We start from the raw sequence: 72089 nt of genomic DNA, 5'->3' as shown, positions 1-72089 counted from the left end.
AACCCCATCGACCCTGCAGAGTCCTCCTTACTAACATCTGGGGGCTAGTGCCAAAATTGGGAGAGCTGTCTCACAGACTAGTCAGGCAACAGCCTAACATAGTCACTCTCACGGAATCATACCTTACAGATAACGTCCCAGACACTACTATTACCATCCCTGGATATGTCCAGTCCCAGCGGCAGGACAGACCCAGCAGAGGTAGTGGCACAGTGATATACAGTCGGGAGGGAGTTGCCCTGGGAGTCCTCAACATTAACTCTGGACCCTATGAAGTCTCACGGGGCTTTAGGTCAAACAAGGGCAATGGAACCACTTACTCGTTACCTCCTTCGGCTGCTGAATTAGAGCTCTTCCATGTTGAACAACACTTGGAGGAAGCACTGAGGATGGCAAGGGCTCAAAATGTACTCTGGGTAGGGGATTTCAATGTCCATCACAAAGAGTGGCTTGGCAGCAGCACTACTGACCGAGCTGGTTGGATCCTAAAGGATATAACTGCTGGACTGGGTCTGTAGCAGGTGGTGAGGGAACCAACAAGAGGGAAAAACATACTTGACCTCATCCTTACCAATCTGTCGGCTGCAGATGCATCTGTCCATGGCAGTATTGGTAAGAGTGACCACCGCATAGTCCTTGTGGAGATGAAGTCCCGCCTTCAAATTGAGAATAACCTCTATCGTGTCGTGTGGCACTATCACTGTGCTAAATGGGACAGACTTCGAACCGATCTAGCAACTCAAGGCTGGGCATCCATGAGGTGCTGTGGGCCATCAACAGCAGCGGAATTGTACTCCAGCACAATCTGCAACCTCATGGCCTGGCATATCCCCCACTCAACCATTACCATCAAGCCAGGGGATCAACCCTGGTTCAATGGAGAGTGCAGGAGTGCATGCCAAGAGCAGCACCAGGCATACCTAAAAATGAGGTTTCAACCTGGTGAAGCTACCAAACAGGACTACTTGCATGCCCAACAGAATAAATAGCAAGTGATAGACAGAGCTAAGTGATCCCATAACCAACAAATCAGACCTAAGTCTGCAGTCTTGCCACATCCAGTCGTGAATGGTGATGGATAATTAAACAACTCACTGGAGGAGGAGGCTCCACAAATATCCCCATCCTCAATGATGGAGGAGCCCAGCACATCAGTGCAAAAGATAAGGCTGAAGCATTTGCAGCAATCTTCAGCCAGAAGTGCCGAGTGAATGATCCATCTCGGCCTCCTCCAGTGGTCCCCAGCATCTCAGATGCCAATCTCCAGCCAATTCGATTCACTCCACGTGATATCAAAGAATAAAGTTTTAAGGTTCATTTATTAATCACAAGTAAGGCTTACATTAACACTGCAGTGAAGTTACTGTGAGGCGCCACACACCGATGCCTGTTCAGGTCAATGCACCTAACCAGGTGCATTGGTTGGAGGCACTGGATACTGCAAAGGCAATGGGTCCTGACAACATTCCGGCAATAGTACTGAAGACTTGTGCTCCAGAACTACTGTTCCCCTAGCCAAGCTTTTCCAGCACAGTAACAACTTTGGCATCCACCTGACAATGTGGAATATTGCCCAGGTGTATCCTGTACACAAAAAGCAGGACAAATCCAACCTGACCAATTATCGCCCAATCAGTCTACTTTCGATCATCAGTAAAGTGATGGAAGGGGTCATCAACGGTTCTACAAAGCAGCACCTGTTCAGCAATAACCTGTTCAGTGACGCCCAGTTTGGGTTTTGCCAGGTCACTCAGCTCCTGACCTCATTACAGCCTTGGTTCAAACAAAGACAAAAGGGCTGAATTCAAGAGGTGAGGTGAGAGTGACAACCCTTGACATCAAGGCCGCATTCGACCAAGTGTGGCATCAAGGAGCCCTGGCAAAACTGGAATCAATGGGAATCAGGGGGAAAACTCTCCGCTGGTTGGAGGCCAATTAAACCAACAGGCCACTTGGCCCATCTAGTCCATACCAACACTTATATTCCCATTAAACCTCTTCCCATTACTCTTCCATCTGATCCTATCAGCAGATCCTTATATTCCTTTCGCCCTCCCCCATTTATCTCGCTTTCTTTGAATCCATCCATGCTATTTGCCTCAACTATTCCTTGTAGAAGAGTGTTCCATATTCATAGCACTCTTTGAGTGAAGCAATATATGCAAATTTAAAGTGAATTGCAGAAATTGAAGCCCTTGGCTTGAATGAAGTATCGTCTCCACATCGATTAATGCCTGCTGTACAACCTAGACAGATGTCAGTTCTGGAAAAAGAGAAAGAGGCTGTTAATCTACCGAGGCGAAGTTAAAACTCTGCGCTAAAGTGGAAATAAAACTGTGGCCAGGGTTTTCCACTGGACGATAAGTTACCAGCCAGTTCTGTAATTCATTAGTAATTCTGTACCACGCGCCCACGTAAGTAGTAATAGCTCACAGCTTGTGTGGGTGAAGTATGTTGATCAGGGTTGGGGAGGTAGTGTTGCCACCCACTCCTGATTCTGCCAGTTGAAAACATGAGTAGCGATAAGGAGGCAAAAACACTGCCCTTGTGATCTGAGCAGGATGGAGCAGTCCCAGGGGACACAAGATTGGGTCACCAAGGTGAACATCAAACCTAGTCACATCCTTCAATATGTCCTCGTATCTGTAGAACTAAACTTGGAGTGGTTTGATGAAAAAAAAATTAATGTTTGTCTTTCAATCCGTAAAGTTACACATGGTGCCTTGAACAGTCTAATGTCATTTACCATCGAGAATCACAAATCGCAGAGAGCTGCTTGGGTGTATTATTGCAAGGGAACTGTCAGTGAAGAACGCTATCTGTGACCATCTTCAGGAAATGAATAAGACATTTTAAAATGACTGCAGCCTCTTCCCCCATGTAACGTGCACACAGCTGAAAAACAACCTGCCAGTTTAATGTGGGCACTGTGATATCAGCAGCTGCTGCACGGTTAGGGTGGTATTTTTTGGGCACGTAGGAGTGGGAAACATGACAGACTGGGTGACTTAATCTGGCAGGAGCTGAGCTGAAATTGCAGTGTCCTGACATCAGGTTGCGATGCGGGGTTGGGCCAGTGGTGTGGCAGTGGCGGATCGGGACCCATGCCCTCCTGTGGCAGGTTCCTGTTTGCAGAGGCAGATTTACGTTGAAACACACTGTGCCTAGGAACAGGACCCCAATTAATGTGGGGGGCACCGGTGGGTGCGCTGGGCATCCACTCAGGGATTGATTACTCTGCATTTGCTGATAGGTTCAACAAATGAACCTATCAGCAGGCACTGCAGAGTGAAATCAGACTCTGACAAGGGGTCATCCAGACTCGAAATGTTGGCTCTATTCTCTCTCCACAGATGCTGTCAGACTTGCTGAGACTTTCCAGCATTTTCTGTTTTTCTTTGAAATCGAACTCTGATTGGTGAGTCTGAAAGAGCAGGAAAACACTGGTCTGAATGGTTAACGTCAGGTGAGGAACAACGTGAGGAACATGTGCGGTGACGTGGCCAGGAGGGAGAGGTAGAAGTTGCTGAGGTTTAACCGTTGTTGCAAAAGGCGAGAAGGTTTGCGACTCGACCCCGGGGAGGCCAGCAACAGCGAGGCACGAGGCGCGACACCCCAAATCAAGCCTGAGCCACGAGGAGGTGACGAGTGAGGCAGGAGGCTGCCTTGAAGACCCTAGGCTAGTGAGGCGAGTGAAATTGTGAGAATGCGAGAGTATGCGAGGTAGAGGGAGACTGTGAGGGGATGGGTGTGGGAGGAAAGCGTCGGAAGGTAAAGGGAATCAAGCATTGATTGACGGCTACTCTAACTGGAGAAATGTTGGAAGAGATCTTGCTGATCATTAAATTTCTTTGATTTGATTTATTATTGTCATATGTATTAACATACAGTGAAAAGTATTGTTTCTTGCGCATTGTACAGACAAAACATACCATCCATAGAGAAGGAAATGAGAGAGTGCAGAATGTACTGTTACAGTCATAGCTAGGGTGTAGAGAAAGATCAACTTAATGAATGAGGTTTTAGAAGCATAGAACGAGAATAAAAGATAGAATTAGAAGGTATGCTGGGTACAGCTTGCAAGAAGTCACCTCGCTCCGGCGCCATCTTGGATGCATGACGTTCATTCTAACGTTCATACTAAAGCTAGGTGTGCGTTCGTTCAAAGATGTAAACAATCGATGAGAATTGATTCTGCATTGTTAGTTCAGTTTGAAAAGGAATGTTGTTATTGGAGGAAAGTGCGGGAATGTGTTGTTGCCACAGTCAAACTGCTGTCTCCTTTGGAACTTCCTCGGAGAGGACATGATGAGTCATCATTGTCAACTTGAAGAGGTGAGTTTTATCTTGCCTTGAATATCCCAGTGAATTTGGTGAGCTTCTCAAAGAGCATTTGAAAAGTTATCAATATTGTGGCTCAGGAAAGACCAATTTTTTAATGCACCAGAGCTACGATGACTTCACTGTAATGACAGAGCGGCTCAGAAACCAATTCACTCATGAAGTAAAGATGCCAAATATTATTCCACAATAGTTGGTTCAACTCCTGTGGTGGGATTTTTCCAGCCACGTTTGCCCCAAAACCGGAAAATCCCGCCCGAGTTCAAAGGACCTTTGCATGGTTCGTGTCCCGCCCTCCATGATTCCCGGGCAGGTGGGACAGGAAAATTCCGCCCCTGATGTGAGTCATGTGCACCAAATGACATTAAGTGACCAGTGATGGCGATGGTGTAGAGTGACTTCTTTGTTTTGTCAAGCTACTATTCCATAATTTTGAGTGTCTGGAGACAACTGTTTTGGAAATCATTGCAACTTTAGGTTTGGATATTGAAAATTGTTGTGGGCAGAACTTCGATAAAGTCACAAATATGGCAGGAAAATATTCAGGTCTACAAGCAAGACTGAACAATGCAAGCCCCTGTGCATTATTCATCCCATGTTCCAGAAACTCCTTGAACTTAATCTGCAATGCTGAATCCTCAGAGGGAACTGTACATTTTTTTGACTTTGTTCAAAACATGTATGCCTTTTTTCTCAGTTTCCACACATCGGTGGAACATGTTGTAATCACACTTGGAGAAGGCAGATGGAAAACATTTGAAGGTCAATAGAATATGTGACACCAGTTGGTCCGCTTGTGCAGATGCTGTTTTGGCTTTGAAAATGAACATTGCTGATATAAAGCAAACCTTACTAGACATAGCCACATCAGATTCAGAAAGACCATGGCCGGAATTCTCCCAAAAAAATTTTGAGTGTTGAATTCACGTGAAAACTGGAGTAATTCATCCTGGTTTTCTCAGTGGGAGTTCAGAGAAGAACCTCCCACACTCTGTGCACTGCAGAGGCCACTAGGGTGTAAATCATTAAAAGTCAGTGGGCGGGGCCTATCCCCGCTGGAGAGGCCGGCAGCATAGCACTGAGCGGGCCACTGCGCATGTGCCAATCTGTCACCGCCGAGATCAGCACATGAACAGTAACCCCACGTTGCTGAACTCCCGATTGCTGGCTCAATCGCTGGCCAGCCTCGTGACCCCTGCATCACTGGCCCTCCACCCCCCCCCCACTGTCCGATCGCTGGCCCCCCAACCACTCTCGGGCCAGCCCTGAACCATCCCCCTCACCGCCGATTTCCCACTCCCGCAGTCCCAACAAATCCCCCCCGGCAGTCTCGAACACCCCCACGCTGTGCGGAACCACCCCCCCAGCAGACTGACACTGCCCACCCACCCACCCTACCCCAGCCCACCTCCATCACTGGCCCCCCTCCTTCCCCCACCGGTCCTGTCTGCAGAATGGCAGCGGGACCACCAATCTCCACCGATCGACCCACCAGGCCCTGCCCCCATCAGGCCCTTGCCGCCCTGGGCATTGGCACTTTGCCCCTTGGGCAATGCCAGGGGGCTTAGGCTGGCACTGCAAAGGTGCCAATGCCCAGCGGGCACCCCCCACCACCCAACCCTCTGGGGGTCCCCGATTGCCCGCCCTTCACTCCAGCAGGGTCGGGACATTAGTTCCCCATTAGTGGGGTGCTATTGTAATCCCCGCTGGATTGAACCACTCTGGTGGGGAGAGGGGGCGGGGAAGGAGATGTTAGCAGGCCGAGAGACCGCTTTCTGGGCCCACTTATTACATTTAAATTCTATTAAATTGACCATTTAAATGTTTTTTGTGCCTCCCCGCCGATTTCCAGCATGGAGCTGGCACTGCCGGAAATCCGGCGCTAGGAGATGCTATCGGGGTGGGAATACATTAAAATTAGCACAGCGGGATGGGAGAATTGCCTCCCTTGTGTGAAAGTTGAAGCAAAATCCTTAGCAGAGCAGTTTGAAAAATATGATATTGCTGTTTTTACTCTTTCGTAGAACCATTTACTTCAAAGAATGAATGCTGTCAGCAAATCACTGCTCAGTCTATTTGAAATTGAATGAGACGCTGAAATATGCTGAATGGCAATGTATGGATCTTGTTGATTAGAGTATTTGGTGCTGCACAGGACTGGCTCCATCTGCCCTGCACTGGCCTGTGCTGCACTGATGTCATTGGCTGACTTTTCCATCTCATTGCTCATCAGGAAGTTTCACGTTTGCTCATCTCAGGACTCCCGTCACAATATTGTTTATCTTTACCATCATTCAGACAAGAGCTAAACTTGGATTTCAATTCAGCATTTATTCATACAGGCGTGTTTTTACAACTGAAAAAGCATTAAAGCAGCGATCAGCTTGTGTATTTTTGTGTTTCCGCCTTTGCGTTCTGTGGGGTGAGGGTGGGCAAGGCCGGGAGGGGTGTGAAATCGGCTGGGGGAAGAGACCCCCCCCCCTATCCCTTGATGTCATTAGTGTCCAGAAATCTATGAATTTCTGTTTGGAACATGCTCAATGATGAGCTTTCACAGCTCTCTGGGCTTCCACCACAAAGGGGAACATCCTCCCAACATCCACCCTGTCAAGTTCCCTCGGAATCCTATATGTTTCAGTAAGATCACCTCTCATTCTTCTGAATTCCAAAGACTGTAGGCCTAGTCTATTCAAGATTTCCTCATAAAACATCCCAGGAATCAGTTGAGTGCACCTTCTCTCAACTCCTTCCAATGCAATTGTAATCCTCAGTACTCAGTTGAGCCCGAATTTTTATCACGACAGATAGCATCTCTGTCATCTCTGTTTAGAATTATAGAAAGAAGTCTCACAACACCAGGTTAAAGTCCAACAGGTTTATTTGGTAGCAAAAGCCACTAGCATTTGGAGCTTTAGAATCATAGAATCCCTGCAGTGCAGAAGGAGGCCATTCAGCCCATCGAGTCCACACTGACTCTCTGACAGAGCATCTTTATCAAGGCCCACCCCCTGCCCTATACCCACAGCCCCACACATTCATCTCGCTAATCCCCCAAACTTACGCATCTTGGAACACCGGGGCCAATTTAGCATGGCAAATCCACCTGATTTGCACACCTTTGGATTGTGTGAGGAAATCATAGCATCCGGAGGAAACCCACGCAGACACGGGGAGAACGTGCAAACTCCACACAGTGACCCAAGGCCAGAATCGAACATGGGTCACTGGCGCTGCGAGGCAGCAGTGCTAACCACTGTGCCACCGTGCCGCCCCCTGCTGAAAATGATGTCTGAGCCTGGAAATCCTGAGTTCCACCCCAAAGATGGCATTTCCTATTTTCACGGGGATGGGACTGGAGTCGGGCTGTGGTTTGCGCATGAGGAGTTTACAGAGGCGGCTGGGCATTTAAATTGTCAGCTGCCTCCACTGAATTGGGATCTAGGTATTCCAGGGGTGTGGACGCTGATGTGTGCAAATTAGACCAGGTAAAAGCTGGTCTGAACTTGGTGGATTCATTTGGATAGCCAGGGTAAGCCTCTGGAGAGGTAAGAAACTCCTTTAAATATGGTCACCGGAGACCTTTGGGAGAGGTAAACCAGCCTTCTGGGCCGTTAAAAGTAAACATGATTGTGTGTAAAAAAGTGCATAAACCCATTGGAACTATCTATGCTGTCAAAAACTTGCCAAAGCTGTCGAAGAAGTATCAAATTTTCAAAGAACTGTCAAAAGATACTCGATGCATGTACAGGGTGGGGATAAAGTTGTGGGTCGGAGGCATGGGTTGGCATGAGTTGGCACTAAGTTGGTATCGGAGTTATAATGGTCCATGGGGTTCTAGTGGGCATAGGGGGTATGAGGGACCATGGGGTGGGTGGGTGCATGAGGGGGCTTAGGTTGGCATGGACGTGATATGGGAGTGTGTGGAGGAGGTGAAGGTTGGAGGGCTGTTTTTTGTTTTAATTTCTCTTAGATTTAATTCAACAAAGTTCAGGAGCAGAGGGGCAGGCCTTCCACCCGGCCCTCCACCTCACCCAGCACTCTTTCTGGGGTGGCAGGCCTGACCTCTAATCCTATCTCCAACCCCAAAACATAAATACAAAATGTGGGCTGCCATTTTGAAAGAAATGCTTCACAGAGCCGGGAATTTCCCTGTCTCTGCTTACCTAACATGGGAGCAGAAATCTGGGTCTAAAGCTCACCAAGTCCATGTAAAACTGTAGTGATGCTTATTTATCATTTTATTCCATTGCCCTTGCAATAAAAGCCAACATCTGTCTTCCTAATTACCTGCTGCACCTGCATACTAGCTTTTTTCATTCATATCCTAGGTCACCCAGATCCCTCTGTACTTCAGATGTCTGCAATCTCTCTCCATTTAAATAAAATGCCATTATTCCTGTCAGAACGGACAAGTTTACATTTTCCCTCATTATACTCCATCTGCCAAATTTTTGCCCACTCACTCAACCCATCTATATCCCTTTGCAGACTATTGGGGGGAATTCTCCCATGCCCCTGCCGATGGGATCAATGGCAGGTGAGTGGGCGAGTAGAATTCAGAGCGAGGTGCAAAACTTGGTTTCACACTGGAGTGAAATGACAGCGAGATCTTCCAATGCTGTCTGCCACAGCGGATGGCAATTCCCACTAGAGGCCAGCATGAAACCAGTGTCCATTCCACTAATGGGATGTAGATGATGAAGGCCTGACTGGAATCATTCCCCTACCCCCCGCATGCTCAATTCTCCGTCATGCCAGTGGAAAAACACGCTGAACCATGACATGTCTGCAGCAACATGGCGTGCAAAAGTCAGGACTTACCGCAAGAAGGCCTGGGGCTGCCTCTGGAGTTCGGGATGGAGGTTGCCAGCAACCCTGGACCCTGGCACACCACAGCACTGGGTGGGTGGAGCATCTATCAGGTGTATCTTCCACGGTCAGCCTTTGAGGAGGTCCATCTTCCAGACTCAGTGGGCGGTATTTTACAGCCTTGCTCGTCCCGAAGTCGTAAAATCCCACCCAAGGTCAACCTTTGTCTGCCCCCCGCCCACTCCGATTCCCGTAGCGGCTGCGGCAGTAAAATTCCAGCCAGTGTGTTCCTGGAGATCCACCTTCTTTCTTCGGAAAGTTTCATCATTTTCTTCAATAGTGGATCAGTGATGTTGGGCACCTTTTAAATGTGGTGTCTGGGTATGATGGCGGGGAGCACGCCATCGAGCCAGCCCTGCTATGGAAGCTGGCATAAAACCCCTGGCTGCATAACTGATGCCAAGGATGGAAGATACCGTAACACTCCCTGTCCACCTCCGCACGATGAAGAACTTCCCGGACTTAGTCCCGGGTGGGAGAATTCTGCCCTTTGTTTTTGTTCAATGGTGAATACTCAGCCTCTGACCTGCTCTGCTCACAACCTGTCCTGGTCCCCCCCATGCCGACACTATAGTTAAGAAAGCCCACCAACGCCTCTACTTTCTCAGAAGACTAAGAAAATTTGGCATGTCAGCTACGGCTCCCACCAGCTTTTACAGATACACCATAGAAAGCATTCTTTCTGGTTGTATCACAGCTTGGCATGGCTCCTGCTCTGCCCAAGACTGCAAGGAACTACAAAATGTCGTGAATGTAGCCCAATCCATCACGCAAACCAGCCTCCCATCCATTGACTCTGTCTATACTTCCCGCTGCCTCGGCAAAGCAGCCAGCATAAAGCACCCCGGACATTCTCTCTTCCACCTTCTTCCTTCGGGAAAAAGATACAAAAGTCTGAGGTCACGTACCAACCGATTCAAGAACAGCTTCTTCCCTGCTGCTGTCAGAATTTTGAATGGACTTACCTTGCATTAAGCTGATCTTTCTCTACACCCTAGCTATGACAGTAACACTGCATTCTGCACTCTCTTGTTTCCTTCTCTATGAACGGTTTTGTCTGTATAGCGCGCAAGAAACAATACATTTCACTGTATGTTAATACATGTGACAATAATAAATCAAATCAAATCAGAATCAAATCTTGTAGTCAGGGCATTTATTGTAACTGAATTTCTGCCCCAACATTGTTCTTCCCCTTCTAAGTCTAAACGACCGAGGATAACCATTGGTGCGATATTGTGGAAATTACTAATAAATTACTAATAAAAACTGCTGCCCAAACTTTTGGTGCAAACCATCTACCCTACTATGTGGAAACTGGAAAGAAACCGAAAAACAGAAAGGTTTAGAAATAGCTTCAAATTTTACTACGTGGTTCTATAAATGCGCTTCCATAAAAACCGCACTCAGCAACTCTGGACACCCATTTTGAGCAAGTGGGCAGATGATTGAAAACTATTTATAATATAACGACTGGAAAATTGTGTGGATGTCTAAATGAGATCATGGTGGAAGGGGGTGGTGGGGGGGCGGGCGGGGGGGGGGGGGGAGGTGGGGGGGGGAGGTGGTAATATAATTAACTGGAAGCTTGCAGGTTCTTCTGATGACCAACTGGAAAAATGGATGGTTATTCAATAGTGGAAAATCTGCCAAATATATGTCCATTTTACACCAGCAAATTGTATGTAAATAATTGGTGGAAAATACACCTTACTCATTCAGTTCAGCTAGACTCAGGTTCTATATTTTTACACTCAACATTCAAATTTAAGTTTGAGTTATAACCATCTGAGGAAACAGTCAGAAGGCAGGTGAAAAAGAGCAAGTGAGGCCACTGACGCTCCAAGCAAATAGTACCCTTTGTATGATGATTTTAACGAAGAAAGAACTTACATTTCTACTTCACCTTATTACATTCCAAAGCGCTTTACAGCCTAGGAAGTACTTATGACGTGGGAGTCACTATTGTAATGCAGGGAACACAGCAGCCAATTTACACACAAACTGGAATGAGATCAATATTTTTGATCAGATAGTTCCATCGGCTCTTTTACACCCACAGGCAAAGGCTGATGGGGAACTGTCGTTTACTGTCTCACTCTAACAGGCATCTTGGAAACTGTGGCACCACTAACTACTGATGTGTCGGCCAAGATTACATGCTTCAGACTCTGGGTGCATTTAATTAATACAAAAATACTTTGGGTTAATATTGCTGATTTTTCATTTTTCCTTTTGACTAGTTGGTGCAGCTACAGCTCAGTGGGGCAATTTTGACTTGTGTGATAATATAAGCTGGGTGATAAAATGTGGTGGCATGGTGGCACAGTGTTTAGCACTGCTGCTTCATAGCACCAGAGACCCGAGTTCGATTCCAGCCTTGGGTCAATGTCTCTGTGGAGTTTGCACGTTCTTCCCGTGTCTGCTCCGGTTTCCTCCCACATTCCAAAGATGTGCAGGTTAGGTGGATTAACCATGCCAAACGCACTGGGCTACGGGGATAGGCGATGGTTGGACCTCGGTAAGATGATCTTTCAGAAAGTTGGTGTAGATTTGATGAACCAAATGGCCTCCTTTGCACTGTAAGAATTCTATGGTTCTGTAGCAACTTGGTTGTAAAAACTGAGAAAAACATAACATGGCCTGGCAAATTACAATCATTTTAAACTATTGCATAAAGTCTTTGCGACATAAGCAGGGCTCACCACACGGATTTGCCCTTGGCCAGTTTTCAAGATTCAAGGTCAATTGTGTATTTTTAGGTGGGTTGATTCTCCAGGGAGTCCACAGTTGGCAAGTTCAGAGCTTGACAATGGCAGACTCTATGATCGGTTGCATAGGTTGTGAGACCATTTAAATTTTAGAAGGACCTCTATACAGTCTGTGGTAATGCTGGACAATAAGGATGAAGAGGAAGATGTGTGGTTCCTCAATTATTGTCGGCAAAAATGGTAAATTCATTTTTCGTTGAACTGTTAATGGAATATTGCTTTTGCAGAATGGTTATCATGTTTATCAGTGGACTTCCATTTGAAATATTTCAACATGATAGGATGCAAATTTATCCATTGTATAAAATGCCACATTTTTGGAACATGGCGCAAGTGTGAAAGCTCTATCTTAGGAGAGTTAATTTTAATAGATGCTTTAGCTATACGAGTTCAACTGATGTCAGACAACCATCAGACAAACAGATGGATGAAATCTCTGTGTGTGGTTGTCTCATTGGCTTCTCATCTCACTGCTGTTTCCAATCAGAATGCCAAAGGCCTGCAATTCCCAATGTTGAAATGAGGGGATGTGGCTCACCACTTCAATAATTAAATGAAGACATAGCGACAGCTCAAAAAAATGCCAATACAACACAATACAGTCAGTTTTCTTAAATATCAGTGGTGACCAAGTTTTTTTTGTCCTGGTTCACACCACAGTGGTTTGGGGACCACATAGGGGCCTAGGAATATCATTGTACGATACCTATTTTTCAGGCATTAAATTACCTCTTAAGCCTTTAGTGTGGCAGACAGGAAGAGGAGTCTCATTACCAGCTGGAGGTGCAACCGAGGTCACAGTGGAGGAGGTAAAACGTTGGGCTTCCAAAAAGGCCTAAAACAGGCCTTCCATACATGAATAACAGGTCTTCTAGTTTAATAGACACTCTCCCTCTTTACCCCTCCACGCCCCTCCCCCCACCCCCCCAATTGTCCAGTCTTTCCCAATCGCTGTCTTCCCATTTGCATCTTTTTCTCCTTTGCCTGAAGACAGCTTAAGTCTCCTTAAGGCAAAGCTTTAAATGAGGCCTGAGGTCCAATATCGGGTGAGCATCTTGTACGTCTACCCATTCAGTTACCCAGTTGAAGGAGTTTAGGCCTTGTGCTGATACTAGCAGATTTGGTGTGCTGATTTAGGATTTATCCACTAATGGCAGCAGTGCAGAGAATTACCCTGGGCAATTGTTGAGAATTAACCAAAATAATGCACAGTGAGTTCTCAAATCTTTTAAGTGTTTTATTACTATCTAGCAAGGAGAACAGACACGGTGAACAGTGACTTTCACTATGGTGTTCTGTTGATTCATTCAGATAGTTACAGCAAATGAGAAATGAGCAACTTTCTAATCCTTCACTTGTATGCATAGTCCACCAACCATAGCAGAGCTTTTTGCCCTTCATAGTTTACGAAGTTGAAAAGAGTTTAAACAGTCCTGCTTTCCCATTAAACAGCGTCGTTCACAGTAGATTTATCACATGTTGAGTATCAACAGCACTCAATTGATGCAAACCACTTAATACGAAAGCTCCTTAGACAGCACATTCCAAACCCACAACAACTACCATCTAGAAGGGCAAGGTCAACAGTTACATGATAACACCACCACCTTGAAGTTCCCCTCCACACCATCCTGACTTGGAAACGCATCCAGTGTAATTGGGTCAGTATCTTGAAACTCCCTCCTAACAGCACTGTAGGTGCACCTACATCACAGGGACTGCAGCAGTTCAAGAAGGCAGCCCATCACCATCTTCTCAAGGGCAATCAGAGATGGGCAATAAATCCTGGCCCACCCAGCGACGCCCACATCCCATGAATGAATTAAAAACATGTGCGGTGTCACAAAAGGACTGAAGATGTTTTGTCCTCATGAATTTTTCATATACATAACAAATTTGTTTCAGATTTTTAAAACTTGGCGCAATATTCATTCACTCTTATTTGCAGATGAACATGCAAGTTAGAAGTAAGAGTTGGCCATTTGGTCCCTTGCGCCTGTTCTGCCATTTAATAAAATCATGGCTGCCCTGATTGTAACCTCAGCTCCACATTCAAACCTACCCCCGATAACCTTTCCTCCTCTTGCTTATCAAGAATCCATCTAGCTCTGCCTTGGAAGTATTCATGGATACTGCTGCCACCGCAATTTGAGGCAGAGTTCCAAAGATTCATAACTGTCTCAGAGAAAGAAATCTCTTTATCCTTGTCTTAAATGGGCAAAATATTATTTTTATTCTTTATATTCATTCATGGGATGTGGCCATCACTGACAGGATTCATCGCCTATTCCTAATTGCCTTTGAGAAGGTATTGAACACTTCAATCCTCATTAAATTTACTTTTTGTCACAATTTGGTTATAACTGATTTGCTTGCTAGGCCAATTCAGAGAGGAGTTAAGAGTCAATGACATTGCTGTGGGCCTGGTGTTACATTTGGCCAGACTGGAAAAGGCTGGCAGATTTCCTTCCCTGAGGGATTTGATTTGATTTGATTTATTATTGTCACATGTATTAGTATACAGTGAAAAGTATTGTTCTTTGTGCACTATACAGACAAAGCATACCATTCATAGAGAAAGAAACGAGAGAGCGCAGAATGTCGTGTTACAGTCATAGCTAGGGTGCAGAGAAAGATCAGCTTAATACAAGGTAGGTTCATTCAAAAGAACAAAGAACAGTACAGCACAGGAAACAGGCCCTTCGGCCCTCCAAGCCTGTGCCGCTCCTTGGTCCAACTAGACTAATCGTTTGTATCCCTCCATTCCCAGGCTGCTCATGTGACCATCCAGGTAAGTCTTAAACGATGTCAGCGTGTCTGCCTCCACCACCCTACTTGGCAGCGCATTCCAGGCTCCCACCACTCTCTGTGTAAAGAACATTCCTCTAATATCTGAGTTATACTTCGCCCCTCTCACCTTGAGCCCATGACCGCTCGTGATCGTCACTTCTGATCTGGGAAAAAGCTTCCCACCGTTCACCCTATCTATCCCCTTCATAATCTTGTACACCTCTATTAGATCTCCCCTCATTCTCTGTCTTTCCAGGGAGAACAACCCCAGTTTACCCAATCTCTCATCATAGCTAAGACCCTCCATACCAGGCAACATCCTGATAAACCTTCTCTGCACTCTCTCTAACGCCTCCACGTCCTTCTGGTAGTGCGGCGACCAGAACTGGACGCAGTACACCAAATGTGGCCTAACCAGCGTTCTATACAGCTGCATCATCAGACTCCAGCTTTTATACTCTATACCCCGTCCTATAAAGGCAAGCATACCATATGCCTTCTTCACCACCTTCTCCACCTGTGTTGCCACCTTCAAGGATTTGTGGACTTGCACACCTAGGTCCCTCTGTGTTTCTATACTCTTGATGACTCTGCCATTTATTGTATAACTCCTCTGATGGCAGCAGGGAAGAAGCTGTTCTTGAGTCAGTTGGTACGTGTCCTCAGACTTTTGTATTTTTTTTCCGACGGGAGAAGATGAAAGAGTGTATGTCCAGGGTGCGTGGGCTCCTTAAATATGCTGGCTGCTTTTCCGAGGCAGTAGTAAGTGTAGACAGAGTCAATGGATGGGAGTCTGGTTTGAGTGATAGACTGGGCTTCATTAATGACCCTTTGTAGTTTTTTGCGGTCTTGGTTAGAACAGGAGCCAAGCTGTGATACAACCAGAAAGAATGCTTAGGACATTACTAAACCCAATGGTTTTTTATGATAATTTGATAGCTTCAGGGACATCAACACTGATAGCAGCTTTTTATTCCAGATTTATTTAACTACCTAAATCTAAATTCACTTATAGTGGGATTTGAGTTTAGGTTTTCTGGGTTGGAAGCCAGGCCTCTGTTTTGCCCTTCCAGTCACATCACCATTAGGCTACAATACACTTCTTGCATGTCTAATTTCTGCTTGTTGGGGAACCATTAATTATGAGGTGACTCAACCAGCACGTCAGACTTAACATTAGGGAATGGCTAAAGTATTTTTAAACTTGTTTGTGATGCCTGAAAACTTGCTTGATTGGTTGTATGATGTATGTCACTAACTACCTGACAAAAATTGACTTTGTAAGAATGTAATGGATTGTTTGTTGCATACATAGACCTTCTGGAAATAGATTTTATTACGTTGCAAAGTTTTATTCATCAAATCTGATTTTCTTTTCTTTTTATCTGCAATGCAACTTCCAAACCTAAAGGCTCAAGGGGAGAAATTTCCCCTAACCTGCCAATAGGAAACCAATGGGATTGAATGCAGTTCTGGTTTTATACTATCCCACATTTTGCTCTCCAAATGTACACTATTATTGGGAAGAATATAAAGATAATATAATCATCCAGTCCCACTGAAAGTCAAGGGACTTTTGGCTGGGCCACTGAATCTCCCATGGCAGGTCCTGCCACAATGGGACTGGAAAATCCCAGAAGATATTCCACCTGATACCACGGGTTTTCCAAGCTGATAAGCTTGGTTAAAACGACTTCCCAGTTCTGTGTCTTTAGCCTGTTATGTGTTGTAACATGTTAGACGTGGTTATTGAGGTACTTGTAATCTTAGGTAGTTCAACAATAAAGTTAAAGTTTATTTATTAGCCACAAATAGGCTAACATTAACACTGCAATGAAGTTACTGTAAAAATCCCCTAGTCGTCACACTCTGGTGCCTGATCGGGTACACTGAGGGAGAATTTAGCATGGCCGATTCACCTAACCTGCACATCTTTGGACTGTGGGAGGAAACCGGAACACCCGGAGGAAATCCACGCAAGCACAATACGGAGAACGTGCAAACTCCACACAGACAGTGACCCAAGCCAGATTTATTAACTACTAGAAATGATATATATACTTTGGCCACTGCTGCCAGTGAGAATTTGGCGCTCAGCCAAATCTCCATTCACAGCAATGGACTGGAGAATCCCAGCCGCAGATGAGGTTGCAGAATCCCAGTCCCAGAGTAAAGATCCAATCTAGGAGCTTTCTTATTTATTTATTTATTTACAGGATGTGGCTGTCACTGGTTAGGCCAGCATTTATTGTCCATTCTTAATTGCCCTTGAGAAGATGGTGGTGAGCTATCTTCTTGAACTGCTGCAGTTCCTGTGGGGTTGGTACACTCACAGTGCTGTTCGGGAGGGAATTCAAGGGTTTTGAACCAGCAACAGTGAAGGAATGGTCATAAATTTCCAAATCAGATGGTGAGTGATTTTCAGATGGTGGTATTCCCATGTGTCTGCTTCCTTTGTCACCCACAGCTCTGTTCAACATTACATTGACCCCTATCACCATGTGGGTAATACCTTATGTGGAGATGCCGGCGTTGGACTGGGGTAAACACAGTAAGAAGTTTAACAACACCAGGTTAAAGTCCAACAGGTTTATTTGGTAGCAAAAGCCACACTTTTATCAGTCCCATATTAATCTTTCTGGTGCCAGACACTTGTTGTACACTATGCACAGTTCCCACTCAAACTCCCCCAATATTCTCCCTACAGCCTCCATGCAGCACCTTGAGCTATCTTATCAGTACCCTCCCTCGGACCCAGTTTTCAAGAAATTTTACTTAACCATTCCACAGAAACTGAGGCTCAGAAGTCTGTTTCCGAAGGACCATTGGTTCCAAAGCGACATGAACCAGGAGATAAGGAGAATGGTGATGGGTATACTGCAGCAATCAGCTCACCTCTGCTTGTGTTTCAATGGAAGCTGAGACTGAGCTCATGAGGTGCACCTTTTAGTGAGTCTACAAGCGCTCTCATGGAGTTAACCACCACATTGACTCCGGGCTTCCTGTTCTGCTCAGAACCTTGCATTATGCTTTTATTATTCATTCATGGGATGTGGGCATCGCTGGTCAGGCCGGCATTTATTGCCCATCCATAGTTGCCCTTGATGGTCAGGTGCCTTCTTGAACCATAATAGTCAATGTAATAAGGTACACCCACAGTATTGTTAGGGAGGGTGTTAGGTGTTCAGGGTTTTGACCCAGTGACGGTGAAGGAACGGTGATGTATTTCTAAGTCAGGGTGATAAGTGGCTGAGAGAGGAACCTCCAGCTGGTGGTGTTCCTAGGTATCTGCTGCTCTTGTCCTTCTCGATGGTGGTGATTGTGAGCTTGGAAGGTGCTGCCTAAGGAACTTTGGTGAGTTTCTGCAGTGCGTCTTGTAGATGGTACATACTGCTGCCACTGTTTGTTGGTGATAGGAGAGTGAATGTTTGTGGATGGGATGCCAATCAAGTGGGTTGTTTTGTCCAGGATGGTGTTGAACTCCTTGAGTGTTGTTGGAGTTGTACTCACCCAGGCAAGTGGAGAATATTCCATCTTGCTCCTTAATTGTAGACGGTGGCTTTGGGGAGTCAGGAGGAGAGTTACTTGCTGCAGGATTCTGAGCCTCTGACCTCTGGAAGGTCTGTCAATGTACCATGCATTACTGTGTGCAAGCCTTTACAAGTAAACTGCATCATAGATGTTCTTATCTGAGTTCAATGCAGAAGAACAGATCTGCACCCATTCCCTCGGGGTAACTGCCACACTATCCTTTCCCCCAGTCTTGCTGCAGTGCACTTGTGCTGTTGTCTCACAGATCTTCTCTTTGCCCTCTCAGGTAAGCGCAGTGCCAACATTTGAGCTGGTGCTTGCGAGTATTCTGGCTCTTCATTCTCCGACATCAGTGGATAGCCAGCCATGAGGCTTTGGGGTCTCTGAAAGCACAAGCATAATTGGAAGAATGGGGTACGGAAAGGATGTTTGATAGAAGCCAGAAATGCATGGTTTCTACATCATATCAGAACGCAGATGAGGGTGAAATGTGATTCAAGAAATGCATAAGGCAGGAAAGTAGTAACATCCACTACAGTTTGCTTATCACCGCAACAAGTCCACAGAAGATGCAATCTCCCTGGCCCTACATTCAACCCTGGAACACCTAATTAACAAAGACACTGATGTCAGACTCCTATTCATAGACTACAGCTCAGTCTTTAACCCATTATTCCTGTGGGACTCATCTCCAATCTTCGTGGCTTGGGGCTCAGCTCCTTCCTCTGCAACTGGATCCTAGACTTCTTAACCCACAGACCGCAGTCGGTAAGGATAGGCAACAACACCTCCTAGACGATCATCCTCAACACTGGTGCCCCACATGGCTGTGTCCTAGCTTATTACTATACTCTTTATACACCTTTGACTATGTGGCCAAATTCTCCTCGATTTTGAAGTTTGCTGATGACACCACTGTTGGGGTCGGATCTCAAACAATGACGAGACAGAGTACGGGAATGAGATAGAGAATCTGGTGAACTGGTGCGGCAACAATAATCTCTCCCTCAATGTCAACAAAATGAAGGAAATAGTTATTGACTTCAGGAAGCATAGTGGAAGTCTACATCAATGGGGACAAAGTAGAAATGGTCAAGTGCTTCACGTTTCTAGGTGTCCAGATCACCAACAACCTGTCCTGGTCCCTCCATGTGGACACTATAGTTAAGAAAGCTCACCACCGCCTCTACTTTCTCAGGAGACTAAAGAAATTTGGCATGTCTGCTACAACTCTCACCAGCTTTTACAGCTGCACCATAGAAAGCATTCTTTCTGGTTGTATCACAGCTTGGTATGGCTCCTGCTCTGTCCAAGACCGCAAGAAACTACAAAGGGTTGTGAACAAAACCCAGTCCATCACTCAAACCAGCCTCCCGTCCACTGACTCTGTCTAAACTTCCCGCTGCTTTGGAAAAGCAGCCAGCATAATTAAGGACACCACACCCCGGACATTCTCTCTTCCAGCTTCTTCCGCAGGGAAAAAGATACAAAAGTCTGAGATCATGTACCAATTGACACAAGAACAGCTTCTTCCCTGCTGTCATTAGACTTTTGAATGGACCTACCTCACATTAAGTTGATCTTTCTCTGCACCCTAGCTATGACTGTAACATTAATTCTCCACTCTCTCTTTTTCTTCTCTATGTATGGTATGCTTTGTATGCTTTGTCTGTATAGTGTGCAAGAAACAATACTTGTATACTATTACATGTGACAATTATAAATCAAATCAAATCAAAATCATCCTGGATGGCTTCAACAAAGCCTGTTGTCACAGCTGGTGTCAAAATTCATAGAATCCCTACAGTGCAGAAGGAGGCCATTCAGCCCATCAAGTCTGCACCGACCACAATCCCACCCAGGCCCTATCCCCTTAACCCCACGTATTTACCCTGCTGGTTCCCCCTGACAATTTTGCATATCCAATCAACCTAACCCACACAACTTTGGACTGTGGGAGGAAAGTGAAGCATCCGGAAGAAACCCATGAAGACATGGAAAGAATGTGCAAACTCCGCACAGACAATAACTCAAGGCTGGAATTGAACCTGGGTCCCTGGTGTTGTGAGGCAGTAGTGCTAACCACTGTGCCACCATACCACCCTTATAAATGTCAAGCACTATATCCTCTGAGGGAATGAGAGCATGAAGCCTCGTTAGTTCCTGCCAGTTCTTTGCTGTTCCACCCTGTTGTATGCTGCCTTGCCTTGCAAAAGAGAGGGAAGCATGTCAGTTAATGCATAGCATTGTGTTTGGGTGAATGCCTGCCATAGCTTGCTCATACTGTTGGCTCTTCAGCTATGAGATATGGGGGTGAGTCTGGCAGCATTGTGTGGGGGTGAGGCAGAGTACATGCATCTTATGAATGAGTCCTGATTACAGGAGATTGTTGATGTGTGACTGATGGGGCGGCACGGTAGCACTGTGGTTAGCACTGCTGCTTCACAGCTCCAGGGATCCGGGTTCAATTCCCGGCTTGGGTCACGGTCTGTGTGGAGTTTGTACATTCTCCTCGAGTCTGGGTGGGTTTCCTCCGGGTGCTCCGGTTTCCTCCCACAGTCCAAAGATGTGCGGGTTAGGTCAATTGGCCATGCTAAAATTGCCCCTTAGTGTCCTGAGATGCGTAGGTTAGAGGGATTAGTGGGTAAATATGTGGGGATATGGGCGTAGGGCCTGGGTGGGATTGTGGTCGGTGCAGACTCGATGGGCCCAATGGCCTCTTTCTGCATTGTAGGGTTTCTATGATTTCTATGATGATTTTGATGGAGGGGTGTGGTGCCTTGAACAACGTATGACGTTGGGAGGAGATGGTATTTGAAGATAAACTCACTGACCTTCTCCACTCATGGATGAGGCCATTGACATTTTTCTGACACTATATAGCAACGCTCTTGGGGCCGTTAGAGAACATGTAAGCCCTCTCTCTGTTCTGCTGCTCCATTACTCCAGTTTCTTCCTGCTGAGAAAGTCTTTCTCATCCACTTTCAATGCTTGTTACAATTACTCTTTACGAGGTGCAGGTTGGCTTTAAGAAATTTGCGTGCTGCCTGCATCATTTCCATTAGTTGCGGAATAATCACACATTGATTCCTAAGCCTGATAAAGGGCCTTATCCAATTTTAGCCCTTTGTGGCCTCTTTTTCCTTTCTGGTCTCTTTAGGAATTTTCCATATGACTGGCACTTTATAAATACAAGTTGTTGTTGGCGACCTTAATAAAACCCAACAATATTCCAACAATCTAATGAGTTTCTAACACAGTTAGTGCATTAGAGGGAAGACTCAAACTAAATGTTAAGTAATAATTTGCCCACAATTTAGGCACTATTTTTGCCATTTTTCAAGATGACAGTTACATTGTTTATTGATTACAATTCCTCACTTTGTTTGTCACCACAACACCCTGTCTCATCCCCATCCCCCTGTCGCCATTCCCCCCGCCCCCCCTTTTTGTTTTATCTCATACTGATTTGGGACAGCACCGTGGCACAGTGGTTAGCACTCACTGCATCAGGAACCCGGGTTCGATTCCTGGTTTAGATCACTGTCTGTGCGGAGTCTGCACATTCTCCCCGTGTCTGCGTGGGTTTCCTCCGGGTGCTCCGGTTTCCTCCAACAGTCCGAAAGACGTGCTGGTTAGGTGCGATTGCCGTGCTAAGTTCTCCCTCAGTGTACCCAAACAGGCCCCTGAGTTAGGGGATTTTCATAGTAATTTCATTGCAGTGTTAATGTAAGCCTTACTTGTGACACTAATTGTGGTGGACCTCAGTTGTGCCTCTGTCCTATATGGATCACCGTTGTGTGTGCTTGTCATACCTGGACACATCCCCTTCCAGTTTGGTCCCTCCCCGCGGCACTTAGTATAAAGGTGGCTGTCTCCTCCCCCTTGTTCAGTCCAGGTCGGTTACTTGTTGGGATCTGCTCCTGATTCTGTTGTGAATAAAAGCCTGCACTTGTATTGGCACACCGGTAGTCTTTTGCCTTATTGATAGCGCATCACTAATAAATAAACTTAAAAACAGATTCACAACCAACAATGTGGTGCCCTGGGAATGACCAGCTCCCAGGCAATGAAAAATTCCCCTTATAACAGGCTAGAAGATTGCGCATAAGAGCAGTCAAAGATCTTCTGCTGTTTACTCATTTCGATATTTTTCTCTCTTGGTCTGCGCTTGGATTGTGTTTTGCACCTTCTTTGATAGCTTCACCAAAGACAAAAAGCTGACAGGCATCAACAAGCATCCCCATTCTCCGATGCAGCCAATACTCCAAAGGCTGCATCGCGTGGGCTATGTTGGGAACTGACAGCTGTTGTTACTATCCATTGTGTGGCATTTATTGTTCTCCTGTTCCTGTGCGGCATGCTTTTCAACGTTTTCCTGAATGATGTTGATTAATGTGGCATGTGTTCATGAGTGCCTCATCCTGCCCAGTGAGCCCGTTACTGAAAGTGAATGAATAAAGCGAAAACAATGCCGAAGGAATACAATGGGAAAAAGGCAAACATGGATCAGCCTGATAGACCACAAAATCCATACGTCAGATAAAATAGTGCCAGCTACACATCTCCCTCGTATAAAATATGTTGGTCAGCAGCAGAGGCTCACATCCTGGTGCAACAATTGAGGAATGATTTCTCAGAGGCCAGGGAAGCACCTGCAATTTTTTCAACCCACGGTTATTGTTCCAGTCTTGGATGGAGAGATTTTTTCCAGAGTCTCAAAGCTCTTCTATCACTTGTGAAACATGAACTTATCTTTGCCAAATCAGAATTTGCTGATGAGATGGAATCATCAAAACTACATTGTGTGACTATTTTAAAGGGCATTTCATGAACTCTATGTTTCATTAACTATTTAATGTATCACTGGCAGCAAGTGTCTGGATTTACTTTCATTCTACAAAACCTGTCCTTGGATGTTTTGAATGCTAGAAAGAAAGTCATGCAGGGAGGAATGCATTACTATATAGGAAGCTCCTTTAAATTACCATCCATTGACATTAATTGCCTGGGTTCCTAAATAGTTGCTGCGCCCAAATAATCCAACACTCCCAGGACCAACGACAGGAATGTCTGCCCCATTCTTCATCTAAGATTAGCCCCATTCTTCAGATAACATTTCATAATGAAAAACATTTCAAGTCATTTCTGAGCGATGTGATGAGGCATCATTTCAATCCAACTCTTTGGTTTTAAATGCATTCATTGACAGCAGCCATAATAATATACTTTGAATTGATGTTTTACCCTTAATGAATTTCATCCCCTAGCTTAGTCTCCTGGATACTTGGCTGTTTGTAGGGTACACATTCAGAGGCATTGGTCAGCTTCAGGTACCTCACCATAATTGCCCTTATTCATCGACAAGCCTTGACAGGGGGTAGGCAGTAGGGTAGGTGTTCTTGGAAAGGAACCAGGAGCAGGATCTCTGGCTGAATTTTGCTGCTGAAATCGAGGGATGCCAATTGTGAGAATCCTATGTGCCAGTTGTTACAATCCTACGTCTGCTCCAGCTATCCATGAACTCACCATAGAACAACACGTAATCCTTGAACATTCCTGGTTTGTGGGGCTCAGCTGGGTAATTAGAGAACTCTTAATTCTTGACGCAGATGCCAAGAATTTGCATGTGCATCCTAATCATGTCTCAACACTTTGTAATGCACCACTTACCACCATTAGGAAATCTACACTTTAATCATGCTGCAGAGTGAACTAAGCTTTCCAAAGCAATATATTTCCTTGTTAACAATAGCAACAGCAAAACAATAAGCATTTGCTTAGCATCTTTAATGGAGCAGTATATGGGGGATTCAGATGAGGTGACTAAATGTGAGATCAAATAAATAGATTGTTGGAAGACTTGTAAAGTCAGGGAGCAAACCTGTGAAACAGAGGCATTTAGGGAAGGAGAGACATAGGGAACGGACTCTAATCAGTTCAAGCCTAAATTCTGCTTGTTGATAGATCAAAATGTTGCCTGACTTGACCCAGGTTGTTGACAAGGATGGCGATGTGGCAATGTGTTACATCACTATAATGATGTCTATTATCCAATTCTTGATGAAAAACAGACTTCTAACTCTCTCCAGGCTGAATCCAGAGTAGGAACGTTCTTAATTGTGGCTGCTTTGTTGGCTTATTTATTTTTTAAGTCTAGGTTGAATCCCAAAGCTCCGATAGTTTCAGGAAAAAGCAGTGTTTCCAGGAAGTACAAATCGGAGTTGACCGTGGAAGTTCTGAGCTGCCATTCTGTTTAAAGATACTTGATTCCACACTGTCTGTGTGGAGTTTTCACACTCTCCCTGTGTCTGCATGGATTTCCTCTGGGTACTCCGGTTTCCTCCCACAGTCCAACGATGTGTGGGCTAGGTTGATTGGCCATGCTAAATTAACCCTAGTGTCAAGGGGATTGGGAGGGTAAATATGTGAGGTTATGGGAATAGGGCCTGGGTGGGATTGGAGTCAGTGCAGACTCGATGAGCCGAATGGCCTCCTTCTGCACTGTAGGGATTCTATGATTCAGAAAGAGCTGTATTTGATGTCTGGAATGTAAAACGGCAACAGAAGTTGTGATGTCCCACCTGGACTGGGAGAAGGAGAAAAATATTCACTCAGATAGTTGTTAATCTTTGGACCTCTACCCCAAAGGTTTATTAAGGCTCTTTGCTTGAGTATATTCAAGACTGAGTTCAATTGATTCTTGAACTCTGAGCGAAAGAATATGGGGATAGGGCAGGGAAGTGGAATTGAAGTTGAGGGTCAGCCATGACTTTATAAATGCTGCAGCAAGTCTAAGGGGTCTCATTTCTTATATTTTTTTGTTAATCTCTTCAACGGGCTTTGGCAGCTATTTCAGAGTGCAATATTAATTATTTGATAAAACACATGCTTCCCATACTTTGTCTGTTTTCATTGGAGACAATGACCAGCCAGCATGATTGTTTAAGGGGCTTGGAACAATAGTTCTGGTACTGGAATTCTTCCCACCTGACATCAGATTATTTGTTAAACCAATACCCAAACTACTTGCATGGTTTTAACTCCTGACTCCCCAAAGCCTATCCACCACCTACAAGGCACAAGTCAGGAGTGTGATGGAATATTCCCCACTTGCCTGGATGGGTGCAGCTCCAACAACACTCAAGAAGGTTGACACCAAGCAGGACAAAGCAGCCCACTTGATTGGCACCACATCTACAAACATCCACTCTCCCCACCACCGACGCTCAGTAGCAGCAGTGTGTACTATCTACAAGATGCACTGCAGCAATTCACCAAAGGTCGTTAGACAGCATCTTACAAACCCACGACCATTTCCATCGCGAAGGACAAGGGCAGCAGATACATGGGAACACCATCACCTGCAAGTTCCCCTCCAAGCCACTCACCATCCTGACTTGGAAATATATCACCGTTCCTTTGCAGTTGCTGGATCCAAATCCTGGAATTCCCTCCCTAACGGCATTGTGGGTCAACCCACAGCACATGGACCTCAGCATTTCAAGAAGGTGGCTCATCATCACCTTCTCAAAGGCAACTAGGGATGGGCAATAAATGCTGGCAAGCCAGCGACACCCATGTCCCACAAATTAATTTTTAAAAGTTATATTTTAGTCTAGGTTCCATAGGCAGGGGTGGGGTATGCAGGTATGCAGTTCCTCAAGCCATGACGTTTTAGGCCTCAATGGTTGACAGGCTTGGTTTCCAGTCAAACAAGGAGTGCAACAGAGCAGGGCAGGCCACAGGACCAGGTAAGTCCACTCCACAACTCTGGGGATGGGAAGGAGGGTGGTCCAACCCGATGAGGGGTGTTCTGGTTTTGTGAGAATTTACAATACCCAGTCCTGGGAGATGGGGTCCAAGACTTATAGAGCAGGTTGATCTAATCGGAGCTTGGTAGGGTGGAATTGGGAGGAAGCACTGCTGCTACTCCTGACCCACAAGCAGTGCTGTATAGGAACTTACCTTCACTATCAAGTTGAGCTCATCTCACTTCAGCTGCTGGGTTTCCAGAGCCCTCGGCAGCAAAACTACCCACTCTAAAACACAGAGAACAGGTTAAAACAGAGACTGATTGCCTCATTAAAAATTTGAATAGTCAACTCTCCTCCTGAGAGTTTCTCTTCCTTGTAGAACCTCAGGAAATGGTTTGGAAGTTGGTTGGTGATGGTTCAGACACCAGTCCATCTGTATTCATAGAATCCTTACAGTGCAAAAAGAGGCCATTCAGTCCATCGAGCCTGCACTGACAACAATCCCACCCAGGCCCTATCCCTGCAACCCCATATATTTACCCCACTAGTCCCCTGATACTAAGGTGCAATTTAGCTTGGCCAATCAACCACCCCACACATCTTTGGAATGTGGGAGGAAACCGGAGCACCCGGAGGAAACCCGCGCAGACACATGGAGAATGTGTAAACTCCACATAGTCACCTGAGGCTGGAATTGAACCCAGGTCCCAAGCGCTGTGAGGCAGCAGTGCTAACCACTGTGCCACCGTGTCACCCATGTGTTAGAACTGCTCCCCCACCCTCTCCCCAACTCCCAACCATCCACAACCCCATTGGCACTAGCACATTCAACCTGTTACTTTGGACATAAACTATCTGGACTTGCATAAGTGGGAAGTGCTCCTGTGGGGGAGGAAAATGTGCACTCTATCTTGGACAAACAGGAATACAATGTAAATTTCTTCAGGAATACGGTTTGGAAATTATTTAGTCTGGCAATGATTGTGATCAATTCATCAAGCAGCTAACAGTACACACATGTGGCCAACCAAAACAAAATTACTCTATTTGTGTATGCAACGGATCATAAAGGAAAATGACTAATGGAAAGGTGCCTGATCTGTAAGACAGGTTGGGAATGGTTTACTCACAGCACAGTGCTGGATCCAGTACAACTTTCTCTCTCTCTTTCACATACTTTTTATGTTTATTCATTCGTGGGATATGGGCTTTATGGCTGGGCCAGCATTTATGGCCCATTCCGAATTGCCCTTGAACTGAGCGACTTGCTTGGCCGTGTTTTTTTAAGAATCAACAACATTGTCCAAAGTGTCAATAACTAGAAAAAAGTTAAGAGGACCAGGAGAGCTTAGTAGAATAGGCAGACAGGTGGATAAAGCAATTTATTATCAAAACCAAGACAATTAAGCAAAACACTGGCTATACTTATAAAATATCAGGTCTGGATCGCATTTGAGCATACTAATCGCTTCTCGGCCTTTTGGCTAAGATCAAGTGTAGTATGGATAGGATGCTGCGCTTGGTTGAGGTCATTAGGTTACATTTAAGCTTCATTTGAAGCAATTTTTAAAAGCGGCATCTCGGCCTTTTGGCTGGGATGCAGGTGAGATCAAGCCTTGGAGGAGGTGAGTCTGCACCTACTCCAATCAGCTTGGCTCGTGTGGATCGGGCCCAGGACAGGAGTGGAGGCCCTGTCTTGTCAGCTTGGATCGGAAATGTCTCAACTTGTTGAGACTCTGAATTGGACTTGATTTGATTGAATTGGAAAAGTATTTTTAAAAAGTAGTTAGAGAACAGATAGCAGAGGCATGCAATACTTTGCACAGAGAGTGGTTCAGACAAGGATCATTGCACCTTTGAAAGGGAAAGGTTGATGAATATTACAGACAATGAAAGATACAGGGTGAAGGGAGAGCATGAGTCACACAATGTCCTCCTTAAATGCTGTAAACTTCAGGGGTTCGATGTTTTGGAGATTGGTTGACTATGTGTTGGGACACCAAAGCTCTTTCATTTTACTCCTATATTTGCCCTCTTGCTTGCTTGATGCAGTAATTCTACATTCCATAAGCCAGGAAGGCTGGTGTGTGTGGCCTCCCTGCATCCACACTCAGATTCACTCTTGCTCATGCAAGGCTGTGCGAGGAGGAGAAAACCGTAGGCGAGGGGGAGGCCCGAGTAAAACCGAAAGTGAACTCATTGACGGTGTTAGTTCCCACCCTCCTCCAGTACCATAAAGTGGTACTGTGCAATTTAAACTCATTGCCATCAAATTAAGAACAAGGAGCTTCAATAGATACAGTCCCATCTCACTCAATGCCTAATTCAGCCTTCAGCACACATGAGGACTCTCAACCGGGATCTTGAGTTCATGTCACACTATCTGTAACCCCCACGACTTGCCTGGGCTTGCAAAATCTCACTAACTGTCCTGGCTGGAGACAATACACATCTCTTTAACCTGTGCTTAACCCATTCTCCACGCACATTGTCTGTACCTTTAAGACTTGATTACCTGTAAAGACTCACATTCCAACCATTATCTTGTAAATTGAGTTTGTGTCTGTATATGCCCTATTTGTGAATACTAGTCCTCACTCACCTGATGAAGGAGCCTGAGACTCCGAAAGCTTGTGCTGCCAAATAAACCCGTTGGACTTTAACCTGGTGTTGTGAGACTTCTTATTGTAATTCAGCCTTTGCCATTGTGTACAAAAAGGTTACAGAACAAGGAAGTGAAACAACAAGAATTGTATTTATTTTGAACCTTTAATGTAATAAAATGTTCCAGGCATTTCACAGGAGTGTCATTAACATACTTGACATCAAGCTACATTAAAGTCTATTTGGGCAGATGACCAAAAGCCTCGCCAAAGAGTCTATTTTAAGGAAAGGCTTATAGGAGGAAAAGATGATGTGGAGATGCCGGCATTGGACTGGGGACTGGGGTAGGCACAGTAAGAAGTCTCACAACACCAGGTTAAAGTCCAACTGGTTTATTTGGTAGCACGAGCTTTTGGAGTGCTGCTCCTTCATCAGGTGAGTGGAGAGTTGGGTTCACAAACAGGGCATGTGTAGACAAAGGCACAATTGCAAGATGGAATGCGAGTCTTAACAGGTAATCAAGTCTCTCCAGGAACAGACAATGCGAGTGGAGAGAGGGATAATCACAGGTTAAAAAGGAGGTAAAGAGATAGAGAGGTAGGGAAGTTTAAGGATAGAATTCCAGACCTTAGAGCCCTCACAACAGTGGGTGCAGCTACCAAAGGATGGTGCAATTAAAATCAAGGAAGCTCAGAATTCAGTGAGAACAGATATCTCAGAGGGTTGTGGGATTGGGGGAGATTACCAAACTGGGGAGGGGGTCAGGCCATGGTGTTGTTTAAAAAGAATCACTATTTTAAATCGAGGTGCTGCTCAACTGGGAGCCAATGTAGGTCAGCAAGGTCAAGGATGATGAGCGAATGGGATTTGAAGCTGAATTTTACGCTGGGGTTGGGTTCCTCATCCCCCCTCCCTCTCCCGTCCCTCCCCTCCCCTCATCACCAATTAAAAGTCATCCAAGCACAGGCAGACTCACTCCTCAGCCATTTAACAGAGCTCGGGCCATTAATTAGCTGAAGACGGGAGTTCCTCTCAGATTGGGGATGAAGTCCCATCTTTAAGAATTGTTGGCCAATCAAATGGGCTGACAGTTCCCTTGTCCCAGCAGCACCATCAGGAGCAGTGGCCAATATTGGGACTGCAGCAAGTCCCAGAGGAAAGCATGCTGAAATGGAACCTGGATAAAGGAGGTGGGGCAGCTGGTGGTGTGGGGGAGATGAGAATGTGTAGTGGAAATATGAAGGGGGGAATACCTTAGGATGGCCATCGATGGCCACAGGCTGTCTTGAAAAGGACTTACCTGGCCACCAGTCCTCTCAGTTTCATCTGACAGGCTGGACTCTTGGTGCAGGCCTCCCCACTGGGAGTAAAGTGCCAGTCGATGTGGGAGCTGGCCCTTAGGTAGCGATTAATTGGCTCACCAAGGCTGCCGCCAACACTGGTAAAATTGCAGTGGGGTGGGTAGATGCCAGAAACAATGCTGCCTAATTTTAGGGCCCCCTCCCTCCCTGATTGCCATCCTGCCACCAGTGTGCTGTACGATTTCAGCCTTGGTGTGAGTTAGGAGACAGCACAGTTTTGGGTAACCTCAAATTTATGAGGGCTTAGGGGAGGCCCTCCAGGAGTGTATTGGAATAATCAAGTCTAGAGGTAACAATGGCAAGGATGAAAGCATCAGCAGGGGTAAAGTTTGACCATATTATGCCAGTGGTCTTACTGATGCTACGTTAATGTGGCTGGACACTTATCTCTGGGTCAAATATGACACAAAGATTCTAGTTTAGCCCCAGAATGTTGTGAGGGAGATAAATGGACTTTTTGCAGCTTGGGAATTGAGTTTGAAATGGGAACTAAAGTCCATAGAATCATAGAACCATAGAATCCCTACAGTGCAGAAAGAGGCTATTCAGCCCCTCGAGTCTGCCCTGACCCTCTGAAAGACCAACCCATCCAGGCCATCCCTATCCCCATAACCTTGCACATTTAGCATGGCTAATCCACATAACCTGCTCATTTTTCATACTGTGGGAGGAAACCCATGCAGACACAGGGAGAACGTGCAACCTCCACACAGATAGTCACTAAAGCTGGAATCGAACCCGGGTCCCTGGCACTGTGAGGCAGCGGTGCTAACTACTGCATCACTGTGCCATCAATTGGCTTCAGTCTTCCCAATGTTTAGTTGGAGGAAATCTCAACGCCAAGTTATATTTATTTGGCACCTTTAAGATAGAAAAAGATCCCAAGGTGATTCAGAGGAGCATTACAAAAACAAAATAAGACCATATAGAGATTTGAAAAACAAGGAAAATGATTTAAAATCGAGATATGCTTGACTTGGAACCAATGTACATTAATGAGCACAAGGATGAAAGGTGAATGGGACTTGGTGCATGTCCATCTAGTACTGGAGGGCGGACAAAGTAAAGGCAAGAACTGGATTAAGGAATGTTATCCTGTGGGAGCACTGGGTGCTGTCCATATATAGGCGTAAACTAACATTGTTTCGAGCTAATGTTGCTGAGGGGCAGCATGTAAAGGAGAAATGGGAATCAAGGTTGGATTCTTAGGGCTCACTGGAGGTAATGATGTGAGAGCAGGAAGTGAAGCCATTGCTTATAATTCTTTGAATCATAGAATCATACAGTGCAGAAGAGGCCTTTCGGCCCATCGAATCCACACCAACACATTAGAAACACCAGAACTCCCACCAATCCCATCTGCCAGGGCCCATAGCCCTGAATGTTATGATGTGCCAAGTGCTCACCTACATACTTTTTAAAGGATGTGAGGCAACCCGCCTCTACCACCCTCCCAGGCAGCACATTCCAAACCGTCACCACCTCTGGGTAAAAACATTTTTCCTCACATCCCCCCTAAACCTCCTGCCCCTCACCTTGGATCTATGTCCCCTTGTGACTGACCCCTTCAACTAAGGGGGCCAGCTGCTCCTTATCCACTCTGTCCATGTCCCTCATAATCTTGTACACCTCGATCAGGTCACCCCTCAGTCTTCTCTGCTGCAACGAAAACAACCCAAGCCTAAGCAATCATAACTTAAATGTTTCATCCCAGATAACATCCTGGTGAATCTCCTCTGCACGCCCTCCAGTGCAATCACACACTTCCTATAAAGTTGCGACCAGAACTCCAGCTGTGGCCTCACCAAAGTGCTATAAAGCTCCAACGTGACTTCCCTTTGGTTACAATTATTTATAATAAGAATAGGTGAGTGCAGTTCTGCCTAGTTAGATGATGGAGGGGCACTGAAGGAGGCTAGTGTGCTGAATCATGTCAAAACTGCAGACAGGTTGAAAAGAATGGGGAAAGAAAGGTTAGCTTTATCACTTTGTCATATCATTCATTGTGACTTTGATAGAGCCTTTTTGATACGCAGCATCTTATACATTTTTTTATTCTTTTCACAGGATGTGAGCGCTGCTAGTTAGGCCAACATTTTTTATTGTCCACCCCTAATTGCCCTTGAGAAGGTGGTGGTGAGCTGCCCTCTAGAATAGCTCAGTCTATGCGGTGAACGTTCACTCACAGTTCTGCTAGAGAGGGAGCCCGGGATTTTGACCCTGTGATAGTGAAGGAACAGTGATACACTGCCACAATTAGGATGGTGCGTGACTTGGGGGAGACCTGTAGGTGGTGGTGTTCCCATGCATCTGCTGTCTTTGTCCTTCTAGGTGGCACAGATCGCAGGTTTAAAATGTGCTGTCGAAGGAGCCTTGGTGAGTTGCTGTACTGCACCTTGTAGATAGTACACACTGCTGCCAGTGTGTGTCAGTGGTAGAGGGACTGAAAGTTGAAGGCGATGGATGGATACTGAGGTTGTCCAACTGGTAAAATGATCATTCACAAGTGGGATGCAGGATTTTACTCAAGATTGGGAAAGCTCACTATATTCTTTCAACATTTAGCACGCAAGCAAGGAGCCATAGAATCATTGAATCCTACGGTGCAGAAGGAGGCCATTTGGCCCATCTAGACAACACCGACGACAATCCCACCCAGGTGCTATCCCCATAATTCCATGCATTTACCCCAGCTGGTCCCCTGAGACAAAGGGGCAATTTAGCACGGCCAATCCACCTAAACCACACATCATTGGACTGTGGGAGGAAACCCACGCAGACGCAGGGAGAATGTGCAAACTCCACACAGACAGTGACCCAAGCCAGGAATTGAACCTGGGTCCCTGGCACTGTGAGGCAGCCGTGCTAACCACTGCGTCACCGTGCCGCCCCATGTTTCTGCCCCAGTTTTGCCTCCTGCTCTTCTGAAGGTGTTGACTTACATTGGAATATGCTTAATACTGACACTGGGCATCATTCTGCATCTCACCTTTATCATATGCAAAACTTAACAGTGGCTACCAGTGACCACAGAGGTATATCACAGTGAACCTTATACCATCCTTGCAGAATATCAACATGTGCTCTTTCCCAAAGGTTATCTGGATTATCCTGAGTGGGAACTGAGGCTAATTTTTCCATTTCTGGTCCAAGGACTCTGAGAGACCCACATGTAACCCCCGTAATGCTGACTCCGCGCTCCCCCATGGCCCGATGGCTGGCCCCCCGACTATTCCCAGGCCCAGACCTGAACCCACCTCACCAGGCCCGCCCCAATCTTCAGCCCCCTCGCTCACACTCCACCAATCCCCCCCACCGACAGTTGCTCCCCCCACAGTGCCGACACCCCCCCCTGCAGTGCTGACCCCTCCAGCAGGTTGACCGTCCACCCCGCTCCCCCCCCCCCCCCCCCACCCCCCCGCCTCCACAGCCCACTCCGATCGCTGGACTCCCTCCTTCCCCATTGATCCCAACTGCTGACCCATCAGGCCCCAGCCCCTAGGCTCCGCCCCTTGGCAATGCCCCATGCCCGACTGGCAGTGCCAAGGTTCCCTTGGACATTGGCACTTTGCCCCTTGGGCATTGCCGGGGGGCACAGGCTGGCACTGCCAGAGTGCCAATGCCTAGAGATACCCTCTGCCCGGCCCTTTGTGGAGCCCCAATTGCCCTCCCTTCACGCCAGCAGGGTCGGGCTGCCAGTTCCCCGTTAGTGAGGAATTAGTGTAATCCCTGCTGGATTGAAATACTCTGGTGGGGTGGGAGACGCTAGCGGGCCCGGAGACTTCAGTCCCAGGCCCGCGAATCACATGTTAATTAAATTGAAATGATCATTTAAATGATCTGTGCATCTCCCCACCGATTTCCAGCACGGAGCAGACGCCACCGGAAGTCTAGCACTGGGAGACGCAAGCGGGGTGTGAATGCTCATGCGAACCCTGCGAATCAGCTGCTGCAGGATTCTCCCGGCCCGCTACTCTAAAAAATTAGCGGCACGGGATGGGGGTATTGCGGCCCTACTGCCTGGTCCGTGCTGAGTTAACTGATTGCTGTAGAATTGGTCTTTATGTTTCGAACATTTCCATTAAGGTGTGAGTATGAATTCTTGGGTGGGCAGTTATCAGGGAGCATTGTCTGGCCAAGACTTTCAGGAAAAGGGTGGTACGGTGGCACGGTGTTTAGACTACTGCCTCAAAGCTCCAGGGACCCAGGTTCAAATCCGGTGATTGTCTGTGTGGAGTTTGCACATTCCTACTGTATCTGATGCATGGGTTTCCTACAAGTGCTCCGGTTTTGCTCGCATACTCCAAAGATGTGCAGGTTAGGTGGATTGGCCATGGTAAATTGCCCCTTAGTGTCCCGCGATGTGTAGGTCAAATGGAATAGCCAGGGGAAACCTGTGGGGTTACAGGGAAAGAGTGGGAGGGAGGGCCTGGTTAAGATACCCTTTTGGAGAGTCATGCAGACTCGATGGGCTGAATGGCCTCTTCTGCACTGTAGGGATTCTATGACTCTATGAAAAGAGGGAAGAAAATTAAAGCATAAAATGTAAAAAGAAATGACCTTTTTAAAAAAAAATGCGATATTGATCAAGAAATAAAGTTAGCCTGGTAGCCTGTCCACCTACAGCAGTAGCTCATCTTGTGGTTACGATATCATCAGGAGTGCCAAATATCTATTAACCAATGTGTACCTCACAAATTCCAAAACCATATCTATAGCATGAGTGCTATTTGCATAGTGTTAGATAAGCTCTGAAACCTTTCCAACATAAACATCATGTTTAAAAGTGGCTTAAAAGATGAAAACAAACACTTAAAGCTAATTATAGAGAATGTGATGAAACTATAGTTTATTTTCAAATACAGGTGTGTCTGCCAAGCATCATTAGAAGACTTGTGCTTAAAGCAACAATCTCTTTTTTATAACCTAATGTTGCCACTAGGGGTCTTGCCGTTGTCACACTTGAACAGGAAACAGTTTCTCTGTTATTCCTTCACAAGAATCTTTACTTTCATCAGACTTTCTCATCTCCACGCGGACATGTTCGGGGAAACCTTGTACTGCTGAGATCACTAGAATCAGAGACAGCGGATCATTGTCCCAACATGTAATCTGTTGTCACAATGTAGGTGAGGATCTGAAAAGCCATTTCTTTCTTCTTAGCTCACCCATTCAGAAAGGGCCTGAAGCCTGTGTCCACTGGGCAGTCAGTAACCGGTGGACACAGATTGAAGATGGCTGACTAAAATAGTTGGACGGGAAACGAGGAGAAATTAAGTTATCAGAAGAAAAGCGTCAGGGTCCCAGGTTCAATTCCGGCCTCGGGTCACTGTCTGTGTGGAGTTTGCACGTTCTCCCCGCGTCTGCATGGGTTTCCTCCGGGTGCTCCGGTTTCCTTCCACAGTCCAAAGATCTGCGGGTTAGGTTGATTGGCCATGGTAAATTGACCCTAGTGTCAGGGGGATTAGCAGGGTAAACGTGTGGGGTTGCTGGAATGGGGCCTGTGTGGGATTGTGGACGGTGCAGACTCGATGGGCCGAATAGCCTCCTTCTGTACTGTAGGGATTCCATGATTCTAACAAGAGCAGAAGACGCATGGGTACATCATCACCAGCAAGTTCCCAGCCTCAGCACACAGCTTCCTGCCTTGGAACTATAAGCATGATTTTCCGTGCAACTCACTGTGAGGTGACCCGCCATTGGCCAGCTGTGGGATCATCTGGACCCACCATTGTTAGTGGGATTCCCCTCGCTGCCAGGAAACCCGCAACAGGGGTGCACCATCAGCAGGACTGGAAGATCCCGCTGGCATGAACAACCAGAAAGTTCCAACATACATCACTGTGCTTTCAGTGTCACTGGGTCAAAATTCTGGGGATCCTTTCCTGACAGTGTTATAATGTAACCAATGATAACATTGGATCTGGTATAATATAACCAATGGTAACATGCTGTGAGGGTCAGCTGACCAGCTAACAATGTACCCAATGGCAAAATGATGTGGTGGTCAGCAGACCCGGTATAAATAAGAAGCAGATGAGAATTGTGGTGAGCTTGTATGGCCCAGGGTGTGGCCCCAAGTATTGGAGTAATGAAGTTTCTTTATTAAACCTTTTTCTTTGATTTACTTTCTGAAGTTAGTTATTTTGTTGCTTAGAACTGAAGTATCCCTATTGTTGAATGAACAAACAGCACTGTGGATGTACTTACGCCACATGGACTGCAGCAACTCAATGGTAATTAAGGATGGGCAATAAATGCTGACCTTACTAGCGATGCTCACGTCCCATGAATGGATAAGTAAAATTAAAAAGGCAGTGAGTTGCTACTGTCTGGAACACATGGGAACACCCCCACCTGCAAGTTCCCCTCCAAGCCACCTACCATAATGACTTGGAACTCTGTTGCCATTCCTTCATGAGACTGGGTCAAAATCCCGGGACTGCCTCCCTAACAGCACTGTGGGTGTACCTATATCACAGGGACTGAAGCAGTTCAAGAAGGTAGCTCACCACCATCTTTTCAAGGGCAATTAGGGATGGGCAATAAATACTGGCCTAGCCAGCGATGCCCACATCTCAAGGATGAATTCAAGAAAAGAATGCATTACCTAAAAGAGTAATGGAAACAGATAACTTTCAAAAGGGAATTGGATCTCTATGTATACTGGAAAAAAGTTGCAGGGCTATGGGGAAAACACAAGGAGGTTAAACTAAATGGATCTAGCTCTTGCAGAGAGTGCAAATGCATAATGACCTCTTATTCTGCATCATTCTCTGATTCCCCATCACATCATGCATGAGCGTAAAGATGACCCTTTTATTCAATTTGTTTTTGCCTGAGAAGTGAGATTTTTTCTGCCTTTAGCATTTTTCCTATTTTCTTCAATGGTAAATTAACCAACCCACCGCTATTTTGGATTCGGGAAATGGTTGGTTTTGTGGAAAGGTTCATCCAGCGAAGACACGTGTGCTTGGTTGATCCAGCAGGAAGTACGTTTGTAAAATGTGGGAAGAAATCACAGAGACAATCCAGACAAAAGACAAACCCACCGCACAGATTAAGCCAGAGCTTGAAATTTCTTCTGAAACCAATGCCACAAAGTCTGCAACTTCACTCTTCTGCCAGTGAAATTGCAGGGTCAGACAGTCTCACTGATAGGAGGAGAAATAGCTGCTGACAGCATATGCATCCTATGCTGTAACTGTAGCACTTTCCAGCACCGCTTACTCAATAACAATATTTTTCAATGTGGTTTTAAATATTGTGTAAGTTATTGTCTACTGTTGGAACGAGTCCAAAAACTTTTTTTAAAGTTTTCTCACACGTACTTTTTCACCAATTCTCTCCTCCTTTCTTGAGCCCTGGGTTTTTGCTCGATTACACTTTGAAAGGCACAATGGGCTAGATACCCTCAGAAAACAAAGAACAAAGAAAAATACAGCACAGGAACAGGCCCTTGGGCCCTCCAAGCCTGCGCCGATCATGATGCCTGCCTAAACTAAAACCGTATGCACTTATGGATCCGTATCCTTCCATTCCCAACCCATTCAAGTATTTGTCTAGTTGCCCCTTAAATGCCGCTATTGTAACTGCTCCCACCACCTCCTCAGACAGCATGTTCCAGACATTCATCATCCTCTGTGTAAAAAACTTGCCTTGCACATTTCCTCTAAACCTCAACCTCTTCCAGTGAAAACAAACCGAGTTTATCCAACATTTCCTCATAGCTAATGCCTTCCAGACCAGGCAACATCCTGGTAAACATTTTCTGTACCCACTCCAAAGCATCTACATCCTTCAGATAGTGTGACGATTAGAATTATGCACAATATTCTAAATGAGGCCTAAGTAAGGTTCTGTACAGCTGCAGCATGACCTGCCAATTTTTATAATCAATGCCCCGACCGATGAAAGCAAGCATGCCATATGCCTTCTTGAGTACCTTATCAACTTGCGTTCCACTTTCAGTGATCGGTGGACATGTACGCCCACATCTCTCTAACTGTCAATACTCTTAAGGGTTCTACCATTTACTGTATAATTCCTACATGTATTGGACCTTCCAAAATGCATCACACTTGTCCGGATTAAACTCCATCTGACATTTCTCCACCCAAGTCTCCAACTGGTCTATATCTTGCTGTATCCTATGACAATCCTTTTTACTATCCGTAACTCCACCAATTTTTGTGTGTTGTCTGTGAACTTACTAATCAGACCAGCTACATTTTCCTCCAATTCATTTATATACACTCCGAACAACAAAGGTCCCAGAACTGATCCCTGTGGAACACTGCTAGTCACAGCCTTCCATTCAGAAAAGCACCCCTCTACTGCTACCCTCTGTCTTCTATGTCCAAGACAGTTCTGTATCCATCTTGCCAGCTCTCCTCCTTCTGAACTATAGGTTTTTATGGTCCCATTGGCATTGACTGGCTTCTAGTTGGTGAGATGTCTCTTTGGCCACCACTAGTGCAGTCACAAGTAGAAGTAAAAGTCACTTCAATTGGAAACTGACCAAAAAGTTAATTTAGTTTTAAGACAGATAGTTTTCAATTGTACTGTTCACAGTGGTAAATGGGACAGGAATTCAATTGTTTTTGTCATATGGCAAACAAGGCTAAAGGGGGAGGCGATGGCCTAGTGGTATTATCGCTAGACTATTAATCCAGAAACTCAGCTAATGTTCTGGGGACCCAGGTTTGAATCTCGCCTCGGCAGGTGATAGAATTTGAATTCAATTAAAAAAAACTCTGGAATTAAGAATCTACTGATGATCATGAAACCATTGTCAATTGTCGGAAAAACCCATCTGATTCACTGATGTCCTTTATGGATGGAAATCTGCCGTCCTTACCTGGTCTGGCCTACATGTGATGTGACTCCAGAGCCACAAGTAATGTGTTGATTCTCAACTGCCCTCAGGCAATTAGGGATGGGCAATAAATGCTGGCCAGCCAGCGACGCCCATGTCTCATGAATGAATAAAAAAATTCAGACATGGATCTATTTATTGGCTCCAGTTCTACTTGGCCGGTTACTTCTTAAGCCATTTTAGATTTGTGTACAGCGAATTCACCCAGAGCAGAGTTTCCACACCGAGTGGGGAACAGATAGACTGTTACCAAGTGGCTAAATCAAACCAGCTAGTCGATTTGATTGAATCATTTCACAAAATAAAGAACTAATTTTAAAAATGAGGGTTTTGACCAATTTGACAATGAGATGTTTGACACAACATTTAGCAAACCATTTAGTTTGGGGGCAAAGGTATTGCGTTTTAAAAGTAATTGTTATACAACTGCCCTTAATCACACTGTGAAAAAGAAACCCTGGACAAAGTAATGTGTGGCTTTGGTCAGCAAATTATGCTATCAAGCAGCAATCTTACATTACACAAACAGTACATAAATCAGCCATAACATAATGTTAAGGGCTCTTTAAGGTTAATAAGTGTTAACAAATTTAAAGGTTACCTAATGGAGGGAAGGGCAGAAGGACAAGACCCACACTCTAAGTAACCTGTTTCCCAGGTGACATGGTGTTATGAACACTGAAATTTCTTAGATTTGGCATATCAACTGTTACACATTAACTACTGGCCAAATGATGCTGATTGCTCTATGATGACATCCCACTTTCTACTTAATGGTACCAGCATTAAAAGATAGCATATTAGTTTTATGGTGGCTCTGGAGAAAAGTGCTTATTGCTGTGGCCTTGTGCTTTGTTTCCTACCTACGTGTTTTCGACCAAGTAAATAGATTTGTTTTTAAACTTTCTAGACAGATAAGTACGAAATAGGATAGTTGGACATACACAAGGGATGATTCATAGTTCACTGTGCATGTGATGAATTGACTTACTTGTATTCTTTTTGCTCTGCATTGTTCAACCTTTAATGGCCTTTGTAACGTGTTTGATGCCATCCAGGTATCAAAAATATACAGTCTTCAAACAAGATGCTGTGCTGCTGAATCTGAATATTAATTACCTCAGATGCATCACAGAGATACAACATTGTTGGTTTTATTTTGTTGGAATAACATTCCCTCTTCCTGTCCCCATTTTCCATCATATTGCCTCCCCTCCTCCCTGTCCCAAAGGCACTATGCGTAATTCCAGAATATGCTAGTCACTCTTCAGTATGTCTTCTAACTCACCATAGTTAAGTCAATATGGTGAGTGGCAGCAGCCTGTGTTATGGTTGGCAATTTTTTTTATTTATCTGTGGGACATGGGTGTCACTGGGTGGCCAGCATTTATTGCCCATCCCTAGTTGCCCAAAGGCAGTTGAGAGTCAACCACATTGCTGTGGCTCTGGAGTCAAATGTAAGCCAGACCAAGTAAGGATGACAGATTTCCTTCCCTAAAGAGCATTAGTGAACCAGATGGGTTTTTCCAACAATAGACAATGGTTTCATAATCATCAGTAGATTCTTAATTCCAGGTATTTATTACTGAATTCAAATTCCACCACCTGCCATGGCGGGATTCGAACCTGGGTTCCCAGAACATTAGCTGAGTTTCCTGGATTAATAGTGCAGCGATAATACCACTAGACCATCACCTCCCACTAAACAAACTTGATGCTGCCATCACTTTCCTGACTGCTTACTTGCACTTTATCAGCAGAGACTAACTCAATGATGGTTAGGAGTGGGAGCTCGTTGATCAACATCTCAAGTTAGCACAGTTAATTTTCTTCAGGACCTAGCATAAAACAAATGCCACATTGTGGTTTATACTCGAGGCAGCAAATATTGCCAAATTGAAAAACTCGTGGTGCTGATGGCAGTCTAACCATAGAGACTCATTGTTGCAGTAGGATGTTTTATACATACTTTATGTTAATAATAAACCTATATGAATCAGACTGCATGTAATATTGTTTAGCAAAAAAGCACCATAGTTGTAATGTTTCCATAACTGTTGTGACTCACAGGAAAAGTATACATCAAGATTTTGAACGCTACTCAGATAGATTTTACAAAAGGTAACTTAGGCACCAGGAGACCAAAGGTGTTGCCAGGGATTTCCACTGCAGAACTGTGTAGGGTGGATCCGAGCTGTTTTTTGCGTTGAAAGGCACTGCTTTACACAGGGATAGTGATTGCAAGCAAGTAGCATACTCCTGGACTATTACTGTATAGGCATATATAGAGTACATGGTGCCCTTTTTTTGCTCTTGCAGAGTGCACCAGTTGTTCACTGATTCAGAAATGGAAGGAAAATACAAACACATAAAAAATTGGCACAAAATACTAGAAATCTGAAATCAAATTGGCAATTTCTAGAAATTTAGGTGCAGCACGGTGGCACAGTGGTTAGTACCGCTGCCTCACAGCTCCAGGGATCCGGGTTTGATTCCCGACTTGGGTGACTGTGTGTAGTTTGCACATTCTCCCCACATCTGAGTGGATTTCCTCCGGGTGCTCCAGTTTCCTCCCACAGTCCAAAGATGTGCGGGTTAGGTGGATTCAACATGCTAAATTAACCCTTAGTGTCCTGGGATGTGATAGGTTAGAGGGATTAGCAGGGTAACTAAGTGGGGATAGGGCCTGGGTGGGATTGTTGTCAGTGTAGACTTGATGGGCTGAATGGCCTCCTTCTGTTACTCAAGTGGGTCTGGCAGCATCCGTAGAGGGAAGAATAGAGTTCAATGTTAATGATCTTCGATCAGAGTTCAGTACATACTGAGTATTTCCAGCATTAGCAAGCTTTTTTATTTGAGGGATAAATGTTGACCGGGCCACCGGGGAAAACAAGTGGTGCTGTGGGACCTTTTAGACTCACCCAGGATTACTGCTTGCACAATTTGGCTGCAGTATTTTTTACTTCAAAAGTATCTCAGCAGCTGTATAGCACTCTGGGACATCCTGAGGTTGTGACAGTTGCAATTATAAATGCAAACCGTTGCTTATTCAGAACCTTCAGTGGTGGCTTGTGTAAATCCCACTGCAAATCCCTCAACCTCGCTACCTTTCTCTCTGCCTTCAAAAACCTTCTGCAAATGTTTATTTTTGATTTGATTTGATTTGATTTATTATTGTCACATGTATTAACATACAGTGAACAGTATTGTTTCTTCTGCGATATACAGACAGAGCATACCGTTCATAGAGAAGGAAAGGAGAGAGTGCAGTGTTACAGTCATAGCTGGGGTGTAGAGAAAGATCAACTTAACGCGAGGTAGGTCCATTCAAAAGTCTGACGGCAGCAGGGAAGAAGCTGTTCTTGAATCGATTGATACCTGACCTCAGACTTTTGCGTCTTTTTCCTGATGGAAGAAGGTGGAAGAGAGAATGTCTAGGGTGCATGGGGTCCTTAATTATGCTGGCTGTATTTCCGAGGCAGTGGGAAGTGTAGACAGAGTTAATGGATGGGAGGCTGATTTGCGTGTTGGACTGGGCTTCATTCATGACCTTCTGTAGTTTCTTGCGGTCTTGGGCAGAAATTATTCTGAAATTAAACAGGATATGCTATTTTGAATGGGAATGTTGGAACAGGAGCTGTCCATTCAGCTCCTCCTGTTTCATCATTCAATTGGGACATGGCTGATTTCAATCTAAATCCAATGGCTCTGCAAAAATTCAACATTTAATTTCAGAGTATTGATAATAAGCCTGCCCCTCTGTACTGGGGATAATGAGGAGGTGACTTTTGGAAAAAAACATTTACAATGTGTAGGATTTTCCGCGCAACCCATCACAAGGCAACCCACCATTTATTCGTGGTGGAATCTTCTGATCCTGCTACTTACAAAGGGATTTCCTGTTTTATCCCCATCCCCATCCCCCCGACACTGCTGGAAACTGTTGGTGGGACCGGAAAATCCCATTGGGAGGAAAAGCTGGAAAATTCCTACCAATACTTGATTTTACCACCCATGGTGGCGCAGTGGTTAGCATTGCTACCTTACAGAGCCAGGGACCCAGGTTCAATTTGATTCCTGGCTTGAGCCACTCTCTGTGCGGAATCTGCACGTTCTCCCCGTGTCTGCATGGGTTTGCCCCGGGCGCTCCAGCTTCCTCCCACAGTCCGAAAGACGTGCTGGTTAGGTACGTGGGCCACGCTAAATTCTCCTCAGTGTACCCGAACAGGTGCCGGAGTGTGGCGACTAGGGGATTTTAGAACATAGAACATAGAACAGTACAGCACAGAACAGGCCCTTCAGCCCACGATGTTCTGCCGAGCTTTATCTGAAACCAAGATCAAGCTATCCCACTCCCTATCATCCTGGTGTGCTCCATGTGCCTATCCAATAACCGCTTAAATGTTCCTAAAGTGTCTGACTCCACTATTTTCCCAGTAACTTCTTTGCAGTGTTAATGTAAGCCTACTTGTGACACTAATAAATAAACTAAAAAAAACCTCTGGATTATTGATGAGGCTACAGGCCTATCAATTCTGAGTTTCTTGAATGCAAATGTTTTACAACCTTGTTTAAATGTGGCTCTCAAAAAGCTCACATTTTGTCTGCTACAGAGCACATGCACTGACATTTGTTCCATTACGCTAATGCTAAACTGCATTGCCCTCTTAGCACACAAAAAAGGAAAAACTAACATTTATATCACACTCCTGACAATGTCAGGACATGCCAGAACACTTCACAACCAATTATTGGATGTGTGCGTCTTGGCCAGCAGTTTTTGCCCATCCCTAATTGCCCTCCCTAATTGCCCTGCATCCATTGCAGCGGGACAGAGTGACTTGTTCTTTCATTTAAGAGTCAACCATGTTACTGTGGATCTCGGATGACATGTAGGCCAGACCGGACATGAGTGAACCAGATGGGCTTTTAATGACAATCATTTCATGGTTACCATTCAGATTTTGCCATCTGCTGTGTTGGGATTTGAACCCAAATTCCCAGCGCCGGCTCTCTGGATTACGAGTCGAGTGACAATACCATTAGGCCACCGCCTCCCCCAAGTCACCACTAATGTAATGTAAGGAAACTAATTTCCACACTACAAGGTCCCATAAACAGCAATGAGACAGATGACTACATAATCTGTGATTTTCTTTTAAAACAATGTTGACTGAAGTACAAATGCTGGTTCAGACACCTTCCCTGCCCTTTATCGAATAGTAAGAGTTTAAATAACACCAGGTTAAAGTCCACTTTAACCTGGTGTTGTTAAAACTCTTACTGTGTTTACCCCAGTCCAACGCCGGCATCTCCACTTAATCGAATAGTGCCATTACTTCATTTATATCCACGTGAGAGGGCAAACAGTGCCATTCCATCAGAAAAGGCTCTCAGAACTGCCCAATCTGGATTTTATGTGCTGCACACTCAGAAGTGGATATTGTCCAGAGTGTTTCCAGTGAGCTAAAGTTAAGCCTTACCAAAAGAAAAACACTGTGGATGCTGGAATCTGAAACAGGAACAGAGGATGCTGCAAAATCTCAGCAGGCCTGGCAGCATCTGTAAGTGGAGATGCCGGCGTTGGACTGGGGTAAACACAGTAAGAAGTTTAACCTGGTGTTGTTAAACTTCTTACAGCATCTGTAAGGACAGAAAGCAGAATTAACGTTTCCAGTCCTTTGGCTCTTTGTGCTGACAAGTGAGTGAATACCAGAAGTGGCAGCATGAGACCCTTAATTGCTGTTCACAAACCTTCCCACCCTGGAATTAATTGGATCAGAGGTGGGAAGACGGCAGGTTCCCACCAGTTGCCCTCCTATCCGATTAAATGCTTCCCCGCCACCAAATTCACCTCCGGGAAGGACACTAAATTCCGCCCCCTGTCTTTGATAGCAGTAAGAAGTTTAACAACACCAGGTTAAAGTCCAACAGGTTTATTTGGTAGCAAAAGGTGGCTTTTGCTACCAAATAAACCTGTTGGACTTTAACCTGGTGTTGTTAAACTTCTTACTGTGTTTACCCCAGTCCAACGCCGGCATCTCCACATTTGATAGCAGTCACATTGCAAGATTCATTATTGCAACATCATTATTGAGCACATTATTAGGGGAGGCAATGGCCAAGTGGTATTAATGCTAGACTATTAATCCAGAAACTTAGCCAATGTTCTGGGGACCCGGGTTCGAATCTCGCCACGGCAGATGGTGGGACTTGAATTCAATAAAAAATATGTGGAATTAAGAATCTACTGATGACCATGAAACCATTGTCGGATGTCAGAAAAACCCATCTGGTTCACTAATGTCCTTTAGGGAAAGAAATCTGCCGTCCTTACCTGGTCTTGCTTACATGTGACTCCAGACCCATGGTAATGTGGTTGACTTTCACCTGCCCTCGAGCAACTAGGGATGGGCAATATATGCTGGCCAGCCAGCGACACCCATGTCCCACAAATGAATAAGAGAAAAGAAACAATAGATAATTGATTGCCAAGGAATTCTACAATTAGTTCTACAAATTGTTTTAAAAACTAAAATATTAGGGAGGGGAAACCTCAGCCAAATCTTGGTCATGAGGACTATCCAGTGACCCCAATTAGAACATGGGTCTGTACGGAGGTGGAATGAGTCCAGGCTCAGCCTCTGCTATGATCCTCATGGTTGAACAAGCTGCCACCACTCTGTTCCAAATCTCACTTAAAAAATGACCATGTGAGTGATTTGTAAGAGGGTTAATAGTCGGGAACAGTGATCCTGTAAGAATTTATACCTTCAGGAGAGACAATGGCCAGGATTCTCTGGTCTCATTCACCTCACCACTGCTGCCAGTGAGAATGGAGAATTTGCCGCTCAGCTAAATCTGCATACATTGCAGTGGGACTGGAGAATCCCAGCCGCGGGTAAGGTCAGAGAATTCCGGCCAATCCGTTTTAAAGAATTGAAAATGTGTCAAAATTCAAGCGATATTAGGATAGCATTTGCCTCCCAATTTAACCATCCTGCGGCTGACAGTAGGGGTAATCTCATGTGTCAGATTATGGTGTGAAGCCTTGCTAAATGGCAGTGTGGATCAGTGTTTGGATACATGTTCCCAAACTAGTAAATCTGGGAGAGAAGCCCTTGCAAAAGACAATGAAAACAGACATCCAGCCCAAGACTTTCTGTTTTCTATGAGGAAAGTGATTAAGGTTAGCTGCAATAAATAAGGATAGCACTGTCATTTTACAAAACTTGAAAGGCTCATATGTATCATCAAGCACAATTAACCTGTCTTGATCTTGCAAAGTTGCAGCTACCGAGAGGCCAGGTCTCTTTGCAGGGCTTCAGAACAAAGCTACCTCAGTGCGTGGCAATGATCAAAGGATATCAAAGCAATGACAGTTTATGAAAATCCACAATGTGAGCAGTTTATAACTTTAGGATGGGATTTTAATATTCCTCGCTGTTTGTCAGCTTTTGTCAGTTACAATTGCTGTAAAATGGCACCTCTTCCTCACCGAAAAGTAAATAAAGGTTGCCTTTTCAAAGGTTCGTCTAGCACTTGCAGCCTATCAGTGTTATCTCTTGAAACAACAGTCACTTCCAGGACTTCTTCATCATCCTCATTGTCGGCCGCACCCCCTTCACTCTCGGGGGAGATGTCCTTCAGCAGTTCTCTTGTCCCTTTCTTTTCCTCTGCTGCTCCCACAAGGACGTTTCTGTTCTTTGTGCTAAACCTTCAGTGGAACATCACGAAAAGTTAATTGTGGCATTCCGCTTTTGTTAAAAAGAAGTCATCAGCGAATGTTGTCCATTCACAGAGAATGGGACATATTCAGGGAAGCAGAATATTGTACAGTCTGGTTAGAATTACTGACTGGGTGCAAATGCAAATGTTTTCAAAAGGATCAGCCACTGAAGAGGCCAAAAGAAAAACACCTTTTTAAAAGTCTTTTGTAGGGCCAGGAGAAAAGGAGTACTCACCACCTCATCCACTCCCACCCTGTTTCCCCCTTTACAAGGTAAGATTATCATAGAATTATAGAACCATAGAATCCTACAGTGCAGAAGGAAGCCATTCGGCCCATCGAGTCTGCACCGACCACAATCCCACCCAGGCCCTATCCCCAGAATCCCATGCATTTACACTAGCTAGTCCCCTGACACTCAAAGGCAATTTAGCACGGCCAATCCACCTAACCTGCATACCTTTGGACTGTGGAAGGAAATCGGAGCACCCAGAGGAAACCCACAGACACAGGGAAAACATGCAAACTCCACACAGACAGTGACCCAAGTTGGGAATCAAACCCGGGTCCCTGGCGCTGTGAGACAGCAGTGCTAACCACTGTGTCACCGTGCCGCCGCTAATGTGCCTCCTGTTCCCTACAAGGCTGCTGTAGGGCACCATTTGGAATCTGATCCATCTTATGTTGTATAGGTGGGCAACCTCTGTGTCATGCTGTGGTTTTCTGTCACTTCCTGCCTGGAACATGTAGGAAGTCAGCTGGGCGATATGTAAATTAGACTATAGCCCAGGCCTCCGTTCTGGAGCAAAGGGTGACTTTCCACCCAGAGTATTCCTGGGATTAAGACTGGGAGTTTGGATTTAACTAGGTGCGGAGGCTTGGGCCAGGTTCAAGGGGGATGTTGATTCTGAGGAGACAGACTGTGTAATATAAAATATGTCTGTGTGGGGTTTGTATGTTCTCCCCATGTCTGCATGTGTTTCCTCTGGGTACTCCAGTTTCCTCCCACAGCCCAAAGATGTGCGGGTTCGGTGGATTGGCCATGCTAACTTGACCCATTAGTGTCAGGATAAATGTGTGGGGTTATGGGGATAGGGCCTGGGTGGGATTGTTGTTGGTGAAGGGCTCGATGGGCTGAATGGCCTCCTCCTGCATTGTCGGGATTCTATGACCCTATGCAAAAGAGCAAAAAATTGGGAGATGAAGACAGATTTAAATGTGCAAAAGGATAATTTAGGCCAAATAATAGGAAATTCTGCTGCCCACAACATTTAGAATGGACTTCTAAACAATGTAGCAGAGAAGAATATCCTGGAAATATATATGAAATAATTATTTACAATAGAGGAGGGATTGAAGTATCATTTTGAATGGATGGACTATGAAGGAATGAATAGTCCTTCTCATTTGCAATTATCTTGTGTGATCTTGTGCATGATACATGTTCAGTAGAGTTACAGTACAAACAAAACAGACCAGAGAATGTTTGCTGTAATTATCTATAATACTAAGCTGTATTTTCTTTAGATATCAACTTTTTTTCTCTCCAATCTCCCACCTTTCAGTCTGTGTGGCTGGGTTGATGGAACTGATCTCATCTGAGCGACAGTACAAATGCTACAATTGGCCGCCACCGGCTAGTAACACTCTTTTACTTAATTCATTCGTGGGACATGGGAGTCGCTGGCTGGACAGCATTTGTTGCCCATCCCAAGTCGCCACTTGAACTGAATGGCTTGTTAGGTCATTTCAGAGGGCAGTTGAGAGTCAACCACATTGCTGTGGCTCTGGACCCACATGTAGGCCAGACCAGGTATGCCATGATGTGGAGATGCCGGCGTTGGACTGAGGTGGGCACAGTAAGAAGTCTCACAACACCAGGTTAAAGTCCAACAGGATTATTTGCAATCACAAGCTTTCGGAGCACTGCTCCTTCAGCAGTTGAGTCAATGATGAAGGAGCAGCGCTCCAAAAGCTCGTGATTCCAAATAAACCTGTTGGACTTTAACCTGGTGTCGTGAGACATCTTACTGAGACCAGGTAAGGACGGCAGATTTCCTTCTCTGAAGGACATTAATGAACCAGATGGGTTTTCGACAATCGACAATGGTTTCATGGTCATCGTAGATTCTTAATTCCAGATTTTTAAAATTGAATTCAAATTCCACCATCTGCCATGGCAGGATTCAAACCTGAGTCCCCAGAACATGAGCTACGTGTCTGGATTAATAGTCTAGCGATAATACAACTAGTCCGTCCCTTCCTATTTCTGATCCCCATCCAGCCACCCTGCTGTAAGTGTGCCTTTTGTGCTATAGGGTGAGAACAGAATCGGGTCTGGCTGTGCCCAATAATCTAACCTGTTGATGCTCACCGTCAAATTCACACATTTATAATGAATGGCCACTTGGCCAAGATTGGGAGCATTAAACCAGCCATCAAGGGTCAGGTGCTTTGAAAAAGGGAGTAAGCAGAGCAGATGAGTGAAAGAGAGAAAAAAAACATTTAAAAAGTGGACAATTTCACAGAAAGCAACCCTTCCTTACTTTAATTGCTAAATGAATATAGATTAAATCACCAATAGTACTATCTGATTGAATTAAGTTCATTTGTGGTAATCATAATGCATACACCCAGTATTTATCTGTGAAACAGATCTATACTATTCTTAACAGAGCACGACACCAAAAAGTAACTGGTAGATTTAGTGGAATATTCCAAAAGAAGGCTTGAAAAAAATTGTGTTTGCAAAGTTTTTCTTATTCGCTGTCGGGTACAAGAACGAAACAATAAAATAATTTAGCTGTGTGCACTTAAGTGGCTTGACGGATTTGTTCTGTTTGCAGCTTTGCGATCTCATGCGAGATAAAACCCTCGCTTCAGCAGGGCTGGGTTTTAATCTGTCGATGTTCCTTTTTCAAGGTTGGGGATAATATTATGTTGATAGGGTGAGATGAAGTAAAGTGAGAAAGTTTGTGTGGAACACAAACCCTGGTATGGAGCTGTCGGGTTCAGTAAACCTGTTTTTTTTTGCTGTAGGTTCCATGTAATTTTATGTAATTCTATGAAACCAGAAACACTTGCGGATATTTGCATACATTGGTGGTAATTTTAATATATATTACCGACTGAAAAACAGGCGATAGTGAACTAACTATTTGACACCTCACTTGAGTTTCTTCTCCAGTGATGTCAATATTCTCAATGTGTGAGAGATAGTGAAAATAGGAAATGAATGTGAGAAGGCCATTTGGCAATCACGGTTGATGCTGAATTTATTCTTATCCAACATCCACACACTTGCATTTTTTGACTTTTCTTCCATTCCGGGGATGTGGGTCTTGAAGAATTCCAATGCCGGATCCGCATACTTTGCCACAGGTGGGGCAGGTAGTGTTCGATGAGGCGGGTGGGTGAGAAGTTTGGAATTTGGTACACTCCTTCTGCACTCTTTTTTTATTCAGCAATTTGACAAAGAGAGGAAAGAACAATAAGAGAAAATGGGACAAGAAGTGTAGGACAAACACTCTTCCTAATTTGACTGGTGGTATATCTGTGCCACCATTTTACTTGTCTTGCCCGAGAAAAGTGTTCATGGCTGATTAAGGATTAAAAATTCCCTTCTTGTGATTTTCTTTTATTCATTCACGGGACATCGACATTGCTGGCTGGCCAACATTTATTGCCCATCCCTAATTGCCCTTGGAAGGCAGTTGGGAATCAACCACGTTGATGTGGCTCTGGATTCACATGTGGGCCAGACCAGGTAAGGATGGCAGATTTCCTTCCCTAAAGAACATTAGTGAACCAGATGGGTTTTTCCAATTATCGACAATGGTTTTATGGTCATCGGTAGATTCTTAATTTCAGATATTTTTTATTGAATTCAAATTCCACCAGCTGCTGTGGTGGGATTTGAACCCAGGTCCCCAGAGCATTAGTTGAGTTTCTGGATCTAGCGATAATACCACTAGGCCATTGTCTCCCATTTGCCTCTGTTTGCACTAGGTCTCCTCCTGGGCCTGTTAGAGATGTTCAAAATGGAATCATGACACAGCTCATTGCTAGCTGGAATGGCTGTCAACATCCTTGGAAAATCTCCCTGGCATACACTGCCACTTCAGTTGATAGTGACAGGATGTTTCTTTGGGGAGCTGGGGAGAACAAATCAAAATTCTGTCATTTATATGCACTGAGCAAGATTTTAACAAAAAATATCTTTATGCAGTAACAGTATGCAGTTAACTGAGTGACAAACAGGCTTCTCTGTTTTTAAATAAATTATCCACCGATGGGTGGCAGTGGTTAGCACTGCTGCCTCACAGTGCCAGGGACCCGGGTTCGATTCCTGGCTTGGATCACTGTCTATGTGGAGTTTGCACATTCTCCCCGTGCCTGCGTGGGTTTCCTCCGGGTGCTCCGGTTTCCTCCCACAGTATGAAAGATGTGCTGGTTAGGTGCATTGACCTGAACAGGCGCCGGAATGTGGCGACTAGGGGAATTTCACAGTAACTTCACTGCAGTGTTAATGTAAGCCTTACTTGTGACTAATAAATAAATAAACTTTAAATATAAAGCCAACCTCCAAATTGCTGTTCACAATCCTGATCGTTTCCTGGGATTGCAGGAATTGTGTACAGCGCTGCCATAAGTTTCATGTGTAAGGCAATACTGGTGATGTAATGACGTAAGATTCAAAGCAAACTTTCTTCCAAATGCAAGAGAAAGCTGCAACAAAGTTTTTAGATGGAAGCCCAGAGGATTGTTGTATCATTTGAAGAATGTTAATGTGGTGAAACATCAACACGAGGCTATTCAGGAAAGGAATGCAGTGTGAGGAAAACAAACTACACGCCTGGAGATCACCTCCTTCACCTAAGGCTCTTTCCAAGGAAGGATCTCTCCCTTTTTTTTGTTTTAGTACCTCTTTCCTCATTCACAATTCTATTCCCCTTTCTTCTAAACGACTCTCTTACATACCCCCAAGACACCTACAGCAGCTAAATAGCACTAATTTAAGCCTCCTCATTGTTAAGCAAGTCAGCCTCCAGAAGCTGTTTCATGAGCCAGGTCTCATTAACGTGATGGCACCCGAGACACTTTATAACCTCGCAAGAGTTACTCGAATGCTTGCTAATGGTGACTGCAGAACAGCTTGTCTGACACTTTCCAGTTTACTGTGATTGGTGTAAAAATATAAGCCTGGACCAAAGCATGACCCTGGCAAAGAATTTCCAGCCTGCAGGCAAGAGTTAACTTTGCTTTTAGGAGACTAATGACCATTTCAGGCCAGGAAAAACACACTAACAAATCGGAGGGTTCAGGATTTACAAAGTAGAGTTCACACCAATGTGTGCCAATAGCCTACAGGACAGGAAAAGCCTAGGACCAGTGCTTAACATCGGGTGACGGATGAACGTATGACCGAGCACAAAGTGTGTGTGTATATTGTTGCATGGGGTTGAGCAATTTTGAAAAGAAATTCACTTCAATTGGAAAAAAAAGGTCCATTAAATAAGAACTGAGGTAAAATTAAACAAACTTTTGTACCCCATCAGAATATATTTAAATTGCATAACTCTATGTTACCTTACATTTTGTTATCTTTAGTTCCTGTATATTATTTTGAAAAAATATATATTTTCTATAAACGGTGGTACAGTAGTTTAGCACTGCTGCCTCACAGCTCCAGGGGCCTAGGTTCACTTCCCAGCTTGGATCACTGTCTGTTTTGGAGTTTGCACGTTCTCCCCGTGTCTGCATGGGTGTCCTCCGGTTTCCTCCCACAGTCCAAAGATGTGCAGATTAGGTTGATTGGCCATGCTAAATAGCTCCTTAGTGTCCTGGGATGTGTATGTTAGAGGGATTAGCAGGGTAAATATGTGGGGTTACGGGGATAGAGCCTGGGTGGGATTGTTGTCGGTGCAATCGATGGGTTGAATGGTCTCCTTCTGCATTGTAGGGTTTTTAAGATTCTATGATTCTAAGTTAAGCTTTAAAATGTATCCACTCACTGATGCCTGCGCTCCTATGTGAAGAGTCTTGTCTCCTATTCTTACTCAACAGTTACCAAAGACACTGAAATGGGACAAAATAAGAAATGCCCTGTAAACCATAGTGATGGAAGTTCAACTTGCCTGCCTGGTAAATAGCAGATAATGAATGACACACTGTCTTTTGCTGCAGCATGTCTCTGAGGCTGTGGCAATGTCTCTCCACTGGGAGTCTGTCGTGTCCCCATGAGTCAGACTTTAGGCCCATGTAAAATATTAATGGAGTTTCCGTGACATTCATAGAACCTGATTGTGCGGAATACTCAATCCCTCCCATTATTCCATTGCGAATCAGCAAGAAAACATTGAAAAGTAGAAAACAGTCTTTTGCCCATCAATACAGAGGAAGTTCGAAATACATCATTCCGCTCTGGAATTGGCAAGCGGCTGTTTTGCACTTTCCAACTTCTTTGTTGCCGATGTACAGAATGGTAGGAGCATTAACCATTCAAAGTAACTTACTCAGGGTGGGATTTTCTGATCCTAAAGCGACGTGTTTTCCAATGCTGAATTCGCAATTGGAATCCGGCAGAGCCTTCCTTTCCCACCCATGTGTACGGTGTTTACCATAGAGAGTGCATACCGTGCATAGGGCGGCATGGTAGCACAGTGGTTAGCACTGCTGCTTCACAGCTCCAGGGACCTGGGTTCGATTCCCGGCTTGGGTCACTGTCTGTGTGGAGTTTGCACATTCTCCTCGTGTCTGCGTGGGTTTCCTCCGGGTGCACCGGTTTCCTCCCACAGTCCAAAGATGTGCGGGTTAGGTTGATTGGCCAGGTTAAAAATTGCCCCTCAGAGCCCTGAGATGTGTAGGTTAGAGGGATTAGCGGGTAAAATATGTGGGGGTAGGGCCTGGGTGGGATTGTGGTTGGTGCAGACTCGATGGGCCGAATGGCCTCCTTCTGCACTGTGGGGTTTCTATGGTTTCTATGGTTTAGTGGGGCTCTCCCATGCCGCCACCGAGGAACCTGCCATGAGGTTGTCTTTGGTGGGATTGGAAGATCCCGCTGGCAGGTAGGGTGGGAAAATCCTGCCCTCAGTCTTTTCAAACATCGAAACTCCAAGGATATGTATCTTTGTAGTTCTATTGATTGTTCTTTTGATGTGTTTGTAATTTTTCTTTATTCATTTGTGGGACATGGGCGTCGCTGGCTGGCCAGCATTTACTGCCCATCCCTAGTTACCCTTGCTCAGAGGGCAGTTGGGAATCAACCACATTGCTGTGGTTCTGGAGTCACATGTAGGCCGGACCAGGTGAGGATGGCGGATTTCCTTCCTTAAAGAACATTCGTGAACCAGATGGGGTTTTCCGACAATCGATTCGTGGTCATCAGTAGATTCTTAATTCCAGATTTTATTTATTGAATTCAAATTCCACCAGCTGCCGTGGTGGGATTCAAACCTGGGTCCCCAGAACATTAGCTGAGTTTCTGGATTAATAGCCTAGTGATAATACCACAAGGCCATACATAAAATAATTCTAATAAATAATTTTACTTCATGGATAGTGAGGTGAATATTATGAAGAGATATAGATAAGATTTCACAATTGCTGTTTTAAGTTTTGATTTGACCTGTTTTTTATTACATGAAACTTAGATCCATAATTGGATTTTTAAAAATTCTTTCATGGGATAAGGACTAGGCCAACTATTTTTATTGCCCATCCCTAATTGCTCTTGAAAAGGTAAACCACATTTTTGAACTGCTGCAGTAGGTACACCCACAGTGCTGTTAGGGAGGGAGTTCCAGGATTGACCCAGTGCCAGTAAAGGAATGGCAATATGTTTTCAACTCAGGGTGGCGTGTGGCATGGAGGAGACATGTAGCTGATGGTGTTTCTATTCCTCTGGTGCCTCGTCCTTCTAGGTGGTAGAGACAATGGGTTTGGAAGGTGCTGTCGAAGGAGCCATGGTGAGTTGCTGTAGTGCATCTTATAGGTGGTACACTGTGCGGGAGTAAATGTTGAATGTAGTGAATGCGATGCCAATCAAGTGGGTTGCTTTGTCCTGAATGTTGTCGACCTTCCTTAGTGTGGTAGGAGCTGCACTCATCCATCCAAGTAGACACTATTCATTCATACTCCTGATTTGTGGACAAGTTTTCAGGAGTCAGGTCATGAGCTACTCACCGCGGAATTCCAGCATCTGACCTGTTCATGTAGCCACTGTATTTACATGGCTGGTCCAGTTCAGTTTCTGGTCAATGCTAACCCCTCAGAATGTTGATAATAGGGCATTCAGCGATGGTAATGCCATTGAATGTCAAGCAGAGATGGTTTGATTCTCTCATGTTGGAAATGTTCATTACTTGGCACATGTATGGTTCAAATGTTACCTGTCACTTATCACCCTTAGCCAGAATGTTGTCCATGTCTTGCTGCATATGGACATCGACTACCGTGGTATCTGAGGAGTCATGAATGGTGCTGAAAATTGCGCAATCATCAGTGAACATTCCCACTTCTGACCTTAAGAGGGGGGATGGTTATTGATAAGGCAGATGAATTGGGTGAGGACACTACCCTGAGGAACTCCTACAGCGATGTCCCAGGACTGAGATGATTAACCCCTAACAACCGCAACAATCTTCCTTTGTGCTAGGTATGACTCCAACCAGTAGAGCATTTTCCCCGATTCCCATATTGGCTGCAGTTTTGCTAGGATTCCTTGCTGCTATAACTAGTGAAATGTTGTCTTGATTTCAAGGGCAGCCATTCTCACCTCAGCCAAGGCTATAATTAACTATTCTATATTGAACCAATGAATGGCTTAGATGATTGCTATTCTAAATAGTCTAATATCCCATAAACATCAACAGATTAAATGACCAGATCATCGAATATTTGAGATGTTGATTGAAGAAGGAATATTTGCCTGGAGACTAGGAAAAATCTCTTTCAAATAGTGACATGAGATAGTTGAGATTCACCCACGTAGGTAAACCGGGCCATGCACTAACATCACATGTGAAAGCTCCAACAATACAACGCACACTTGGTATTGTGCAGAAGTGTTAGCCGACATGATGTTCTCAAGTGCCTTGAATGTGGGGCTTGAGTCCATAGTTTCTTGACTTAAGAACGAAAGATGACACAGTACCAACTCAGCCAAGCTGCCTCAATCGCCAATGCTCTGTCTGATATTAACCAATTCAGTGCAGGCAAAGGCTTAAGGTTGACCTTTATCTGGTTGTAGCATTCAGCACAGTAGATGGTACATATATCCACTGACTAACTGAAGGCTATCGACTGCAAAGCAGCTTTGGGGCTTAATCTGTTAACGTCAATCTGTCACCGGTGCTTTATGAAAGAAACGTTAATGTCAACCTTCACTGCACGATTTCTTATTTTTTAATTCCTATTTTTACCACCTGTAATTTCCTGACATATTAGAGAAGTTCAAGGCAGCGGACGTAGCAATTTGTCGTGTGGGGAGAAGAGGTGATATGACAACTGTGAAACTGAAATAACCAAAACGAAAATGTTGCTCTCCTTTTCTGTCCGCTTATGATTGAAGCTGAAAGTATAATGAGCAGGAGAGAAACTCACTGGTGCCAAATAAAAAAAAACAAGTGAACTGCAACTTTGCTAGTAAAATATTTAAGAAAACAAACTCTTTTTTTGCCTCCTTGCTGATTAACACTAACACAGCTTTAGGCGTAGGAATGAGCAGTAAATGCAAATCTTTTCAAAACATCCAAATGTTCCAAAATGAAAATGTGTCCTTATGGTGTGACAACAAACTATGGTCAAATCTTTCCCTTATTAATGTGATTAACCCTTAACATATTTTTTATCAGTAAGAAGTCTCACATCACAAGGTTAAAGTCCAACGGGTTTATTTGGAATCACGAGCTTTCCGAGCGCTGCTCCTTCATCAGGTGAGTACCTGAATTACTCACCTGATGAAGGGGCAGCTCGCTGAAAGCTCGTGATTCCAAATAAACCTGTTGGACTTTAACCTGTGAGACTTCTTACTGTGCCCACCCCAGTCCAACTATGGCATCTCCACCTCATATTTTATTCAGGTTACATGAAAAATATATTTACTTAAGCTCTACCTAACTAATAGTGATTGCACACACTTTAACTGAATCTATGTGACATAATAGCCTAGTAAGAAGTTTAACAACACCAGGTTAAAGTCCAACAGGTTTATTTGGTAGCAAAAGCCACACAAGCTTTCGAGGCTCTGAGCCCCTTCTTCAGGTGAGTGGGAATTCTGTTCACAAACAGAACTTATAAGACACAGACTCAATTTACATGAATAATGGTTGGAAACTTCTTACTGTGTTTACCCCAGTCCAACGCCGGCATCTCCACATCACATAATAGCCTTGCAGGTTAAGTATCTCAGTGCTGCCTCTACCAATGCCAGGTCTGCCATTCAACCTTTTGTGGCTTTTTATCATTCATCACTACCTTGTTAAGTGGCAAGTTTTCATTCATGGGGATTGATGGTGAATGACCTGAAGATCACAGCTGATCCTCCCTTACCGAATATCCACACACTTTTCCAGCAGATCTTGCTGGACAGTGGTTGTGTCAAAACTCCTCTTCAGTTATTTCTTTTTATTGACTCTTGCACGGGACATGGGCACTACTGGCTAGGCCAACATTTCTATAGCCTGTTCCTAGTTGTTCTTACAGGAGTGATGATGAGGCGCTTTCTATAGCCGTTGCGACAGTGAATGAACACTGACCACCCGACACACCTTCGACCAAACCCCGCCCCCCCCTCACCCCAACCCCCAACCGACCAACTCCACTTGCCTTGGCAAAATGACACCCCTGGCTGACCATCCCCAACCAACAACCCTACAACAGGCTACCCAATCTCCCCAACCAACTCACCCTCCCGACCAACCAACACACCTGACCGACTGAACCCCGTACCCTCCACGACCAAACCGCACCAGCAGCACTGATCATCCGACCCCCACCGCCCCCCCCCGCCCACCCACCGACACTATCCAACTAACCAATCCCTCCAATAAACAACTGAAACCCACCGCCCACCACCACCACTGATCTCTGATTGCCACTCCATGGATGTTAAGACCTGATGTACTAGAGAAGGTACAGTGGTAATTTGTGAGGACTGGAAAATCATAGTGATGAGGAAAGATTGGATAGGCTGGCTTTGTTCTCCTTGGAAGAAAGTAAAGTTAAAGTTTAAAGTTTATTTATTAGCCACAAGTAGGCTTACATTAACACGGCAATGAAGTTACTGTGAAAATCCCCGTGTTGCCACACTCCGGTGCCTGTTCGGGTACACTGAGGGAGAATTTAGCATGGCCAATCCATCTAACCAGCACATCTTTCAGATTGTGGGAGGAAACCGAAGCACCCGGAGGAAACCCATACAGATACGGGGAGAACATGCAGACTCCACATAGACAGTGACCCAAACCGGGTATCGAACCCGGGTCTCTGGCACTGTGAGGCAGCAGTGCTAACCACTGTGCCACCGTGCTGCCCCAAATGCAGGAGGCTGAGGGGAGATTTGATTGAGATGTACAAAATTGTGAGTGACCTGGATAGAGTGGATGGGAAGGACCTATTTGCTTTAGCAGAGAGGTCAGTAACTAGGGGGTGTAGGTTTAAAGTGATTGGTAGGAGGATTGCAGGAGAGATGAGGAAATGTTTTTCACCCAGAGGGTTATAAGTGTCTGGAGCACACTGGCCAGGACTTTCTGACTCTGACACAGCAGGTCCTTCCACAGTAAATGCGGCGAGCCAGCCAAAAGTCCATCGACTTCGGGGAACCCGAAAATCCAATCGGCGGGTGGGGCCAGGAAATCTTGCGAACTGCCTGAAAAGGACAGTAGAGGCAGGAACACTCAACTCTTTTAAAAGGAGTCTGGATCGGCACCTCAAGTGCCTGAACCTGCAGGGCTACAGACCAAATGCTGGTAAGTGGCATTAAGCTGGGTAGTTTGTCTCTCAAACAGTGCAGGCACGGTGGCAAAGTGCACTGTAAACTTCCCATAGTCCTATTATTTTCTGCTTCCCAGTCAAGATGGTGTATGTGTTGGAAGGGAATTTGCAGGTGGTGGTCTTCCCATGTATCTGCTGCCTTTATCCTTCTAGATGGTAAGAGGTCGTGGGTTTAGAAGGTGCTGTGAAAGGAATCTTGGTGAATTCCTTCAGTGCATGTTGTAGATCGTACGCACTGCTGCAATGCATATCAGTTGTGGAGATAGCGGGCACTGAAGGTGATGGATGGAGTCCCAATCAAGCAGGCTGCTTTGTCCTGGATGGTGTTGAGCTCTTTGAGTGTTGTTGGAACTGCACCCATCCAGGCAAGTGGAGAATATTCCACCACACTCCTGACTTGTCCCTCGTAGATGGTGGACAGGCTTCAGGGAGTCAGGAGATAAGTTACTCTTCACAGCCTCTGACCTTCTCTTGTAACTACTGTATTTATATGGCTGCTTTGGTTCCGTTTTTGGTCAATGCTAACCCCATGATATCGATAGTGGAAACATCAACAATGGGAATGCCATTGATTGTCAAGGGGAGATGGTTAGAGTGTCCCTTGTTGGAGATGGTCACTGCCTGGCACTTGGGTGGTGTGAATGTTAATTTTTCCAAGTATTTAGAATTATTCGAATGGATGGCAAGAATTTTCTCAGTTCTCTGGGTTTGTGTATGTATTTACGAGACATTTGCTCTGCCAGGGACCCAGGCCAAATACCTGACCCCAAAACAACTCAATGCAATCACTGGATCATAACATTCCAAAATTGAAAAATATTGCCAGGAAGGGATGGGACAATGTCGACAGATTCATGACAGTGCAAGTATTGGCACTTGTCTTTGCAGCATTGCAGAGGAAGTCATTCATGGATGATGTATTTTTGAGTGGCTTATATGGAAATGCAGTGAAATGCAGCAGCCAATTTTCACATAGCAAGGTCCCATAAATCAGCAACTTCATAACAGCCGCATAATCTGTTTCAGTGATGTTGGATAAGGGATAAATATTCACCAGGGCAATGGGGAAAACTCCCATAGAGATTGCTTACATCCACCCAAGAGGACGACTTAAGTTCTCATTTGAAAGTTGGCACCTCCCACAGTAATCTGGATATATGGCACAAATGGGATTTAGGGGTGGCACGGTGGCGCAGTGGTTAGCGTTGCTGTCTCTCACAGCACCCAGGGTCCTGGGTTCAATTTGGGCCTTAGTGACTGTCTGTGTGGAGTTTGCACATTTTCCCCGTGTCTGTGTGAGTTTCCTCTGGGTGCTCCGGTTTCCTCCCACACGCCAAAGATGTGCAGGTTAGATGGATTGGCTATGCTACATTGCCCTTAGTGTCGAAAGATGTGTAGGTTAGATGGATTAGCCATGGTAAATGTGTGGGGTTATGTGAATAGGATGGGGTGAGGACCTGGTTAAGATGCTCCATCAGAGAGTTGGTGCAGATTCGATGGGTCAAATGGCCTCTTCTGCACTGTAGTGATTCTATGATTTTTAACAAACTTCCACCAAATAGCTTACAATCAGGAGAATCCATGAGGGAATTCTTGGCAATCAATGGAAAACAGGACTGGACTCAGCAATAATATTCCAAGACGTACAAAAATGGAGTAAAATGTAGAGGAAAATGAGTGAAGTAGAAGAGCTAATTTTTTCAGACATTATAATGCATACCGGCATTTTCTTAGCTTTTTTATTTCTTTTAAAATGTTTATTTCTGCTAACATTCTTTCTCGCTTCTTGCTAAACTTATGCCCTGTAGTCACTCTCCACTATCTTAACCAAATTGTTATTCTTTCTGTCTGTGGTTGGACTGGCATTATTAACTCAGACCCAATTTCCTCACACATGAATTTTGTATGGTGAGCTTAGTGATGTTGAAGGTTGAGTTACATCTGAACCACAAATGCAGATTCAGGTAAAATTGCGAGGTGTATTAATCATAGGTAAACTTCTTACGTCAACGCCACTTTTTAGCCTGATCTCTAAGATAGAGTCAATGAGTAGGAACAGCTTCCACTGAGAGGAGGGTTATAACCAGAGGGCACAGATTTAAGATAACTTGGAAAATAACCAAAGGGAGGGTGGTGAGCAATCGTTTTATAAAGAAAGTTTTTTGAACACTCTGCCTTCAAAGATGGTGGAAGCTGATTTATGAGTAACTTTCAAGAAGATTTGCATTGATATAGAGCCTCTGGACATCTCAAAGCACAGTGACAGCCAACAAAGTACTTTTTAGTGTAGTCACAGTTGCAGTGTAGGAAAAGCAGCAATTAATTTGCCTCAGCAAACTCCAAGAAGCAGCATGTTTTAAAATATATTTATGATTGTCACAAGTAGGCTTACACGAACACAGCAATGGAGTTACTGTGAAAATCCTCTAATCGCCACACTCCGGTGCCTGTGCATGGCCAATGCACCTAACCAGCATGTCTTTCGGACTGTGGGACGAAACCAGAGCATCTGGAGGAAACCCACACAGACACGGGGAGAACGTGCAGACTCCGCACAGACAGTGACCCAAGCCAGGAATCGAACCCGGGTCTCTGGTGCTGTGAGGCAGCAGTGCTAACCACTGTGCCACCATGCTGCCCCATGGTGAACAGATCATCTGTTTTTTGTGAAGTTGGATCAGGGAGGAGAGTGGTTCAGGGTATCAAGTATAACTCCCCTACCTTTCTTTGAAATAGTGCCATGGGATCTTTTATATCCACCCGAACAGGCAGATGGGGCCTCAGCATAATGTTTCTGAAAGACTGCACCTCTGATGTAGATGTCCGAGGCAATTCTTTTACACAGAGGGTGGTGGGTGCCTGGAACTCACTGCCGGGGGAGGGAGTGGAAGCAGATACGATAGTGACATTTAAGGGGCGTCTGGACAAATACATGAATAGCATGGGAATAGAGGGATACGGTCCCCAGAAGGGTAGGAGTTTTAGTTCAGTTGGGCAGCATGGTTGGTGCAGGCTTGGAGGGCCGAAGGACCTGTTCCTGTGCTGTAATTTTCTTTGTCCTTTGTTCTGACAGTGCAAGGCACCCTCAGTACTGGACTGGAGTATCAGCCTTGTTTCTCTTCTGCTGACCTGTTGAGAATTTCCAGCATTTTCTGTTATTACTTTCGAAAGGGAATTGGACCGACATTTCAAAAGGAAATGTTTACAGGGCTATATGGAAAAAAAGCGTGGAATGTAAGGGTTCTTTCACCCCTCCTGTGTTGTACTATTCTTGGATTCTACAATCATAGAATACCTACAGTGCAGAAAGAGAGAATTTGGCCCATTGGGTCTGATTCTCTAATAGAGCATCCCACCAATTCTCTGATAGAGCATCCCACCAAGGCCTTATCCTCAAAACCCCATGTATTTACCCTGCTAATCCCCCTAACCTACACAACTTGGGACACTAAGGGGCAATTTAGCATGGGTAAAGTACCTAACCTGCACATATTTGGAGTGTGGGAGGAAACTGGAGCACCCAGAGAAAACCACACAGACACGAGGAGAGTGTGCAAACTCCACACAATCACCCAAGGCAGGAATCGAACCTGGGTCCCTGGTGCCGTGAGGCAGCAGTGCTAACCACAGTGCCACCATGCCACCCTTTAATTCTTCAAGTCTGAAGTTTCAACAATGAAAGGAGCAGGCCAGTAGACAAACAGGAACCCAGATTAAGATACCCAGACAGAATCCAGGCAAACATCCAATAGCCCTCCTAGGTTGCCTGGGATCAGACATCCTCTCAAGACTGCAAAGGAAAAAAATGGATATAAAGAGTACAGACCCAGTTATCTAAATAAATGGAAACTAAAGATAGAAACCAAAAATCTCTATTTTTCAAGGCCACAAAACCCACTTCCACTATTACAACATTTTAAGAAAAAAATATTGAAAAACACCTCATTTTGCAAGTCACTCCAGGTACAAACACCCACTCACTTCAGAGACTAAAATGCCCATAGTGCCACAAGGAAAGGCATTGAGCCTGCACATGCAGGAGGGGGATTTTGACCCAAAGCCACCAATTAAATATAAACAGAGATCAGACATCCCAGGTATATTTATACTGATAAGGCACTGAGAGTCTTGTGAAATAATCAAGATCATTCCAATCAGAATCAGTTTGATTTCAATCTTGCAGTCATGCTTAGTTCCACTATGTGCATTCATCATAGGAACATAGAAAATAGGAGCAGGAGGAGGCCATTCGGCCCTTCAAGCCTGTTCCGCCATTCATTATGATCATGGCTGATCATCCAACTCAATAGCCTGATCCTGCCTTCCCTCCCATATCCTGTGATTCCCTTATGGTTAAGTGCAATAAAAAACTGTACAGAAAAAAGCATGCAACCATTTGTACACTGACAATGCAAAAAAATACCCTTTGCGTGCTAGCTGCAAAGAATATTACGTCCATGTAGAAGGAGCAGCTTGCTATGTTTGTTACATACTTATGAATGAAAGAAATAGGAGCAGGAGTAGGCCATATGTCCCTTGAGCCTGCTCCACTAAATAAAATCATAGCTGATCCTCAACTTCAACTCCATTTTCCCGCCAACTCCCCATGCTCCTTAATTCCTTAGAGTCCAAAAAGTCTTTCCATCTCAGCCTTGAATATTCTCAATGACAGAGCACCCACACCCCTCGAAGTTAGAGAATTCCTAAGATTTAAAATCCTCTGATTGAAGGAAGCTCTCCTCATCTCCATTGCCGAGCCCCTTATCCTTGGTCTGCTAGTTCTCGACTCTCCAACCAGAGAAAACAATGAATCCACATCGGCCTGTCAAGCCTACGTCTTATATGTTTCAATGAAATATAGAAGAAGGGGATTAATTTTGACTTTGGAGCCTTGGTGGTTCTGAATTGGCTGCCTTTTTGTACATCCACATGATTTTCCTTTCCATGGACTTCAAGGGCCAATGTGCAACCTCTGGGTTTCTGCTTGCACCTTAAGTGACAATGACACCCAAGGAGTAATTTCCTGACCTTGAGCTCTTGACAGCGTGTCTCGTCTATTAAGCATGCGTATATCAGAAAATAGCCATTAGGAATCCATGTGCAACCTGTGTGTCAACTTCTATTGGAGGCTCCCCTCCAAGAGGCCCGGATGGAAAATTACCCCCTATGGAGTTAAGGTATAGGTGAGCCAGAGTCTGACTGAATAGTGGAACAGGCTCAAGGGGCTGAATGGCCAATTTGTGAACAATATAGTGCAGTATAAAAGGAATCTTCAACCATTGTTAGTTAACAAAACATTGGATATTTTCCAACATGGTTTTCTGACTTTGAAAAAAGGCTAACTGTGACACAGTGACCTGTGCTTATGGGGAATGTGATTGGTGGCAGGAAGGTTAGTGAGAATAGTTTACTACTTCACGAGGCCTCATTCAAATTAACATTCCTTATATAGGGTGAAGGATAGGACAGATTAATATGATAGTTTTCTCCCACTAAACAGTAATTTATAAAGGTTGGTACATAGACAGACCGATGTCATAAAATGGAGATCTGATAGCATCGCTATGCCACTAGCAACTTTATATCCCCTCTGTACATCGTTTTAATGGTCATCAAATAGGTGCCATTTGAACAAGCAGCACTTTAAATAACCATGCAGTCCATCATATTCCAGTAATAATTACCTTTTTGGACTTTAAGTGACCATCCTGAAGTGGGTAGGTTGTGTAGTCAAGTTATACAGGCAAAAAAGTAAGTCATTAAAGCTTTTGAGTTCCAGCTTGCTTTCAGTACATTGTGTCAGAAACAAGAATTGAAAAAAGCCCCTCAAAAATCTGACATTAACGTGGTAAAAGATTTCCAAAGCAATCATATCATGTCTAAGTTAAATAGAGCCGGCAGTCTGAATTGAGAGTACGTAGGTTGCTGCAGAGAACAGAACTGCAGCAGCTCTTTGTTGAAATGCTCCCCCCCCGTTCTTCAGCATGTGCAAGTTGAGCTTATTGCAATGTGATCACTTTCCGCTCCCAGTTGAGCTGTTGCCCTGTCTATCTGGCAGTCTGTAGCTTTCAGGAATTACTATCGGCACTCAGGTACCAATGGAGAGCATGTAATTTGTCAATGTACCGAACAACCAAATAAAGAATGAGCTTGTAGCTCCTTTGTGTTCCGGGAGGGTGGTCTTGTGGCTTAGTGGACCACAGCTCTAGGTTCAAGTCCCACTCCAGGACTTGAAGGCCAAGGAGGGTGCATTCATAGCTTGGTCAAGCAAATTGATCAGCCTGCAAATCCTTATGCGATGCCTGATGGCGGTAAGACTGGGGAGAGTTTTCTGATCAGCCATATACTGGCGAAGGCAATGGCAAACTACTGCAGCACTTTACCATCCATAATCATGGACCCCCAAATCCAAATGGTTGCTAAAGCCCTTTTAGGCTCAGGTACCTACCTGAAGGAGGAGGAGGAGAAGGATATTCTTGGAACATCACAAAGCACTTCACAGCCAAATAAATGCTATCAAGTGTGGTCATCCTTATCATACAGCCAATCGACTCGGCCTATTTGTACACAGCAAGATCTCGCAAGCAGCGATGAGATAAATAATCTGTTCTGAGAATGTTGACTGAAAGATAAATATTGGCGAGGAGGCCTGAAGAGAGCACCTGCTCCTTTTCCAAACCGTGTTGTGGGGTGTTTCACATCCACCTGACAGGGATTTAAAGTCTCATCTGAAAGATAGCACCTCTGACAGTGCAGTAGTCCCACAGCGCTGCAACAACATGGTTATTGTGCTCGGGTCTCTGGAATGGAGTTGGGGGGGAGGTTAGTTGACATGTTATCATCTGTCAGATTATCTTCAGTTAGTTCCCATTTCAATTGCTCCCAACACAGGGAATTTTCACAGTAACTTCATTGCAGTGTTAATGTAAGCCTGCTTGTGACACTAATAAATAAACTTTAAACTTTAAATAAACTCTCCCTCATGCCTACCTCAATGTGTCCCTGGTTTCAGTTGAACTGCTGTCAGGAAGCGCTGAGCAATGGAAAAGCTTGATGCGGACAGGGAATACTGCAGAGAGCTGTCCATGGCTTGCTGCTGTGGGTCTCCAATAGCATTTGGGAGTTTTGTTTGGACTGATCTGTACACCCGTGCTATAGTAACCCAAATGACCAACTTTTGTAATGATGTTGTTACCTATGCAATGTGCTGATACATATTTAGTGGTTTATTTCGCAATGTTCATTTTCAGGGATGTCTGGTTGTTAGAAACGCAGATATTAAAAAAGAAAACTTACAAAGAAATGCACCTTTGCAAAGCTGAATATTGGGCTGGATTTCCGAGCAGGCATTGTGAGTCTGACGTCGCTCCATATTTGGGTCCTTCGTCCATGCTATTTGTCATGGTGCCCACTGGCATAACTTCATGTCAGACTCCTTATTGGGGATGCCTCCTTGTTCACCATCCTATTAAGGTAAGCAGATGGGTTCCCAAGGCAGGAGCCCCATGCGAGAGCCTGCAGCATTGGCCCATTGACAATCCCAGCAGGAGAGGTGGGCACTGCTGAGGCAGCGGGCAAGTGTGAGGGCGTATCAAAATGGAGGTACTTTCAGAAACTGACTGAAGATTTAATATTAAAGGAGGCCCACGTTGTTATGGACATTGGTGTGATGGGGAAACCCCTCCGTAGAATGCTTTTGGCCATGGCTCATCCATTGAGCAAGCGAGAGGAGGTGGTAATGACCTCCCGGCCTGCCAAGTTGCTGCCAGCCTCGGAATTCTGAAGGAGGGTCAGTCCAATGCCTGGCAAATGCCAGTGACGTCTGAAAATGGCTTCTAAGTCAGGTCTTAATTGGCTTTAATTGGCTTCCCACCTCAATGGAGTGGGTTGCTGTTTATCATGAAAGCTCACATTATTTGAATTTCTTCCCCTTACTGCCTCTGAACTAGCCTCCATTTCTGTAGCAAAATCCAAACCATCATCTTCAATCTCCTCTCCTGAATTTGCTGAATCTTGCTGACACGTGGCATCTACAACTCTCAGATAATTTGTTCAAGTAATCTACAGGGAGTCGACATGGGCCCAATGGTTGAATGGGTATTCCCTGTCCCTTCTTCTGTACGTGAAGACTCTGCGGCTCTCTGGAGATGGACAGGATGTCAGATGTAAGATTCAGCCCAGCTATTTAATGGCAGGAAGACAGTCTTGCCCTGTCCAACTTTGCAAATGTGCACATGATGCAGGATGCTTCCTTACTGGTATCAGTACTCAATAATTCAGTTATCCAGGGCATTGATGAGACCACAGAGGGAATTTTCCCATCCTTCCTGCCACGGGAATCATAGCGGGCGAGGGGCAGACCATGCAAAGGTCCGTTGACCTCGGGTGGGATTTTCCGGTTTTGGGGCGAGCCTGGTCGGGAAATCCGGCCCTACATCTCTAATACTGTTTGAAGTTTTGCTCTCCTTATTTAAGGAAGGATATAAATGCATTGGAGGCAGTTCGGAGGAGGTTTACTCGATTGATACCTGGAATGAGTGGGTTGCCTTATGAGGACACGAAGAGTCACTGCTATCTCCCAGCGGCAGGAACCCAGGTTCGATTCCCAGCTTGGGTCACTGTCTGTGCGGAGTCTGTACATTCTCCCCATGTCTGCACGGTGTTTCTGTGTTTCCTCTGAGCAATCCAGTTTCCTCCTACAGTCTGAAAGACGTGCTGGTTAGGTGGATTGGCCATGCTAAATTCTCCCTCAGTATACCTGAACAGGCGCCAGAGTGTGGCGACTAAGGGATTTTCACAGTAACTTCATTGCAGTGTTAATGTAAGCCTACTTGTGATGCCAATAAATAAACTTTAAACTTTAACGTCAAAACTTTAACTTTTAAAACTTTAAACTTTAATAAGATGGTATGAGACATCACTACTGCTTCATTGGATTATAACTAACATGACAGCCATTCAGAGCTGGATTCACAATTGATGCTTTTTCGCTCTTACCAGAAATACCAAGGCCAAGTAAGAACATACAAACCTATGAAGATATGAAATAGGAGCAGAAATAGGCCATTCAGCCCCTGATTGGCCATTCAATAAGATCATGGCTGATCTGTATGTGTTAAGTCCCACATTCCCATTTACCCACAATAACCTTTGATTCCCTTATCTAACAAGAATCTATCAACCTCCGCCTTAAAAATATTCAATGACTCCGCTTCCACCACCTTCTGAGGCAGAGAGTTTGAGAGTCGCACAACCCTCTGAGGGAAAATAAATGCCCCTCATCTCTGTACTATAAGGGTGATCCCTAATTTTAAAACAGTGCCCGCTAGTTCTGGACTCACCCACAAGAGGAAACCTCCTTCCACCTTATCAAGACATTTCGGGATCTTACACACATCAATCAAGTCACCACTCGCTCTTCTAAACTCAAGTGGAAACAAGCCCAGTCAGTTCAATCTTTCCTCATAAGACAATGCACTCATTCCAAATAGCAATCTAGTAAACCTCCCCTGAACCGCCTCCAATGCATTTACATCCTTCCTTAAATAAGGAGGGCAAAAATTAACGCAGCATTTGAGATGCGGTCTCATCAATGCCCCGTATAACTGAATCATGGCATCATTACTTTTATAAAAGCAAATTACTGTGGATGTTGGAATCTGAAATAAACACAAAAAAGCTGGAAAATCTCAGCAGGTCTGACAGCATCTGTGGAGAAAGGCCAAAGCTTAACATTTCGGGTCTGGGTGAATCTTCCTCAGAGCCTTACTTTTATGTTCAATCCCTCTCGCAATAAAAGATAGCGTTCCATTAGCTTTCTTGATTACACACAGCACCTGGATACTAACGTTTTGTGACTCAGGCATGAAGACACTCAAATTCTGACGTACCTCAACATCCTGCAGTCATTCACTGTTTAAGTAATACTCTGCCTTTTTATTCTTCCTGCCAAAGTGAACAATCTTTTGCCCACTCACTCAACCTATCTGTACCTGCCTGCAACTGCTGTATGTGGGATTTTCCATGCACCCAGCCATGCGTTTTGAGGTGGCGGAGGTGCCGTGTCATTGAGCTGGTGGCAGGGTCTTCTGGTCCCGCTGTTGTCAATGGAGTTTCCTGTTGAATGCACCCCTCGCCACCGGGGAAACTGCGGCAGGGGTGCGCTGTCAGCTGGTGGGAACAGCTGGAAAATTCCGGCCTGTATGTCTTCTTCGCAACATACTTCCTTACCTGTCTAGTCGGATGGAATCTTTCTAAAATCAAATGAATATTGGAAAATTAACACCAATGCATCTGTTATCTCATTTAGCCACCTCTGTAAAGATCCTAGGATGAAGTTCATCAGGACCAGGAGACTTGTCAGCCCTCAGCTCCATCAGTTTGCTCAGTACCACTTCCCTATTGATTGTAATTTCACCAAGTTCCTCTGTCCCTGCCAATCCGGATTTACAGCCTCACTCGAACATTTCTTGTGCCCTCCTTAGTGAAGACAGAAGCAAAATATCTGTTCATTTCATCCCCATTTCTTTATTATCTCCTATTAATCCCCCATTTTCACTCCCAAGAGGCTCAACACTCACTTTACTTACTCTTTTCCTGTTCAAATACCTATAGAAATGCTTGCTATCTGTTTTCACATTCCTAGCTACCTTCCTCTCATCCTTTCATTTCTTTCTCCTAATTAACCTCTTAGTAATTCTCTGCTGTTCTTTATATTCTTTCAAATCACCTGACCTGCAACTTATCTTTGTGCAGTTATGTGTTAAGTTTGATGCTTTCCTGAACTTCTTTAACTAATCGTAGGTGGCGGCTCCTCCCTTTAGAATATTTATTTACAGCAGGAATATGCCTACTCTGAGTATTCTGAAATATCCCCTAAAATGTCTGCGCTGCTTCTCTTTTGATCGATCCCCTAGCCTAGTATCCCAGTTCACTTCACCTAGCTCAATTTTCATGCCCACATTGCCGCCCTTATTTTAGTATAAAATACTAGTCTTAGACCCACTCTTCTCCCTTTCAACCAGAGGTAAAATTCAATCATACTGAGGTCATTGCCACCTATGAGTGGCTTTGCCTTGAGGTCATTACATAATACCAAGTCTAATGTAATCTGCCCTCTGGGTAGTTCCAGACGTGTTCTAGAAGTTATCCTAAGAACTCTTCATCCAGGCTATTGCTGCCAATCTGATTTTTCCAGTTTATATGTTTTATATATATTTTAGTACCTGTACTAAGATTAACTAACACATCATAATTCGGGTGTTCAATCTTGGATCCTCTCTCTGTTCAATATGTCTTCTTGCTACAATAGGCAGTGCCGTTATGCACCAGGGAAATAGGTGTGGGGCAATTTAATAAGGATCTGAAATTGGCAATTTGCAATATTTTTAATGGTTTAGTCAGGACGTTTGAGTTGAGAAATTACCATGGGTGATATTAGTGGAATGGTGCTGAGGGTATGTCAGGGGAGCTGCAAACATATAGTAAATAAATAGGTTAATAGGTTAAAATAGCAGCCAAAGTAATTTCATATGAATGCCTTGAGCACTTGTCCAGTAAAATCAACTACAGTTGTTTTAGGCTATAATTTCAGTGCCTAGATGCAATCTAACGAAGCAGCAGCTTGTATCCATTTCCTTGTTTCCTCTCGCTGTGCACACGATTATACTGATGCCAAAAGGGATTATTTTTGCACAGAGTGTTTTTTGAACATGGCTAGATAAAACGGCCCAAAATCTTAAAGGAAACCAAAAAATAATGTGGATCTTAGAGCAAGTTGAGAATGACATAACTGTAATATCTTTGAAAGCTATTATTTCCACTTACTTGTCTATAAAAATAAACATCAATGGCATGATTTAGGCTGGAATCTCACATTCTGGAGTCTCGGTCCAGTGGCGGGTGGGAAAGTCGTGACTATAGTTAAGAAAGCCCACCAACGCCTCTACTTTCTCAGAAGACTAAGGAAATTTGGCCTGTCAGCTATGACTCTCACCAATCTTTACAGATGCACCATAGAAATAATTATTTCTGGTAGTATCATCAGTGGCAAAATTAGTGGGAACCTAGAGGATTGGGAAATGTTTAAGGTCAACAGAAAGCCACGAAAAAAGCTATAAAGCAAAGTAAGATGGATTATAAGAGTAAACGAGCTCAGAATATAAAAACAAATAGCAAAAGTTTCTACAAATATATAAAATGAAAAAGAGTGGCGAAAGTAAACATTGGTCCTTTAGAGGACGAGAAGGGGGATGTAATAACTGAAAAGGAGGAAATGGCTGAGGCGTTGAACAGGTATTTTGTGTCGGTCTTCACAGTGGAAGACACAAATAACATGCCAAAAATTGATGACAGGAAAGCTATGGAAGGTGAGAACCTAGAAACTATCATTATCACAAAAGAGGTAGTGTTGGGCAAGCTAATGGGGCTAAAGGTAGACAAGTCTCCTGGCCCTGATGGAATGCATCCCAGGGTACCACAAGAGATGGCGGAGGAAATAACAAATGCACTAGTGGTAATTTACCAAAATTCACTGGACTCTGGGGTGGTTCCCGCAGATTGGAAAACAGCAAATGTGACGCCACTGTTTAAAAAAGGAGGTAGACAAAAGGTGGGTAACAATAGGCCGGGTAGCTTAACTTCTGTTGTAGGGAAAATGCTTGAATCTATCGCGAGACATCTGGATATAAATTGTCCCATTGGTAAGACGCAGCATGGGTTCATGAAGGGCAGGTCATGTTTGACTAATTTGGTGGAATTCTTGAGAACATTACATGTGCAGTGGACAATGGGGAACCTATGGATGTGGTGTATCTGGATTTCCAGAAGGCATTTGACAAGGTGTCGCACCAAAGACTGCTACATAAGATAAAGGTGTACGGAGTTATGGGTAATGTATTAGCATGGATAGGGGATTGGTTAACTAACAGAAAGCAGAAAGTCTGCAAAGGCATATAGATAGTCTAAGTGAATGGGTGAGGGTCTGGCAAATGGAATACAATGTTGGTAAATGTGAAGTCATCCATTTTGGTAGGAATAACAGCAAAATGGATTATTATTTAAATGGTAAAAAATTGCAGCATGCTACTGTGCAGAGGGACCTGGGTGTCCTTGGTTTGCAGGTGCAGCAGGTAATTAAGAAGATGGAGTTTAAAAACAGCGAGGTTAAGTTTCAGCTGTATAAGTTGCTGGTGAGGCCACACCTGGAGTACTGTGTACAGTTTTGGTCTCCTTACTTGAGAAATTATATACTGGCACTGGAGGAGGTGCAGAGGAGATTCACTAGGTTGATTCCGGAGTTGAGAGGGTTGGCTTATGAGGAGAGACTGAGTAGACTGGGGCGATACTCATTGGAATTCAGAAGAATGAGGGGAGATCTTATAGAAACATATAAGATTCTGAAGGGAATAGATAAGATAGAAGCAGGGAAGTTGTTTCCACTGGCTGGTGAAACTAGAACTAGGG

The 72089-nt window shown here is 44.7% G+C and overlaps 1 non-coding gene across 1 annotated transcript; it reads left to right on the top strand.

Annotated features, from left to right (window-relative positions):
* The first annotated feature begins 27523 nt into the window (after nucleotides 1–27523).
* Nucleotides 27524–27705, top strand: LOC144494503 (U2 spliceosomal RNA). Its single transcript, XR_013498074.1, has one exon. It is a non-coding gene; the product is annotated as a U2 spliceosomal RNA (small nuclear RNA).
* The last annotated feature ends 44384 nt before the right edge of the window (nucleotides 27706–72089 follow it).

The sequence above is a fragment of the Mustelus asterias genome, chromosome 5 (genome assembly GCF_964213995.1).
Source record: "Mustelus asterias chromosome 5, sMusAst1.hap1.1, whole genome shotgun sequence".
In the NCBI taxonomy this organism is placed as follows: Eukaryota; Metazoa; Chordata; class Chondrichthyes; order Carcharhiniformes; family Triakidae; genus Mustelus; species Mustelus asterias.
This window is presented reverse-complemented; position numbering and strand designations above follow the sequence as displayed.